This window comes from Gossypium hirsutum, chromosome A07, assembly GCF_007990345.1.
Source record: "Gossypium hirsutum isolate 1008001.06 chromosome A07, Gossypium_hirsutum_v2.1, whole genome shotgun sequence".
In the NCBI taxonomy this organism is placed as follows: Eukaryota; Viridiplantae; Streptophyta; class Magnoliopsida; order Malvales; family Malvaceae; genus Gossypium; species Gossypium hirsutum.
Window position 1 is genome coordinate 66,223,999 of NC_053430.1, and position 72,089 is coordinate 66,296,087.

Here is a 72,089-nt window from a genome sequence, read left to right on the forward strand (position 1 = left end):
TATGTTAAAAGGGGCTAAGGCCTTGCTACTGTATTCTGAAAAGGGCTTCAGTCCACTGTGTACTGTGATCTGAATAGGGCCTAGGCCCAATGGGCTCGAGCTGATTTGGGTTTTGGATGGGTTTCTGTATACACTGAGTTTTCCCAAACTCACCCCTTTTTCCTTCCATCCTTGCAGGTGAGCCCTAGTTGGTGGACTTGTAGCTGGGCGGGATTTGGAGTGGCCACACGTTTTCTGCAAATTCGTTTTCTTCTGGTGAACTAGATTTTCCATATTTTCGTTTATTGTTTTGGGTTTTTTTGTAATAAGGCCGCTTAATTTTTTTTATGGTTTGGTTAGTTTCTTTATTATTTAATTCTATTATGATAAAACTGAACTATGATAACTAACAAAATGGATTAGCTCTAGGATGCGTTTTCAAAAACATTAAGTGATTTCAGAATAACTCGAATACAAGTAAGACTTCCGCTAAGCAAACGTTTTCAACCTTAACCATTTTCTTAAGATAGACATAACCAAACGGTTCTCTCAAAATTATACGAGATGTTAGAGTGTGGCAATGGCGGTGTGCATGTCTAGGATTGGATCTGAAGGGAGCTTGGTACTTAAACAGTCCGACGGACTCACCTCCTCTTCTTCCTGGTTTCCTACCTGGTGCACAACTTTCATTCACTTTAACCTACTTTTAAAAGTGTCCTTTTACAACACCAGCTAAGCTTTTCCAAACTAAGTAATACGGAATGTTTTGAACGCTTCGATGTGGCGCATCAGATCCGGTCCTAACGTCTAGGCCGGGTTTGGGGGGTTACATTAATATACAAAGGTTATAATAATATCCATGCCAAGTTGGACTAAGAGATTTATAATGACATATATGTTAGTTCACTTCATGTTAATTACATGATAAATGTGTTTTTGTGATGCTTATTTTTTGCATAGGAACTTACTAAGCTTTAAAGCTTACTCATTTTCTTTTCCCTTGTTTTATAGTGTCACCAAGCCAGCTTGGGGATTGAAGACTGTCAGAGATCCATTCACACTATCAACTTATTATTTTGGGTACCAATGATTTTAACATTTTGAGTTATGGCATGTATAGGGACTTGGTCTTTTTGTTATGTGTCCTAATTGAATTGGCCAAATGTGTTGGCTTATGTTGGTTGATAATTCATTTTGTAAATAGCCATTAAAGTTGGCTAATATTGGTTTAAGTATATGCATATGATAATGCCTTACATGGATGTGAAATTTGCATGGTTTAAATGGAATAGCATGTGATGGTTGTATGTGATAGATGATAGTATGGAATACCTTGTTTGTTGCTAATCGGAATCGGTTCAGGAGGGATGCTGGACCAGCGGGTGCTGCAAATCGAAATGCTAAGAGAGCTAGGATGGAGGAACCGGTTCGAGCAGTTCCGGTGAACACAGGTGGACCGCAAGCTTGTGGGGATTGCGGTAGAATGCATCAAGGAGAGTGCTGGAAGCGTTCTGGGGCTTGTCTTCATTGTGGGTCTAAGGAGCACAGGATTAAGGATTGTCCTAGGAGGGCCACCCAGGCTCAGGTGGCCGAACAAGGGGCTGTGCGACCGGCTCAACCTGTAAGGGATGGACCGCCGCTGCCAAGAGGTCGTGGACAAGGTCGCGGTGGTAATGGCCGTGGACGTGGGGCACCCGGCAGGGGTATTGGTAACGCGGATGCTCGTCAGCCAGCTTTGGTGTATGCTCGGCAGGGGTATTGGTAACGCACCTGATGTCATAACTGGTACGTTTTTTATCTATGGTGTACCTTGTACTGCTCTGATTGATGTGGGATCAACCCATTCGTATGTGGCATATTACATTTCTAGGGCACTGGGTGTGCACTTCGAGGAGACTGTATGTGGGGTGTCTGTGATAAGTCCTTTAGGTCATTCGGTTAAGGTAGAGAAACTCTTCAAGGAGGTGCCTCTGGAGATTCAAGGCGGGCTTTTCTGTGGGGATTTGATGGAGTTACCGCTTGAAGAATTCGATTTGATACTAGGGATGGATTGGTTGACCAAGCATAAGGCAACTTTGGATTGTGCAGCTAAGAGGATGGTGTTAAGGACTATCAATGATGAAGAGGTAATGATTATTAGAGAACGAAGGGATTACTTATCCAATGTAGTATCGGCGTTGAGGGCTGAGAAACTGATGCGCAAGGGGTGCGAGGCATATCTGGCTTTGGTAAGCCAAGCTGAAACTGAGGATCTGACTGTGGAGACCATCAGAACTGTTAGGGAATTTCGGGATGTTTTCCCGGAAGAGCTTCTTGGATTACCTCCGAATCAGGAAGTTGAGTATCCAAAACGATTTGTTGCCTGGAACAGCTCCAGTATCTATTGCACCCTATAGGATGGCACCGAAGGAGTTAGTGGAACTGAAGGCTCAAATTCAAGAGCTGTTAGATAGAGGCTTCATTAGGCCTAGTGTGTCTCCTTGGGGAGCACCGGTCCTGTTTGTGAAGAAAAAGGACGGAACGATGTGCATGTGCATCGATTATCGCCAGTTGAACAAACTGACGATTAAGAATAAGTATCCACTACCAAGGATTGATGATCTGTTCGATCAACTGAGGGGAGCTTCGATATTCTCCAAAATCGATCTTCGTTCAGGATACCATCAGCTAAGGGTAAAAGAAGGGGATATTCATAAAATGTACAACGATTTGAAACGTTGGTTTTGGTGGCATGGTATGAAACGAGACATCTCCGACTTTGTTTCGAGATGTTTAATATGTCAACAAGTGAAAGCGGAACATCAAGTGCCTTCAGGATTACTTCAGCCGATCATGATACCCGAGTGGAAATGGGATCGAGTCACAATGGACTTTGTGTCCGGACTGCCATTGTCAGCAAGTAAGAAGGATGCGATTTGGGTTGTTGTTGATAGACTGACTAAGTCAGCTCACTTTATCCCCGTGCGTACGGATTTTTCATTGGATAAACTAGCCGAATTGTATGTTTCTTAGATTGTGAGATTACACGGGGTACCTATTTATATCGTGTCGGATAGAGATCCGAGATTCACCTCGCGATTTTGGAGGAAATTGCAAGAAGCTTTGGGTACCAAGCTGCATTTTAGCACTGCTTTTCACCCTCAAACCGATGGTCAATCTGAGCGAATAATTCAGATACTTGAGGATATGTTGAGATGTTGCATCCTCGAGTTCAGTAGTTCATGGGAACGGTATTTACCTTTGATTGAATTCGCTTACAACAATAGTTTTCAATCAAGTATTAAGATGGCACCTTACGAGGCTTTGTACGGTCGTAAATGCCGTACACCATTGTTTTGGACCGAGCTCAGTGAAAGTAAAATTTTTGGAGTTGATTTGATTAAGGATGCCGAACAGAAAGTTAAGGTAATCCGTGAAAGTCTGAAAGCAGCCACAGATCGTCAAAAATCGTATGCGGATTTGAAACGAAAAGACATTGAATATCAGGTGGGAGATAAAGTGTTTCTTAAAGTCTCGCCTTGGAAAAATGTACTCAGATTTGGCCGTAAGGGCAAGTTGAGCCCGAGATTCATTGGGCCGTACGAAATCTCCGAACGAGTTGGTCTGGTTGCGTATAGATTGATTTTGCCCCCTAAACTTGAAAAGATTCACGATGTCTTTCATGTTTCGATGCTTCGACGTTATAGATCCGATCCGTCACATGTGATTAATCCCTCAGAAGTTGAAATTCAATCTGACTTGAGTTATGAAGAAGAACCGATTCGTATCCTAGCTCGTGAAGTGAAAGAGTTGCGAAACAAAAGGGTTCCGTTAGTTAAGGTGTTATGGCTCAAACACGGGATTGAGGAAGCTACTTGGGAAACCGAGAGCTCGATGAAAGAACGATACCCAAACCTATTTACCGGTAAGATTTTCGGGGACGAAAATTTCTTAAGTGGGGGAGAGTTGTGACAGCCCAAAATTGACCCTAGTCGGGAAGTGGTTTCGGGACCACTAAACCGAGTCATCGAAATGTTTGAATGTGATATTTATTGTCTAGAATATGTAATTATGAATGTGTGAAAATTTCAAGCTTCGATTTAGTCGATTGCATGTGAATTTAGTCAATAGGACTTATGTGCGACATTTTTGAAATGTGATAGGTCGAAGCATAAGGACCTATTAGAGCATGAAATAAAAAGGGGGGACTTGCATGTCAAATTCCCCCCTAACTAGTAGTGGCCGGCCATGACAAGCATGGCAGACCAAGTGTGATGGGCAAGACATGTCATAGACATGTTGTGTTGGTGCATCATGGGTGGAAAAAAATAAAATAAGGAGCATGGGCATAAAATAATGAAAGGGAATATGATGAAAAAAAAAAGTGTGTAGTTGTTTCCCCCCCCCCATTGCCGTGAGTTAAAGAAAAGAAAAGAAAAAATTTTGTTCATCCTTTTTCATCTTCATTTGGCCGAAAATTCAAAGGAAGGAGGAAGGAGTTCCTGCTTCATGTTTGGTTTGGAAGAGGATTAGGAGGAGGTTTGGCCATACTTGTATCTAGATCAAGCTCAAGAGCAAAGGGGAACTAAATCCGATAAAGGGAAGGAAAAAGTGGTCGAATAGCTATCGGAATCGTTCGACAACACCCGAGGTAAGTTCTTGAGTAAAAGAGCTTAAATTATGATTTGATTAGATCATGTTTTAAGCAAATTAAAATCATGCTCTTTGTGTGGCTATTGAGCCGAAATTGCAAGAATGATAAATGTCTTGTGTTTGAGTTTTGCTAACGAGAACGAAATACGAATGTGCCATGATTTATTGTTAAATGTGCATGGTTATTTGAATGATGTCCGGGCTAAGTCCCGAAGGCTTTGTGCTAAGTGACCATATCCGGACTAAGATCCGAAGGCATTTGTGCGAGATACATATCCGGACTAAGATCCGAAGGCATTTGTGCGAGATACTAATTCCGGGCTAAGCCCGAAGGCATTTGTGCGAGTTACTAAATCTGGGTTAAGTCCCGAAGGCAATTGTGCGAGTTACTATAACCGGGCTATGTCCCGAAGGCATTTGAACGAGTAGCTATATCCGGTTAAATTCCGAAGGTACGTGATTTGGGAATGAATGATCTTGCTGTAAAAATTTCAGTAAATACTCTAGAAACATCCCAACACTGAGGTATGTTTCGTATGTGCTTGAATTTAGTTGAGCCCTTACAAATAAGTATTCGCTCAGTTGATAAACGAGCTACCGGCCTTTGGCTAAGTTGATCTTTTGTGTATGTACATAAGGGTTGGTAATGTGAAGCAAGTATGATATCGAAAATTTGTGCATATGAAATTATTCGTTTAGCTATATGAATGCTATACTTTTGCTGTGCTGGAATTCCTTGCTCAAAACTTACTAAGCATAAATTGCTTACTCCGTTTCTTTGATCCTCTATTTTATAGATTTTGGTTCTCCAGCTATCGGACTCGGGATTTTGAAGTCGAAGTCGCCCACACTATCAAAACCCCCCTTTTGGTACAATTTTGGTTGAACTTCGAAATGGCATGTATAGGACTACCCATTTGTTGTGGGTCATGGACCCTTTGGACTTGTATAATTTTGGATAGCCATGCGAAAATGGCTTATATATGTTTGAGTGTAATGTTATAATCATTTGGTATGGATATGGTTATTGAGAGGTGTGGATAGGCTTGACAAGGATTGGCCATGGGAATGGTTAATCACTATCATAAATTGTGCTACTTATGCAAAAAGGGCTAGTTGAATCATGGAAACTATGAAATAGGTAAAGTCTACCTTAAAGGCAGATGCTGACAGCAGCAGTGATGTAGATTTGGAAATTTACTAAAAATAGTAGGAATGGAATTAAATAGTGAATAAATTATGTAAACGAACCTTGATGAATCTATTTTCATAGGAAAGTAACGAAACAATCATACGGATAGTATGTTAAGAGATATTCAGGTTCTTGTGAGACAGGTCCAGAACGGTTTCTGGATTTCATTTTTCGACTTTGGAAATTCATTATAAATTAACCAGAGACAATTAGGAGCCAAGCCATATATGTATAGATTCCTCTCTAAGTCTAGTTTCTATATAAACAAACGGCATCAGTATTGAAGCACTGTAGAGGGAGATATCCAAGTCGTAATGTGCAAAGGTCAGGGTAGTCGATCCCTGTAACATGGGAGACTTTGACTAATAAACTGTACTAATTTGCCCAACCAAAAATTCTAGAAAAAAATATGTAAATGGCCATATGAGTCTATTTTCAGGGAAAATTTACAGAACTGGATTCCGAGTTTCTGAACTCAAGATATGATTTTAAAAGCGACTATTACGCAGATTGGCATGTCTGGAAAATTTTGAAAGTTTGTTAACACCTTGTGTTCGACTCCGGTGACGGTCTCGGGTTCGGGGTGTTACATGCAACATCTCAACATATCCTCGAGTATCTGAATTATCCGCTCGGATTGACCATCAATTTGTGGATGAAAAGCGGTGCTAAAATGCAACTTAGTACCCTAGGCTTCTTGCAGTTTCTTCCAAAATCGAGAGGTGAACCTCGGATCTCTATCCGACACAATAGAAATAGGTACCCCGTGTAACCTTACAATCTGAGAAACATACAATTCAGCTAGTTTATCCAATGAATAATCCGTACGTACGGGGATAAAGTGAGCCGACTTAGTTAGTCTATCAACAACAACCCAAATCGCATCTTTCTTACTTGCCGACAATGGCAACCCAGATACAAAATCCATCGTGACTCGATCCCATTTCCATTCAGGTATCATGATCGGCTGAAGTAAACCTGTAGGCACTTGATGTTCCGCTTTCACCTGTTGACATATTAAACACTTCGAAACAAAATCGGAAATGTCTCGTTTCATGCCATGCCACCAAAACTGACGTCTCAGGTCGTTGTACATTTTCGTACTCCCCGGGTGAATTGACATTCGGCTACAATGAGCTTCGTTCAGAATCGTCGAAATAAGTTCTGAATTTCTTGGGGCACACAAATGACTTCTGAACCTCAAACAATCGTCATCGTCAATTTGAAACTCTGATTCCATGTTCGAAACACATTCAGCCTGTTTTGCAACCATTTCATCATCGACTTTCTGAGCTTCACGAATTTGATGAATCAACAATGGTTTGGCCTTTAATTCTGCTACTAACACATTGTCGGATAGAACAGACAAGTGTACATTCATCGCTCGTAAAGCAAATAGTGATTTCTGACTTAAAGCATCCGCAACCACATTAGCCTTTCCCGGGTGATAGTCAATGACAAGCTCATAATCTTTTAACAACTCGAGCCAACGGATTTGTCACAGATTCAAGTCTCTTTCAGTCATCAAATATTTGAGACTTTTGTGATCCGAATATACATGGCACTTCTCACCAAATAAGTAATGTCGCCATATTTTCAAAGCGAATACGATGGCGGCTAGTTCGAGATTATGGGTCGGATAATTTTTCTCATGTGGCTTCAATTGTCTCGACGCATAGGCCACAACTCGACCTTCTTGCATCAATACACAACCCAACCCAAGTAAGGATGCATCAATGTAGATGACAAACTCCTTGCCTGATTCGGGCTGCACTAGTACTGGAGCTTCAGTCAAATAAGTTTTCAATTGATCGAAACTTTTCTGACATTTTTCTGTCCATTCAAACTTAACATCTTTCTGAAGTAGTTTCATTATTGGTGTGGCTATCATCGAGAAACCCTTTACAAAGCGTCTGTAGTAACCGGCAAGTCCCAAAAAGCTCCGAACTTCAGTAATATTTCTCGGAGGCTTCCAGTTAACTATGGCTGAAATTTTGCTCGGATCAACTCGAATACCTGATGCAGATACCACATGATCCAAGAAGCTAACCTCTCTTAACCAAAACTCACACTTACTGAACTTAGCATATAACTGCTTATACCGTAAAATTTGCAACACTAATCCCAGGTGTTCAGCATGTTCGGTCTCATCTCTTGAATAGACTAAGATGTCATCAATAAACACAACTACAAACCGGTCCAAATACTGTCGGAAGATCCGATTCATCAAATCCATAAATACCGCAGGGGCATTAGTGAGTCCAAACGGCATCACTAAGAACTCATAGTGACCGTATCTCGTTCTGAAAGCAGTTTTGGGTATATCTGAATCTCGAATTCGCAACTGATAATAACCCGATCTCAAATCTATCTTTAAAAACACTGAGGCTCCCTTTAGTTGATCAAACAAATCATCAATACGCGGTAACGGATATTTATTCTTTATTGTCACTTTATTCAGCTGACGATAGTTGATGCACAACCTCATGGTTCCGTCCTTCTTTTTAACAAACAATACTGGTGCACACAAGGTGAGAAACTCGGTCGAGCGAAACCTCTATCCGTCAACTCTTGCAACTGAGCTTTCAACTCTTTTAACTCGGTTGGTGCCATACGATACGGAGCTATCGAAATCGATGTAGTCCCAGGTACAAGTTCGATGCCAAACTCTACCTCCCGAACAGGTGGTAACCCTGGAAATTCTTCGGGGAAAACATCCGGATATTCACAAACCACTGGTACCGACTCAAGTTTCTTTCCTGATTTTTCATCATCAAGCACGTATGCCAGATACGCTTCACACCCCTTTCTCATGTATTTTTGAGCTTACATCGAGGATATTATTGTTGGCAATCCATTCAAGACAGTAGACTCAACTCGGATTATCTCATTATTTGCACACCTCAAATCAATAGTCTTGCTTTGTAATTCACAACCGCATCATGCACGGTCAACCAATCCAAACCGAGAATAACATCAAATTCATCAAACGGTAATGCATCAAGTCCGCCGGAAAACAGGAACCTCGAATTACTAGGGGACATTTCTTACACACCTTATCAACAAGCACACAATGACCCAAGGGATTCGACACTCTAATAACGAACTCAGTAGACTCAACAGGTAAAGTCTTATTGGATGCTAAAGTCTCACATATATAAGAATGAGTAGAACCAGGGTCAATCAAAGCAATCACATCAGTATCAAAGAGAGTGAAAATACCGGTAATAACATCAGGCGAAGAAGCATCCTCGCGTGCACGTATAGCATAGGCTCTAGTAGGAGCACGAGCCTCAGATCTGGTTGTAGCATCTCTAGATCCTCTCTGACCGCCACTAGGATTTCCCGCATTCTTAGATGATCTACCTCGAGCAGTAGTAGCACCCGGTTTCCCACTCTGATTTACATTCTGTTCAGACAGTCTCGGGCAATCCTTGATAAAGTGGTCAGCTGATCTGCACTTATAACAGGAGCGGTCATGGAATCTACAACTCCTCGAATGCCATTTACCACAATACTGGCACTATGTCCTGTCTCGACGATCATTTCCAACACTGGCCACCGAAGTGACTCGTGTACTCACAGGGGGTCGATCACGATCTCGTCTAGAAAAGCCCGAAGTGTCTCTAGATCGGCCTAAACCATCTCTAAATTTCTTCGATAACTATTGAAAGGGCTTTCCCGAAGATCTCTTACGAAACTCCTTTGCTCCCATATCAGCTTTTCTTTTCTCCTTACTGAGCTCTTCGGCTTTGCACGCTCGCTCGACAAGTACCACAAATTCTCTGATTTCTAAAATGCCAACATACAGTTTTATATCATCGTTCAATCAGTCCTCGAAACGTTTGCACATTACAGCTTCTGAGGAAATGCATTCCTGAGCGTACCGGCTAAGTCTTACAAACTTTTCTTCATAATCAGTAACCGACATGGAACCTTGTTTAAGTTCAAGAAATTCTTTCCGTTTTTGATCAATGAATCTCTGGCTGATATACTTTTTTCGAAACTCGGTTTGGAAAAACTCCCAAGTTACTTGCTCTCTAGGCACAACCGAAATCAACGTATTCCACCAATAGTAGGCAGAATCACGTAGCAAGGAGATAGTGCACTTAAGGCATTCATCGGGTGTGCAAGATAGTTCATTAAGTACCCGAATAGTGTTGTCCAACCAAAATTCAGCTTGCTCGGCATCGTCGCTGTCTGAAGCTTTAAATTCAGTAGCCCCGTGTTTTCGAATTTTGTCAACTGGGGGCTTATTTAACCTTATTTGGTCGGTTACCGGAGGTATCGCAGGTGCAGGGGTTGTATTGGTCGGGAATGGGGGTTGTGGAACAGCCGTATTAGTTTGAATGTATTGGTTGAACCAATTATTCATCACGCTATAAAAAGCTTGTCTAGCTTCATCATTCTATTACTAGCAATAGGTTGAGAGTCCACCGGCGCTGTCCCTTGTGCGGGAGCAGGCGCTACACTCTCAAGATCATCAGCTACCACTCGGTTGGGATCGGGATCCATTACTATAAATAAACACATTTTTAACAGTTAGAAATCGCCACACTATCAAATAAACACACAATGGCATGTATAGCTAGACCCGAACGTAGTACGGTAGTCCTAGAATCGACTAAATCGTAGCTCTGATACCAATAAAATTGTAACACTCCGTACCCGAGACCGTTGCCGGAGTCGAACACGAGGTGCTAACAAACTTAATTCATTTATTTGCACAATTCATTTTAAAATTTTCAGACAAGCTGGCTAACTGCGTCACTGTCACCTTAAAAATCATATCTTGAGTTTCAAAACTCGAAAACCGGTTCCATAAATTTTTCTTGAAACTAGACTCATATTTCCATCTAAAAATTTTTTTCTAGAATTTTTGGTCGAGCCAATTAGTACAGTTTATTAGTTAAATTCTCCCCTATTTCAGGGTTCGACTACTCTGACCTTCATGCATTACGACTTAGATATCTCCCTGTTAAGAGATTCAATACTTATGCTGTTTGTTTCTAATGAAACTAGACTCAAAATGGAATCTATACATATAAAGAATGACTTCTAATTATCTCTGGTTAATTTATGGTAAATTTCTAAAGTCAGAACAGGGGATCCAGTAATCGCTCTGGCCCTATTTCACGAAAACTTAAACATCATACAAAATACGGATCATATGGTCGTTTCACTTCTTCCATATGAAAATAGACTCATCAAGGTTCGATTACATAATTTATTCATTATTTAATTACTTTTCTAATATTTTTAGTGATTTTTCAAACTCACATCACTACTGCTGTCAGCATCTATTTTAAGGCAGATTTTACCTATTTCATAGTTTCCATGGTTCAACTAGCCTTTTGACATATATAGCACCAAATATGATCGTGATTAACAATTCCAATGGCTAATCATTACCAAGCATTTCCACACCTCTCACTAACCATATATATACAAAATGATTATAACGCTATGCTCAAAATATATAAGCCATTTTCGCATGGCCAACCGAATTTATATACAATACCAAAAAGGTACTTAATTAACAACGTAGGTCAATCCTACAAAAGGGCTTAGATAGTGTGGACGACTTCGACTTTGACAATCCCGAGTCCGATAGCTGACGAGCAAAAATCTATAAAACAGAGAATTAAAGCAGAGAATAAGCATTTCGATGCTTAGTAAGTTTTAAGCAATGAAATCATTTAAAGGAATGGCATAATAATATCAAGTTTATTTGTTCATCCCTTGGCCGAATAGAAACATAACCGAGATATCACTTTTATCATTAATATCACAAAGGTGAAACCAATTTATCCGGCCAACTCCAATCCACAACCGAATGCTCTCGTCTCAAATATCCATGTCCATTTCATGCATATGCACACACATTTCATAACTATGACATTGAACTCTCATATTCGGAACTCATACATCATAACCAGATCATAGACGTTCGTATAATTTAAATAACGTGCTAAGCATTCCCATCGAATTTCAAAGTCATAATTGAAGGATATTCACATTCTCAACAAGGGTAAATTACTTACCTAGTTGTCTTACAGTAAGTAGCGCATGTGATTAAAATTATTCCAGCATGTATTATATGATTTCTCGTAAGAACACTTACGGGTTTTCACCCTCAAATATTATGCTGGTGCAACATCCTTCGGAATAAAGTCCGACTCTTAGCACTGGCTCAAAAGCCCTTCGAGACCAAGCTCGGATTAGACCACTGGCTCGCAGGCCCTTCGGAACTAAGTCCGATTATGACACTGGCTCTAAAAAGCCCTTCGAAACTAAGTTCGGTTATTAGCACTGGCTCAAAAGCCCTTCGAGACCAAGCTCGGATTTAGACCCCGATTAGCATTCACACGTATATGCATATATATATCATATCACATCTGGATATCATTCCTGATACTCGAATACAATTACAGCATGTTTACTAACCATCCATCGTTCGATTCATTAATCCCACACAAATAACATAATCCCTTTTCGTTAATGCACAAGATTTCTATAACCATTCGGCTACAAGTAAATACCTTACTTATTTATTTTATCATGTAATTCAAGTAGAATCGTCAAGTCACGAGTTAATTATTATGCTCATAGACAAATAATTGCCTTATTAAATCGTAAGCTAAATTTCATTACTCAAAGACTTACCTCGGATGTTGTCGAACGATTTCAACGGCTATTCGATCACTTTTTCCTTTCCCTTATCCAACTTTGATCCTCTAAGCTCTTGAGCTAAATCAAACAAATTTACTTCTCAATCAAACACATACATACGGCAACCATATACATTTCAAAAACCAATTCATTCGTATCATTTGTCCATATATTAGCTTTTAGCATATTTGGTCATTAGAGCGACCTATTTAACTTTCAAGCATTCATTTCTAATTTTAATTAAACAATGCCGAATGCCATTAACTACTAATGCCACACACACATATGCATAAAATTCATCCATACATAACCTATAGCTCATTCGGTCATTCATCTCTCAAACCTATCAAAGCTTCATATCAAACTTCCCTGGCCGAATACACATATAAGCACATTTAGCATTTTTATTTACTTCATGATACATTCGGCCTTGGCATAATTTCATTAAAAATCCCTATTAGCCACTTCACCAATCAATTATATCATCTACTTAATATTTCATACTTATCATGCTAGCTGAATATTATTTATTCAAGTTCAACATCTTCATATTCGGCATTAGCATCAAATATGATAGCCAATTCTTCCCACTTTGAATCTATGCATCCATTTAATCATAGTTTGTTCAAGCACTCATACAACAAGATTCATCCAATTTAACAAGAAACAAAAACTTTATTCCTCCATAGCTACAATGGCCAAAAGATCTAGACATCTCAATACCGAAATTTCTAACATGGGTTGCCTAAAGAATTTGGTAGGGAGTTCAAATTTATCTAACATTTCAAGTAACTTAACACATCCATATAGCTAACATGCTAGTAGTATCAAGGCATCAACTAAAATTTTGAAGCCTCTTAGCCGAATCCTAACTCTCCAACAACCCCAATTTCATCCATGAGATAAATAGAAGTAGGCTAACCCTCCAAAGGATGTGTAAACCTCCAAAAGCAACATTGAACATACCTTAATCTAAAGAACCACCTTGGCCGAACTTCCCCTCTTCTTCTTCCTTCAATTCACGGCAATGGAGGAGCAACCTAGCTAATTTTTTGTTTCTCCTCCTACTAACCACTATTATTTTATTACCCATGTTCTTTATTTTATTATTTCTAACATAAAACACTAACATAAAATGTTTATAATACATTTTAACCCATAGCATGGCCGGGCACTACTTGTCATAGGTGGAAATTTGACATGCAAACCCATTATTTTCATAACATGCACTAATAGATCCTTATAGATTAACCCATCACATTTGAAAAGTGTCACACATAAGTCCTATTAACTAAATTCACATGCAATTGACCAAATCGAAGCTCAAAACTTTCACACACTCATATTCACATATTTTAGACAATAAATATTATACTCAAATACTTCGGTGACTCGGTTTAGCGGTCCCGAAACCACTTTCCGACTAGGGTCAATTTACGGCTGTCACATATACTTAACATTTATGGCATTCGAATCATTTAAATATAAAATATCTTATTATCTTACATATTATATACACATACTTTAAACATGCAAACATACATCATTTCATTTCATATAAATAACATGTACCATTATAACATTTGTTTACCTAACCTCAACAATTGCATAACATGGATCCATATATATATATCATATTCTACTTAGCATATGCCGAATATATCATAAACTTAACTAATTAAACTACTCAAATAAACTGACTAAAACATTCAAGTAATATGTCATTTGACACCGACACAAAAACCACATTCATTAATCATATTTTCATAGCCTAACTTAGTCCACAAATATTCAATACCACAATTATAACTTTAACATATAAATAAACACATAATGACATGATTTAAGCACTCTTGCCAAACCACAAATATAGCACCTTTTTAACTCAATATAAAACCTAACATTTTGATCTTTTATTACCATACCTCAAATCAAGCATATTAATCAAAACAGTCATATAACATACTCATTATTTGTCTTCATCAATCGTGCATAATTAGCTAACCATTCAAACACAATATATGCACATACATTGCCATTACAAACCGAATCAAAATAACTAATACACATTGAATATATATAAATCATTATCATTTTACTCCATACTAAACCAAATCAATAAACCATTCATAAAGAAAAAACATACCAAATAACGTGCATATCAAAATAAACTCCAACCATGTTTGGATATAACTGAATATTCTTTAATACCAAATCACATAATAACACCTTAACAAAACATATCAACCAAGTTCACATATACTTTTATCTATGCATAAGCCATAGCCGAATCAACCAAACACATATCCAAAATCACCAACCATTTCCAATGCATATAACACATGTAAACTTGACTAAAGTTTCATATACTCACTTAACATATTAGCCATTTTCGTATGGCTTAATATATACACAACTTCAAACTTAACCAAATATAATCTAGCCTATACATGCCATAGGTTCAAGTTCAAACTTATAAAATACCAAAAATAGTCGATAGTGTGATAGACTTTGCTGATGATCCCCGAGCTCGTAACTAGTCTCCAAAAGTCTATAAAACAGAAGCAAACATAAACACAAACAGTAAGCTATCATAGCTTAGTAAGTCATAAGCAAATAAATAACTCAATGTTAATATCAACTCAATTAACCAAACTAATTTTTTGCTATCATGATCACATCTATTTTCAAGCTCACAATTTCATATATAACATATACTTCCATAATAAATTCTACCTTGGCCGAATATACATGTACCTATTATCAAAGTAACATTAAATTTCAAAACCATAGTACCATTATATAACCAAATCTACATAAACTCATATACATATATTCATGAATCATTTCATAAATATTCACATTTTATATTCATAAGGCTAAATATAATCATTCATATATGTTTGCACATAGTTCACCATTATGTTTTCACTATACATAACCTTCGATCGAATGTACTTTTCATATACACATATAATTTTTCATTTACATCGTATATGATTTGCAACACATATCAAGTAACCAACTTACCTTATTTCAAATAAGTAATAAGCTATTACATAGCTGATAACTTTAGCTCATTTTACACATTCAATCACAACTTATCATTGCCCGTTGAACCATTTGAAATTGAATAGGGTACTCGGATAATCACATATATATCTTACAATGCCAATGTCCCAGACGTGGTCTTTCATGCTATCACATATTGATGACACTGCCCCAGACAGGGTCTTACACGAATCAAATACGATGCCAATTTCCCATACATGGTTTTACACGCAATCACATATCCATGCCAATGTCCCAAATGTGGTCTTACATGAGAACACATATAGGAAATCCTATGTCATGACATATGTATCCTAGTTACTTTTAACGTTCGTATGGGGCTTTCGGACGTCGTAACTCGATCGAATCGAACTCGTACACATAAATTCCAAGCTTATACATATTCGGCTTTTAGATATATATTATCACATTATACATTTCAGCATATATAGTTCGTATTTAATCAAATAAATAACATCTATTTGCTTATAAACTTACCTCGGACAACGATAATCAGAACGGAATGACTAATTGACAACTTTGGTTTTCCCCGATCCAAATTTGATTTCTTTGGTTCTTGATCTAAACATATTCAAATTAAACTCATTCATTCAATTTAGCCCAAAAACACATAAATGGGCAAATTACCATTTTACCCCTAACATTTTACATTTTTTACAATTTAGTCCAAATTGCACAAAACACAAAACATGCAAAATTTGCACATACCATGCTTAGGTTGAATCTTCCTTATGCTCATACAAGTCCATACATTTAATTTATTTCACATTTTAGTCCCTCAATTTATTATTTTTACAATTTAGCCTTAATTACTCAAATTTATCAAAAATTGCAATACAAAACATATTAATCCAAAACATATATTTCATAATTCATCAAATAATGTCACAAAACTCAAATATTCATCAATTTAATAACTCAAAATATTCATCAAAATTATAAATTCAAGCATGGGCTTTGTACATTACACTACAACAATCTCAAAAACGTAAAAATTATCAAAAACTGAGCTAGTTACATACCTTGATTAAGCTTAACAATGGCCGAACCTTTGAAAACCTTATTTATTTTCTTTTCTTTGATGTTTCGGTCAAAGGAAAAAAGATGAACATATGGATTTTAAATTTTTATGCTTTATTTTATACATATTATTACATATTTTACTAAATTAACCTTTATAAAATAATTATACTAACATTATATTCATGTCCTTAACCATAAATGATTTATAAATATGGTCTAATTGCAACATAAATACCTCATGCAATAAAGACAACAATAATTCAGCCCTTACAAATTAAACCATCAAATTTTCATTTTACGCGATTAAGCCCTTTTATTAAATCGGGCACTCAAAAGAAAAAATTAAAACATGAAAATTTCAAAAATATAAATTCACACATAATAAAAATAGAAAATAATTTTTAAATATTTTTTTGACTCGAATTCGTGGTCCCTAAACCACCAATCTGAATAGGGTCTAAATCGGGCTGTTATAAGGCAACGCCGTCAGATAGTAGACCTCCTGCAGTTAGTTAGGGAGAAGGAGGCAGGGAAGCCTTTCTCCACATGATGAATGAGTGGTTTACAGAATTTTTTCAAACAAATCCGAATGCCCAACCTCCTCCAACCCACCTATTCCTCGACCGGTTCCCGTAGCCCCACAAGGTATGGAATTTTTAAGAATGAACATGCCTACTGTTGATAAGATCCGAAAGCATGGGGTTGAAGATTTTAGAGCTAATGTGGATGATGATCCTGAGAGAGCTGAGCTTTGGCTTGAAAACTCCATCAAGGTATTTTATGAGTTGTCCTGCATACTAGATGAGTGTTTAAAGTGTGCCATCTCACTTTTGTGAGATTCCGCATATCACTGGTGGAATACCCTAGTATCGATGGTACCGAGAGAGAGGGATACATGGGAATTCTTTCAAGAGGAGTTTCGAAAGAAGTATATTAGCCAATAGTTCATCGATCAGAAACGTAAGGAATTTCTTGAGCTGAAACAGGGTTGTATAACAGTGACCGAGTATGAGCGAGAATTCGTCAGACTTAGTAAATACACTCGAGAGTGTGTTTCCACCGAAGCTATTATGTGCAAGAGATTTGAAGATAGATTGAATGAGGATATTTGTATGTTAGCTGGGATCTTAGAGTTGAAGGAATTTATGGTATTGGTTGAACAGGCTTGTAAGGCCGAAGAGTTGAACAAAGAGAAGAGGAAAGTTGATCTTAAAGCTAGGGATTTGAGGAAAAGACGGATGAGTAAGTCATTTCCATCTCATTCAAAGAAGTCTAAATAAATGTATTCTCGTTTGCATGTTTCAGTGGGATATCACACAAAGATCGTGGGAAGCAATACTCAGGTTCTAAATCACAAGCCACTCCAATGTTAAGTGTAGGTAATGTAAGGTCTAACAGACTTGATTATCAGCATTGCAGTGGACGTCATCTTGATGAGTGTAGAATGAATGACCGGGCTTGCTTCAAGTGTGGCTCTCAAGAGCATTTTATCCGGGATTGCCTTAGAAGGGTTGAGAACAAAAAATTTTAGAATACAAGGCCAAGTAATACTGCTAATGGGTGTAGGTCATCGAGGAATACCAAAAAAAGGAGCTAGTAGTAAAGGTGTGACAAAAGACACCACTGTGAGATCCAAAGCTCGAGCACCTGCTAGAGCCTATTCCATCCATGCTCGCAAAGAAGCGACATCTCCTGATGTTACACTGGTACTTTTTCTCTTTATAATACTAATGAGTTGTATTGATCGATCCTAGATTGACTCATTCTTATGTTTGCGTGAAATTGGTAGCCAATAAGAGCTTGCTTGTTAAGTTTACTGAGTTTGTGATTAGAGTGTCAAACCCTTTAGGTAAACATGTGTTAGTTGATAGAGTTTGCAAGAATTGTCCCTCTCTATGATTCGAGGACATTGTTTTCGAGCTGGTTTATTGTTGTTGCCATTTGATTAATTCGATGTTATTTTGGGTATAGATTGGCTGACACTTTATGATGCTGCAGTGAATGTAAAAGAAAGATTATTGAACTGAAATGTGAAAATGGTGAAATTCTTCGGACTGATTCAGATGAGTCGAGTGAGCTACCTATTGTAATCTCTTCGATGACTGGCCTAAGATATGTAAGAAAAGGCTGTGAAGTTTACCTTGCTTATGTGTTGAATACAAAAGAATCTAAATTGAAAATTAAATCAATGCCGACTGTTTGTGAATATCCGAATATGTTCTCGGAAGAGTTGTTTGGGTTACCTCCAGTTAGAGAAGTTGAGTTCGGTATTGATTTGGTCCCTGGTACTTCGCCGATATCTATTACTCCGTATAGAATGGCTCCAACTGAATTGAAAGAATTGAAAGCTCGGTTGCAAGAGTTGACAAATAAGGGTTTTGAGAGACCGATTTATTCTGCCTTAGTGCTTCAGTGTTATTTGTAAAGAAGAAAGACGGATCTATGAGACTTTATATCGATTATGGCAACTCAACAAGATGACTATAAAGAACAAGTATCCTTTGCCGAGGACAGATGACCTATTTGATCAGTTGAAAGGAGCAACAGTATTCTCAAAGATTGATTTAAGATCTGGCTACTATCATATGAGAGTTAAAGAGTCGGATGTGCCAAAAACATCTTTCAGAACAAGGTACGGACACTATGAATTCCTTGTTATGCCTTTCAGATTAACTAATGCACCTGCTACTCTTATAGATTTGATGAATAGAGTTTTTTTACCACGTTTGGACAAGTTTGTGGAAGTGTTTATTGATGATATTTTGATTTATTCTCGAGATGAGTCTGAGCATGCCAAGCACTTGAGAACTGTTTTGACTAAAAAAAATGTTCTCTAAATTCAATAAAAGTGAGTTTTGGCTCCAAGAGGTTGGATTTTTGGGACATACCATTTTGGGTGATATTATTAGGGTTGATCTAAGTAAAATTTCGGCAATTATTGATTGGAAGCCGCCAAAGAATGTATCTGAAGTCAGAAGTTTTTTGGGCTTAGCTAGTTATTACAGATGATTTTTTAAAGGATTTTTGATGATTGCTACTCTTATGACCAAGTTGTTGCAAAAAGATGTGAAGTTCGAATGGTCTGAAAAATGTCAGCAATGTTTTGAGAAGTTGAAGGCACTATTGATTGAGGCACTGGTTTTAGTGTACCCTAAACTGGGAAAAGAGTTTGTGATTTATAATGACACGTCACTGAATGGATTAGGATGTGTGTTGATGCAAAAGGGCAAAGAAATAGCCTATGCCTCGAGATAGTTGAAACTGCATGAGAAAAATTATCCGACGCATGATTTGGAATTAGCTGCTATTGTGTTTGCTCTGAAAATTTGGAGACACCATTTGTACGGTGAGATATGTCATATCTTTTCTGATCATAAGAGTGTAAAATACTTGATAACTCAACAAGATTTAAACTTACGGCAACGAAGATGGCTCGAGTTACTGAAGGATTATGATCTAATGATTGACTATCACCCGGGTAAGGCCAATGTAGTCACAGATGCATTGAGTTGAAAGTCTTTGTTTGCTTTGAGAGCACTGAATACACGATTGAACTTGTCTGATAATGGTTAGATCCTAGCAGAGTTGAGAGCTAGACCATTATTTCTTCAACAAATTTGTGAAGCTCAAAAATGTGACAACGATTTGCTAGCCAAAAGAGTTCATTGTGAATTGGGTAGTGATTCAAATTTTAAAGTTGAATCCGATGATTGTTTGATGTTCCAAGGTAGAGTTTGTGTACCAAAAAATGATGAACTTATTCAAAAAATTCTTCATGAAGTGCAAAATGGTTGTCTATCTGTCCATCCAGGTAGTAGAAAATGTATAATGATTTGAAGAAATTGTATTAGTGGTCTGGTATGAAACAAGATATTTCAGAGTTTGTTTTAAAATGTTTGATTTGTCAACAAGTGAAAGTACAACACCAAGTGCCTTTAGGTTTACTTCAGCCAGTGATGGTACCCAACTGGAAATGAGATAGGATTACGATGGATTTTGTAACGGGTTTGCCTTTGACTCTAAAAAAGAAAGATGTTGTATGGGTTGTGGTTGATAGATTGACGAAATCGGCTCATTTTATACCGGTACGTACTGATTACTCGCTTGATAAACTCGTTGAACAGTACATTGCTGAGATTGTGAGTTTGCATGGGGTGCCTATTTCTATTATTTCGGATAGAGATCTGAGGTTTACTTTGCGATTTTGGAAGAAATTACAAGAAGCTTTCGGTAAGAAGCTGAACTTTAGTACCGCTTTTCATCTGCAAACCAGTGGTCAGTTCGAAAGAACGATTCATGTACTTGAAGATATGCTTTAATGTTGTGTTCTAGAATTCGAGGGTAGTTAGGAAAAATATCTGTCATTGGTAGAATTTGCTTATAACAACATCTTTCAGTCGAGTATTAAAATGGCACCTTATGAGGCATTGTATAGTCGTAAGTACTGAACACCTTTGTATTAGACCGAGCTTAGTGAGAAACAGATTCACAGGGCTGATTTGGTTAAGGAAACTGAAGAAAAAGTAAAGGTAATCCATGATTGCTTGAAAGCAACTTCAAATTGACAGAAGTTAGATGCGGATTTGAAAAGAAAAGAGGTTGAGTTTAAAGTTGGTGATAAAGTATTTTTGAAAGTATCACCACGGAAGAAAATCCTCAGATTTGGTCAAAAAGGCAAGTTAAGTCCAAGTTTTATTGGGAAAAAATAGGGCCAGTGGCATACCGGTTAGCTTTACCGATAGAGTTGGAAAGTATTCATAATATGTTTCATGTGCCAATGTTGTAACGATATTGTTCTGATCCTTCACATGTGATTTCTCCAACAGAGATTGAGTTTCGACCTGATATGACGTGCGATGAAGAAAAGATTAAGATATTAGCTCAAGAGGTTAAACAGTTGAGAAATAAAAGTATAACTCTAATAAAAGTTTTGTGGCAAAGACATGGTGTTGAAGAGGCTACGTGGGAACTAGGGGAGGCTATGAAAAAATAGTACCCCGAACCTATTTTCTGGTAAGATGTTCGATAACGAAAATCCCAAAATGGGAGGGGAGAGTTGTAATAGCCCGATTTTGGGGCTTGTCAGAACAGTGGTTTTGGGACCACGAATCTAATGTAGGAAAACTTGTTTTTATTATATTTTCGTGGCCTACAGTTTTATGGAGTGATTTCATGAAAATTTCGTTCGAAAATTTTGACGTTTGGGCACTCAATTTAGTAAAAAGGACTAAATTGTAAAAAGTGCAAAAGTTGAGTTCTACTAGTTAAAGGTGTCCAATTCCTGTGAGATTTTAAATTAGAGGTCCTTAGTTGGTAATTAGACCATTGGATAAGTTAGTGGACAAAACTTGACATGAATAGATGAAATTTCAAAGTTATGCATTAAGGGAATTTTAGTCATTTGGTAAATAAATGAATAAAAAGGGAAAATAAAGCCAAAATTTTTGTTCATCTTCTTCTCCATGTGTCGAAAATTAGAAGGTCACCATAGGTAGGGTTTGTTCAACTTCCAAGCTTGATTGTAACTACGTCCTAGCCTTGTGTTTAATACTTTCTACATTTTTTGAAGTTATTATCATCCGATCTAGCTATTTCTACCATTAATTTGAGCTATGATTGAGGTATTGGGTTTGAACCATGTTAGATATTTGTGCATTTTGATGTCTAATGGTAGATTATACAAGTTTAATGTTAGATAAACAACTTTTACTAGTTGATTTTTGATGAAAATGTCTAAAGGACCTATTTGTAAAAGGATTTCAAAATGTATGTAATAGTGTGATTTAATGAAAAATATGGACTGCTATAAGCATGTATAGGGTTCGACTAGGCTTGGGTCTTGATGAAATTGAATAGATTTCATTCTACGAGCTTGGGGACCAAAATATAAATATGGAAAAGTTTAGGGGTAAAAATGTAATTTTGTCATAGTGTGATTTTTGAACTGAATTGAGTAATGTGGTTAATAAATGAGTTAAATTTTCTATTATAGATCAAGAGAAATAAGGTTCGAACCTAGACCGAGGGAAAAACAAACTCTTTGACAATTAGGTCCATTTCGACTATTTTTGTACCGAGGTAAGTTCGTATGTAAATAATGCATTATTTCTTATTCTTCAATTGCTTTAATATTGTATGAGTTATGATTGACTCCTTGGATGTAATCTACAAAGTTCAACAAGAGAGAAATCCCAGTTGAACCTTAGGAATAGATAGGATACAAGTGTCATAACATTAGGGTTATTTGAAATTATGTGTAAGACCATATCTGGGATATGGCATCGATATGAGACTTCGTGCAAGACCATAGCTGGGCTATTGGCATCGATATGAGATCCCATGTAAGATCATATCTAGTATATAGCATTGGTATGGTACTATGAGTGTGAGATTTCCCAAGCATCCTTTAGTATCCAAGTGGTTCAATGGGAATCGTAACAGAAATGTTAATGTTATGAAAGACCATGGTATGTTGCAAGATGGTACAGGTATGTACGTAAGACTTATGCTTAATGAGCTCGATGTGTGATGAATCCATCGGTAAGGTTATGATTGTGCAAGTTATGATACAAAGGTTATAATAATATCTATGCCAAGATGGACTAAGAGATTTATAATGACATATATGTTAATTCACTTCATGTAAATTGCATGATAAATATGTGTTTATGATGCTTATTATTTGCATAGGAACTTACTAAGCTTTAAAGCTTACTCCTTTTCTTTTCCCTTGTTTTATAGTGTTACTAAGCCAGCTCAGGGATCAAAAACTGTCGGAGATCCATTCACACTATCAACTTATTATTTTGGGTACCAATGATTTTAACATTTTGAGTTATGGCATGTATAGGGACTTGGTCTTTTTGTTATGTGTCCTAATTGATTTGGCCAAATGTGTTGGTTCATGTTGGTTGACAATTCATTTTGTAAATGGCCATTGAAATTTGCTAATATTGGTTTAAGTATATGCATATGATGATGTCTTTCATGGATGTGGAGATTTGTATGGTTTAAATGGAATAGCATGTGATGGTTGTATGTGATAGATGATAGTATGTGAATGATGTGTGGATGCCTTGTTTGTGTCTGATTGGGTTGAATGTACAAGCTTGGATTGGTATTATATTTTTTTTGTGTAGGTTGTTCATGGAAGGGTGGCAAAAAGGCTTGGTAAATAGCCTTATTTTTGTCCACACGGGTAGACACACGGGCGTGTGTCTAGGCCATGTATGACACACAGCTTGCCCCATGGGCGTGTGATCTGGCCGTGTATCCCCTGCACCTTAATTGTTGCAAAATAGAATGCTCAGTATTGAGCACACGGGCAAATACACAGGCGTGTGTCACAGCTGTGTGGATGACCCAGCCTTGAACAAGGGCATGAGCCCTGGCCGTGTGAAGTCTTCACCTATTTTATGAAAAATTAGGAAAATTAAATTGACCACACGGCCTAAGCACATGGGCTTGTGCCTTGGCCGTGTGACTTCATTTTGTTCATGGATGACAAGCAGAGAGTTACACAGGGTCTGGACATGGGCATGTGTGACAACACGGCTTGCCCACATAGGCGTGTCCCAAGCCACACGGGCGTTTGACCCTTGTTTGATGAAAAATTTTCTAAGGCTCCATTTGGTTGCAGGTAAAATATTTTCTGGAAACTGATTTTTGGAAAATGATTTCTGGAAAATGATTTCTGAAAAATGATTTACTTTTCTGGTGTTTGGATGAATCTGTGTAAAATATTTTCTGTTGTTTGGCAGATTTCTTGAAAATATTTTCCGGATAAGCTATTTTGACATATATATTAATAAATTTATATTTTAAATTATTTTTACATATATTGCAATGATTTATTTATAAATAAATTAATCAAATTAAATATATAATAATACTCAATTATTAAGTTAAAATATTAATCGAAAGTCAATTAAAACCAACCAAAGTCAAATAAATTATTTGTAATTGTGTTATAAAAGCAACTATCATTCTTACAAATCAAACAGTTTCAGTTACTAACATGTATATCAATGATATGAAAGCAACATAAAACTTTCTCTATTATCAATGACCAGCTGCAAAGTATATCGAATTACATAAGAATCTATGAGACATGTATTTGTGATGCTAATATTGCATCAAGTTATTTGATCAAGATTTTCCATTAGTACATAGTCACCATAGTCTGGAGTTTTCATATAATTGTGCCATCAATGAGCACCATTTGGACGAAGCTCATCTTGAACACGTGCAGCTTCTTTCTCATTCCCATAAGTCAAGAAGTAGTTTGGGTTACCACGAGTTGCTTCTCTATACAAGCCAAAATGTGTTTCCTTTGGAAGATGGTCATAGTTCTTCTTGAACATTGACACATGTTTGTTTGCAAGTCAGAAATTTTAACACATTATCACAAGTACAAGATAACTTGTAAAACATATTATTTAACTATAATAATAATCAAACAGTCCAAAATAGTAATGCATTTCCTGTCATTTCTTATCCGTTCAAGTTAAAATCATACATCATTTTGAACTGAATTTTAAAGATGGATGCTTATAAAAGTAGTTTTAATTTCCTGCCATTTCTTATTTTCTAAAACGTTATAATTGTCATTACCATAGGAGTATATTTGTGAGTTAAAATCCCCTTTCTTAGGAGTTTCAGCCTAAGGTCTTTATCACCCCAAACAACATGTTCCTTGTACCTACAAAAACCAGAGGTCTGTAGTTTGACATTAGCGCATCCATACATTTGTATTGAGCAGAAAGGTGCAATAAAGCAACGCATCCAGGGAAAAGAAGAAAAAAAGACTGCCTTCAAGTTTATTCCAGTGAAGTAACTCTTCCTCTTTGCAGTTGAAGCAATTATGAATGCCTGCAAAGAATAACATTTATATAGACAATGACAGAACCATTGATAATCAAGATCCAAGACGGTTCTAGCTCATGCAATGTAATATAGTCCCTGAACACCTCACAGGAATATTAACCAAAAAACTCATCATGCATAATCGTAATGCCTTATGAATTGTTTGTGAGGTGGGGACGCTATAAAACATCATCCTTAATATTGCTTCCAGTTTATAAATTTCAATCCAAAAGTCTCATCTCATAGCAGTAGATATCCAGTTCAAATTTATAGAGGTTTAGTGCCTTAATAGCTTGTTGCATTTCCCATATCTTAATAGGTCTTACAACTCAAAAATAGCAGTAGTAAAGAGAGTAAGGTAAACAAAAATATCCAGTTCAAATCTATGTATGGGACTTGTCCCTAAAGAACCAGAAAAGCAACATATGGTGAATATTTGCATGTGCACAAATATAATGAAAGAAAGCATGAAATAAATGCAAAATAAAGACAATTTATCACTGGTAGACTTCACATTCAGCAAAGGTATTAGTTAAAAAAATAGTAGGAAGAAACATTGAGAACAACCTTGCTTTTAGCTAAAGTAATAATTAAACAAGCATAAAATCAATTGAAACTTCAACTTATAAATGAACAACAACATATAAATGAACAACAACTCCCTAAAGAACAACAACATATAACTTATTTCATAAGTAATTCAGACAAACAAGCAGAGGAAAATCAATTGAAACTTCAACTTATAAATGAAATACAGAGCAAAAATTAATTCAGAGGAAGCCAAAGTCTTCATAAACTCACAGGAATAGATTCCAAAACTCTGGAAACATTGGAAGATGCTGCATGTCCTTCGAAAAAGAGGTAAAAGGTTGTGACTCCAATAACCTTATGATAAAACATCCATGGTAAAATCTGTGCCAACCCGGCTGATGTACTTATTGGAATACAAATCTGCTATATGAGAAGAAAAACAACCTAAGGCTAAAAGAATCACACTAATTGCTTCTGAACGAAAACTAGACTAAGATAGAAGAGATGGTAGGAACATATAATGGATTTATGTGTGCTTACGATAAAACTACTTAATGAGAAAGAAAATCTCTTGATAAAAGAAGTAATTTATAAAGAAATTTTAAAAAAATCAAACATGTCAATTGGGAGAAAGATTCAATTTACACATCAAAAGAGAAAAAACATGGAATTCAATGACTTGAATGATAATAATAAGTTTGATACAGAATCTGAAGCACAGAAATGGATCAAAGTCGAAATTAGAGAATTCAATAACATCCCAAGCCAAAAACACCATGGTTAAGCAATATCAAACAAGTATCAATCCCAGAAGTAGGATCAATTCAGATCAGTCAGGGAAAAGAAGAAGAAGAAGAAAAAGCCATACCCAAAAACCAATTTCAGGGAAAAGAAGAAGAAGCAGAAAAAGCCGTACCCAAAACCAATCTTACAGAATTGGATGAAGAATGGAAAAAGGAGAAAGTCTTACCTTGTTTTGGAAAATCTCAAAACAGATGAAGAATGGATAGTGAGATGGGAGGAAGAATTTCCGGAAAATGTCTTACCGGTTAAGAATCTGTAAGACATTTTCCGTAAAAAAGGCCCGCTTTTTACCGTGTTTTGGAAAATCATTTCCCATGTAAATTATTTTCTTGCAACCAAACACTGTAAAACTAGGAAAATATTTTCTGGAAAACCAAATCCTTGCAAACAAACGGACCCTAAGTGTTGTGAAATTTTCTAAATTTGTTGGTTTAATCCCGAACCACTGTAAAAGCATGTTTTGGGACTCGTAGGCTCGTTATAGGGACGATTTGAATCAATGTGAAAAGTTTTAAATTTGAACGAAAATTTATGTTTCAGTTCTGTATGTTTGCTTACATTTAAGTTCGGTAATGCCTAGTACCCTGTTCCAGCATTGAATACGGGTGAGGGGTGTTACAATTAGTGGTATCAAAGCTACGGTTTATTCGATTCTCAGACTAACGTAGTGTGGGGAAGAGTCTAGCTATACATGCTATAATTGTACTGTTATAGTGTGATGACTCCTGACAATTTCGAATTGTGTTTTCGTATAGTAATGGATACCAATCGAGCTGAGGCTGATAAAGTCGAAAGTAATGCATCGGCTCCTGCTCAAGGGGCAACACCGTTAGATAGTAGACCTCCTATAGTTGGTTAGGGAGAATGAGGCAGAGAAGCCTTTCTCCACATGATGAATGAGTGGTATATGGAATTTGTTCAAACAAATCCGAATGCCCAACCTCCTCCACCCTACCTATTCCTCGACCAGTTCCCGTAGCCTTACAAGCTATGAAATTTTTAAGAATGAACAATGTAATAGCCCAAAATTGGGTATAGTTGGAACAGAGGTTTCAGGACCACAAAATCTGAGATATAAATAATTATTTTATGATTATTTTGAGGTCTATGATATGATTGCATGATTGTGTGAAAATTTCGTGAAGAAATTCTATGCATAAAGTGCTTAATTCGAAGTTAGGTACTAAATTGAATAAGTTGCAAAACTTGCATTCTAGAAGTTTCTAGTATGAAATTGATTTGAAATATTAATTAGGAGGTCTTAAATAGCAATTTGACCAATTTCTAAGTTATGGACAAAAATTGGACATGGATGGAATTTTTGGAAAGTTTAGTAGTAAGGGTATTTTGGTCATTTAGGGGTAAAATGAATTAAAATACAAAATTAAAAGCCAATTTTGCTCATCTTCTTCACCATGGACGTGTATACCAAGGGAGACTCCATGGCTAGGGTTTTCAAGCTTCTCAAGCTCAATTGTAAGTCCGTTCTAACCCCGTTTTTCAAGTTCTTTACGTTTTTAGAGTCCCGGTAACTTGATTTAGCTTATGCTAGCAATAATTCAACCTAGGGTTCATATTTGGAAAAATACCCATAGGTAAAATTTGTGTATTCTGGTGTTTTATGATACAATAAGAGGTTTTAAGTTATGTTAGACAACTTGTGCTACTCGGTTTTAAGTGAAAACGAGCGAAAGGGCTAAATCGGTAAAAATACCTAATAGTCATAAGTATATGTTAGAGTGAGAATTTTATGTTGCCATAGAAGGGAAAAGTGATCATCATGTCATAAAACATAAGAATAAGGGATGAAGTTTAATTCCCGAGCCTAGGGGCAAAAGTGTAAATATGCAAAAGTTTAGGGGCAAAATTGTAATTTTTCCAAAGTTTGAGTTAAGGACTGTTTTGAATAGTACATTAATTAAATAAGTAAAATATGATGTTTTAGATCCCGGAAAACGAGATTTGAACCTAGAATGAGAGAAAAATTGAAAATTGGGAAAGTTGGTAAAATGACTGTTTTAATATCAAGGTAAGTTCATATGTATAATAAGCATTAATTTTTGCATGTTTCAATGTAAAATTGATATATTTACTATGATCTCCGAGGTGTTGAAAGTATGTAAGTTGGTATGATAATAATACAAGAATAATGCTGTAATTTAATTTGAAAGTTAAATTTAGTGAATTAATTGAATTATGTTAAACTAAATTATTATGGTGCCAAGTTTATGAATTGATTTAAAAATATGTCTATGGTACATGAAGTGCATTGAATTATCATACATAAATGTGATTTCTATGATTATGGATATTATGGGAAATTGTAAGTTCATATGATTTTTAATAAGACAATGTGTAATTTAATGTTATTGCATTGATATTAAATGAGATGTAAGTTTATATGTAAGTAATACATCACTATTACTTGTATTATGATATTTTATAAAAATATTAGAAATATGTTTGTGGATAATTACTTGATTGGTGAAATTGTTGGGAAAGAGAGAGAAATCCCGGTTGAACCTTCAGAAAGATTGGATGATACAGATGGTATGTAGCTAGGTCACATGTATAGTGCTGAGTGCACATCATGTGTACAAGAGAGCTAAAAGACATTATGATGTAGCTAGGTCGCATGGGTGATACTATGTGTACACCATGTAGACAAGAGAGCTACGGGATATATGTATCTAGGTCGCATGAATGGTTCCAAGTGAAGGACACCATGTAGACAAGAGATCTACGAGATAAACTGGCTAGGTTACATGGGTGGTACTAAGTGTTCACCATGTGTACAAGAGAGCCGAACTATATGATGGGTGGAGCTATGTGCTGAAACCACCAAGTATCGAGGATTGATCTGAAGTGTTCAACGGGAGACTCTCTATGTATTGCTTTGTGAGTTTTGTGATGAATAAGTGCAGGAACTTGGTTATGTGAATGATGTGTTCATTAAGTGACCAGGATGCGGTAAGGTTATAAACAAGTAAGTTATACATGAGGATGATTTTATGGTGACCTTGTGATCATGGGCCTATACTTGTGATGTATGAAATGTGGTGAAAATGATTTGTGATATGTATGTTAAAATGAGGTTAATACAAAGAAAGTGTGAAAGAGTGAATTAGCAATAAAACTGTTTTGGACAGTATCAGTGAAGTGATTTTGAAAAATCACAAAAAATAGTATAAATTGAATCAGAGACTGAATGAGATATCAGATTAAATATTAATGAGTCTATTTTCATATAAAAGAAACATACAAGCAAAGGAGTTCTATATTTTGAGATATTTATGTTTTTCTGAGACTGATTCAGAATGATTACGTGATCCCCTGTTCTGACTTTGGAAAATCACAAAAATGTGGAGAAAAATAATTAGAGTCTCAAAATTATATTTTTAAAATCCATAATGAGTCTATTTTCAAGATAAATTAACAAGAACATTATCCGAGTTCTGTACTGTGAGATAATTATTTTTTAGTGAAGAGAGATCAGAACTGTCAGAAAGTGAAACAGGGGAAATTTTAATGAATAAACTGTACTAATTGGCTAAACCAAAAATTATGAAAATTTTATGGTGGAAAGATCTGTGAGTCTAGTTTCAGGAGAAATTTAAGGATCTTAATTTGGAGCTCTGTAGCTCAAATTATAAATAATTAAGTGACTATGACTCGTGTGGACAGTTTGATGTGAACATTTATTAGTAAATTGTGAAATCGTACTTACAAGAATGCTATATACATTAAGGATGTGGAATGGAGAGGAGGAGGAGGAAAATAAATATATGTGGAATACATGGGAACTATGGTATATGAGATATTGATATAATGAAATAAATGATATGTGTTTATAAGAAAACCAAAAGAGAATGTTATGTATCATGACATGTATATATATATGACTAGTCTCAATGTAATGCTTGTTGGGTATGGAATTGAATTGAAATGTTTCAGGCAAACATGTTATTCTGAGCATCTGAATTGTGGTATTTTATAAAGATATGATCTAGCTTTAAATATGAATGCTTGATGATTAAGCTGAAGATATTTGGTAAGATGATAATCTTGGTATAAATGTATAAGTGGTACTATAATAAACAAGGTAAAATGAGTATGAGAGACACATGTATGATGACATACAAATGCTATGTTTGTGGTTTAATTGAGGATTTTTAATCATTAATTGAATACCATGTTATATGCTTTTGATTTTGTATAAGTGTGTAAGAGATCAAGGTTGACCAAAGCTTGGAAAATAGCCTACGTATATTCCACACAGGCAGAGACACGACCATGTGTCTCAGCCGTGTATGGAACACGACTTTGGGACACGGGCGTGTGGAGTGTAACACCCCAAACCCGGCCTGGAAGTTTGGCTCGAACTTGGTGTGTCACATTGAAGTGTTTTTTGAAAATCATGTTTCCATTAAAAACCCTTCTTAATAATTAAAAACTTATACCCTTTTTAAACCTTGTTAGAAAACCTCCACTGAATAACATTCTTAACAACTTTGTAAAAATCTTGGTAGTTGCGGAAACTTACTTTAAAAACAATTGCGGTTACGTGATGTTTTGAATAAAAGTAGTTGCTTAAGAAAATCGTGTTCTAATACTGGCAGTTATAAGAACAATAAATAAAATTCCAAATTTGAAATCCAGAAAATTACAACGGCTTTACTACAACCCACATAAAATAATTTAAAGGTAATAATCAAAACTATAACATAAACAGTGTGTGTGGCTTCCTCCGAGCCCCTCGCAGCCCCGATCCATCTAAGGCTGGAAATTACCTGAAAGGTTAATAAACGGGGTGAGTTTACGAAAACTCAGTGTGAAATCCCCTACTATAAAAAGGAACAGTCAGTCATCAAAAAGAATTAAAAGTCTGGCCCCAGCCTTACTTACAATTTCAGTACCAATCGGGCCTTAGCCCATTACAACAGACCGTACCAGATGGACCTTAGCTCATTACAGAATAAGAAACATTATCAGAATTGGAACCAAAATGAGAATCAGAATCAGAATCAGTAACATAATCAGAATCAGAATCAATATTAGTAACAGAATCAGAATCAGAATCAGTATTAGTAACAGAATCAGAATCAGAATCAGAATTAGGTGACAGAATCAGAATCAGAATCAGTAATAGAATCAGAATCAGAATCAGTATTCGTAACAGAATCAGAATCAGAATCAGAATTAGGTGACAGAATTAGAATCAGAATGTGAATGCAATCCCAACCCAATCCAGCCTATAACCAACCGCTACACTCCACCCGTACCAGCCCTACACTCCATGTGGGGAATACCTCAACCCACCCAGCCTTACACTCCACAGTTGTAGCATTGCTGCTCAGTTATCAAATATTGTGACAGAGTCACCAAATACAGATATTGTGGCAGAGCCATCAGAACAGATATTTGTGGCATAGCCACCAGAAACAGATAATGTGGCAAAGCCACTTAACAGAATACGTGGCACAAAGCCATCGATAATTGCACTATGTTAGGCACATAGTTGTCAACTAGAGTAACATAACCGGCACACAGCCCTAAATAAATGTGATCGACACAGAGTCGTCAATAACCATATATTGGCACATAGCCTTAGGCAAATACGTTTGGTACACAGCCATAATCAGGTTGGCACAGAGCCATATGTAGGTTGACACAAAGCCATAATCAGAAGGCTTTAAGCCATCGGTAGCTGTATCATGTTAGGCACATAGCCATCAGCGACGGTAATATAGTCGGCACATAGCCTCGGGTAAATAAGATCGGCACTCAGCCATTGATCGGTCCACAGTCGTCTTGGGCGACTTGTGCGACCTTATCAAATCAGTACGAATATACGGCTCTTAAGCCTTCGGTGGATCCACAGTCGTCAAGCAACCATGCGATCCTAACAGATCAAATCTTCCTCCGTACAAAATCCCAACCCATGCAACATGTCATGTATGCAGAATGTCATGCCCAAATTTGAATCAAACAATCACAGTCAAGTCATTCATATACCAACATATATTCACAATCAAATTCGTCAACCACACAGTCCAAGTTAGTCACTTAGCCACAAGGGCAAAACAGTCATTTAACATCTTAGGGGCAAAATGGTAATTTTACCCCACAAGGTATCTCGATAATTCCACCCTACAGGGGTATTTTAGTAATTCTACCCTATAGGGGGTATTTCGATAATTTTACCCTATAGGGGTATTTCAATAATTCTACCCTATAGGGGTATTTCGGTAATTCTACCCTACAAGGGTATTGCGATAATTCTACCCTACAGGGGTATTTTAGTAATTCTACCCTACAGGGGTATTCTGGTAATTCTACCCTACAAGGGTATTTCGATAATTCTATCCTACAGGGGTAATTACCTTACAGGGGTATTTCGATAATTCTACCGTACAGGGGTATTTCGGTAATTTTGTAAATTGAGGGTAAAATGGTAATTTTATAAATCAAGGGTACTTTGGTAATTTTACAAGTCGAGGGTATTTCAATAATTTTACAAGTCGAGGGTATTTCAGTAATTTCACAAATCAAGGGTATTTTGGTAATTTTACAAACTAGGGGTATTTTGATAATTTTACAAACCAAGGGTATTTTGGTAATTTTATAAACCAAGGGTATTTTAGTAATTTTACAAACCAGGGGTATTTTGGTAATTTTGTAAACCAAGGGTATTTTGGTAATTTTACAAACTAGGGGTATTTTGGTAATTTGGTAAACTAATGTATTCTAAATAGGGATAACAATACGAATGGGCCTAAAGCCCTTCTCGGCCCAAATGGGCCACACGCTCGTGTGGCCCTTTTAGCCCAAATCTAGCCACAGATATGAGATTCACCTAGCCTAGTTCAATATTTACTACACAATCAAACAACTTATCCAATTGGGCCCGTAGGCCCATTAGGCCCACATGGCCCCTTTCGGCTCATCGCGGCCCGAAGTAGCCATCCTACAGTTAGAGTAGTAAGAAATACACACCTGATTGGAGACTGGAGTTAATCCACGCTCCGAGCACTCTTAGCCGACGCCCAACCCAAACGAGCACGCTATAAAGCGAAAGGGATCAGCCAAGAAAGGTACCTTTACTCTCCTCATGGTTCTCTCTATTTAAAGCCAGCTTCCCATCCACTCTTATGTTAGCTTCCCGATGTGGGATCCCTCCAACATCAGAGTTTAAATTAACACCAACTCTTGCCGCCCCCTGTTAGCAAAATAAATGCTCTTTGCTTGCCATGGGATTCGAACCCATGCCTCCCCTCAGATGCTCCATACACTTCTTACCACTAAGCCACAAGGCTTTTTTGTGTCACAATTTCTCCAACAATATTCTTAAGGCCTACCTACTACATCCAGGGTTTGATTCACCTTAAACCAATTTTTTTGCTAGAGTCCAGGTTTAAACCCAGGACTTCTCCAACACTTCTCAACACACTTAACCACTAAAACAAGCCTTCATTAACGAAATTTGCATGCAGAACAGAATATTATAAGCTGCCTTCAACCGCTCCCATGCTCAAGGCCCAAAACTTCTAGGCCCAAATTCAGGGTGTTACATGGAGCCTTAAAGCATGAAATTTCCAAGATTTTCGTAAGTTCTCGGTTTAGTCCCAAACCCTTTCTAAAGTATGTTTTGGGCTCCGTAGACTCAAATAAGGGACTATGTGTAAGAGAATGAACGCTTTGAAATATGAATAAAATTTTATGGCTCGTATTTTAGTTTAATGTTTGTATGTTTGTCTAGTAACGCCTCGTACCTTAGCCCGGCCTCGGATACGGGTAAGGGGTGTTACAAACAAGCCCCCGGTTGATAAGATCTGAAAGCATAGGGTTGAAGGCTTTAGAGCTATTGTGGATGATAATCCCGAGAGTGTAACACCCCAATCCCGGCCTAGACGTTAAGGTTGAATCTGCGATGTCACATTGAAGAGCCTTTCAAAAAACACAATTTCGTTGACAAATTCGTTCTATATTAAACCTCTTTGTGATCTTAATGAAAATTTAGGATATCTTGTTCATTGTTAAAACTCAAGTCGTTTTAGAAAATTGTTAATCAGATTAGATTGTTATTACACTTTAAAACAATGTTTGTTGCGGAAGCTTTTAAAATATGTTGCGTAAACGTGGTGTTTTGAAAAGCATTTATCTTTATAAAAATCCGTGGCCCACTACCAACAGATATGAATCAAAGTAAATAAATCCCAACTTAAAATAAAAACTTAAAGAGGCCTTATTACAGAACAAATACCCAAATTAAATTACTTATAAATTTAAAAGTTAAAAATGGATGCAAATGCGGTTGTGTGGCCATCTTCGTGTCCCTCGCAGCACCGATCCGCCAAAATATTACCTATGCAGAAAAGTAGAAGGGTGAGTTTATGAAAACTCAGTGTGTAATCCCTTAACAACAGTCAGTCATACAGTAGGCAATTACAGTTTGGGCCTAAGCCCATTTTAGTAATAGTTCAATTTCAGTTAGGGCCTTAGCCTATTACAGTATCAGTATTAGTATGGGCCTTAGCCCATTATAGTGACAGTAACAGTACAAAATGCAAACAGAAATCCTACCCAACTAGCCTCTACACTCCACTCCATCCAGCCCTACACTCCATGTGGGGATAAAATCAACCCACCTATCCCTACACTCCAAAATAGCACCGGTTGCAGCACTAAACAGTGGTTGCAGCAGAGTTTCCAGTATAGTACACTTCCTCCAATCAATAATAAACCCATCACCATGCAATATATCATAATATTATACGTGTATGCAATATATATATAAAATGGCATGCTTGATTACATTCATACATACATAAGGGTATACCAGTCATTTTACCTCATAGGGACATAACAGTCATTTATCAATTTGGTGTCTAGGTATACTTATCGACCCTACAGTAGGTCCACAGTCATCTCGGGTGACCTATGCAACCTTAACAGTCAAACAGTACAAATGGGCTCAAGGCCCATAATACGTGCCCATATGGGCCCACACATCCGTGTGGCCCATATAGCCCAAAAATGGCCTTAGTCGTGTGGATTACATAACCTGGCCGAACATTATCCACATTCCATGTGGTTTACCCATGTGGGGCCCACACAGCTCAGGTCGGCCCAAAATGGCCCAAAACTGCCTAAGCCCATGAAATCGCTCATGATGGCCTCAACAATTTTATGCCCATGCTTAGGCATACGAACTACCACATGAGTGAGCGCACGCTCATGTAGCATCAACGGTCACCTATTTCGAGTTTTGTCGATTTACGATTATGGCAGTGTTATTACACACCTGCTTGCGAAAATGCACAGAAGCCCACGAGCACCAAACCTATCACAAACAGAAGTTTCGGTTAATTGCCTAACAATCGAGTTGAAGCAAACCCTTACCAAAACACTTATTCAAATGATTACCTATCCCTTGCCTCAATCGATCGAATAAGGCTTGCATAAGAGATTGGTTGTAACCTCTTAAGATTATTTGTATTCCAATAGAGAATTGTTATCTATTACCATACTCGTAAATAGTTGGACCAAATGTATATCAACCTACCGAAAGCGTAGAACTGAGAATAGGAGACAGAAGCAATCGACCTCCACCCCAAAAGCATATAATGAAACTAAGGCAAAATGGAACAATCGTACCCCTAGCAGCAATCAGTAGTGAAAGGAAAACATTAGATGAACATGCTATTATGGCAGAGAGAAAAAGAAAGGGAAAAAGGAGAAACCGAACACTCCAACTGTATGATCAAATGATAATGCCAAAACCTCAAGAACAGGAGGAGGAGAGATGGAACATTTGGCCAAAGAGAAGATATTTGGTAGAAGTACCCAAAATGCAAGGATAAGAAAATTGATAGAAAATAGGGGAGAAAGGTATTCGGCCTAAAGCATACCCGATTTGAGAGAGATGCAAAGAAAAGAAGAGAAGGCAAATATTCAGCCAAAATAAAATAAAGAAAAGAGAGAGGAAGGAAAGATAATCGGTCAGTAAGACATGGTGAAAGAGTAAGCCGAGGCAGACCAAAAATGAAAGGTACCCGAGATGCACTAATCGGCCTCAAAGAAGAAAATGCAACACGCCAAAGAATGAGCAGCCTAAAACTTGAAAACAGATTTGGCACCTAAAGAAAGTGACAACCACCGAAAATGAAAAGCAAAAAGCCAACCCCAAAACTGAATTCATTGGGTACCTACAACCCAAATTCTGCACTAACACTCCCTCCACTTCAAATCCCCTTGATTTTCTCTGAAAATCCCTCCTCAAATCACTCAAACCGATCACTCCTCCCTCAACCACTTAGTTTGAAATTCATTCAAACTTTTCAATGTTTTAGTCAAACCACAATACTCCCACGGCACAGCAGCAAAATAAAACACTCTACTGCCCCCACCAGGATTTGAACCTCAGCCCTCTGGCATAGGTAACATGCCACTTACCCTAGACCAGCAAGCTCTTTCTGTCATGTTTCACCCATTTTTATTTAAAAGCCTACTAACTAGAGACAGGGTTTATTCCTTAAAAAAAATTGCACATGCCTAGGCTTGAATCCAAGACTTCTCAAACACTTCCTAGAACACTTAACCACTAAGACAAACACTCATTTGTGTAACTTTCTTACACAATTAAACATTTATGTGCGCCTCCTAACTGTTCCCATGCTCAAGACCTAATACTTCTAGGCCTAAAATTTAGGGCCTTACAGAGAGAGCCAAGTTTTGGCTTGAAAACTCCATCAAGGTATTTGATAAGTTGTCCTGCACACCGGATGAGTGTTTAGAGTGTGCCGTCTTACTTTTGAGAGATTCTGCATATCACTGGTGGAATACCTTGGTATCAGTGGTACTGGGAGAGAGGGTTGCATTGGAATTCATTCAAGAGGAGTTCCAAAAGAAGTATATTAGCCGAAAGTTCATCAATAAAAAACATATGGAATTTCTTGAGCTGAAATAGGGTCGTATGATAGTGACCGGGTATGAGCGAGAATTTATTAGACTTAGTAAATATGCTCAAGAGTGTGTTTCCACCGAAGCTATTATGTGCAAGAGATTTGAGGATGGATTGGATGAGGGTATTCGTGTGTTAGTTGGGATCTTAGAGATGAAAGAATTTATGGTATTGGTTGAACAAGCTTGTAAGGCTAAAAAGTTGAACAAAGAGAAAAGGAAACCTAATCTTGAAGCTAGAGATTCGAGGAAACGACCGATGAGTAAGTCATTTCCATCTCATTCAAAGAAGTTTAAAGAAATGTATTCCCGTTCGAATGTTTCAGTGGGATATTCACACAGAGATAGTAGGAAGCAATACTTAGGTTCTAAATCACAAGCCACTTCAATGGCAAGTGTGGGTAATGTAAGGTCCAAGAGACTTGATTGTCAGCATTACAGCAGACGTCATCTCAGTGAGTGTAGAATAAATGACCAGGCTTGCTTCAAGTGTGGCTCTCAAGAGCATTTTATCCGAGATTGCCCCGAAAGGGTTGAGAAAGAAAAATTTCAGAGTGCAAGGTCAAGTAATACCACTAATATGGATAGGCCACTGAGGAATACATAAGATAGAGCTAGTAGTAAAGGTGTGACGAAAGACACCGCTGTGAGATCCAAAGCTCGAACACCTGTAGAGCCTATGCCATTCGTGCTTGCAAAGAAGTGACATCTCCCAATGTTATCACTGGTACTTTTTCCCTCTATAATACTAATGTAGTTGCATTGATCGATCCTGGATTGACTCATTCTTATGTTTGCGTGAAATTGGTAACGTGTAACAGCTTGCCTGTTGAGTTTACCGATTTTGTGATTAAAGTGTCAAACCCTTTAGGCAAACATGTGTTAGTTGATAGAGTTTGCAAGAATTGTCCCTTGATGATTTGAGGTCACTGTTTTCTAGCTGATTTATTATTGTTTCCCTTTGATGAATTCGATGTTATTTTAGGAATGGATTGGTTGACACTTCATGATGCCGTAGTGAACTGTAAAAGAAAGATTATTGAACTGAAATGTGAAAATGGTGAAATTCTTCGGATTGATTCAAATGAGTAGGGTGAGCTACCTTTTGTAATCTCTTCGATGACTGGCGAAAGATATGTAAGAAAAGGCTGTGAAGCTTACCTTGCTTATGTGTTGAATACAAAAGAATCTGATTGAAAATTGAATCAGTGTCGACTATTTGTGCATATCCGGATGTGTTCCCAGAAGAGTTGTCAGGGTTACCTTCAGTTAGAGAAGTTGAGTTTGGTATTGATTTAGTCCCTGGCACTTCACCGATATCTATTGCTCCGTATAGAATGGCTTTGATTGAATTGAAAGAATTGAAAGCTTAGTTGCAAAAGCTGGCAGATAAGGGTTTTGCGAGACTGAGTTATTCTTCCTTGGTGCTCTAGTGTCATTTGCAAAGAAGAAAGACGAATCTATCAGACTTTGTATCGATTACCAATAACTCAACAAGGTGACTATAAATAACAAGTATTCTTTGCCAAGGATAGATGACCTATTTGATCTATTGAAAGGAGCAACAGTATTATTCAAGATTGATTTAAGATCTGGCTACTATCAATTGTGAGTTAAAGGGTCGAATGTGCCAAAAACATCTTTCAGAACAAGGTACGGACACTATGAATTCCTTGTTATGCCTTGCGGATTAACTAATGCACCTGCTACTCTTATGGATTTGATGAATAGAGTTTTTTGACCACATATGGACAAGTTTGTGGTTGTGTTTATTGATGATATTTTGATTTATTCTCGAGATGAGTCCGAGCATGCCGAGCACTTAAGGACTATTTTATAGACTTTGAGAGATAAGAGATTGTTCGCTAAATTCAGTAATTAAGAGTTTTGGCTCCAAGAGGTTTGATTTTTGGGACATATCATTTCGGGTAATGGTATTCGAGTTGATTCGAGTAAAATTTTGGCAATTATTGATTGGAAGCCTCCAAGGAATGTATCTGAAGTCTGAAGTTTTTTGGGCTTAGTTGGTTATTATCGATGATTTTTTAAAGGATTTTCGATGATTGCTACTCTTATGACCAAGTTGTTGCAAAAAGATGTTAAGTTTGAATGGTCCAAAAAATGTCAGCAAAGTTTTGAGAAGTTGAATGCACTATTGACTGAGGCACCGGTTTAGTGCAACCTGAACCGAGAAAAGGGTTTGTGACGCGTCACTGAATGGATTAGGATGTGTGTTGATGCAAGAGGGCAAAGTGATAGCCTATGCCTCGAGACAGTTGAAACCGCGCGAGAAAAATTATCTGACACATGATTTTGAATTAGCTGCTATTGTGTTTGCTCTAAAAGTTTGGAGACACCATTTGTACGGTGAGAAATGTCATGTCTTTTCCAATCATAAGAGTTTAAAATACTTGATAACTCAGAAGGATTTAAACTTGCGGCAATGAAGATGGCTCGAGTTACTGAAGGATTATGATCTAGTGATTGACTATCACCTGGGTAAGGCCAATGTAGTCGCAGATGCGTTGAGTTGAAAGTTTTTGTTTGCTTTGAGAGCGACTAATACATGGTTGACCTTGTCTGATAATGGTTCGATCCTAGCAGAGTTGAGAGCTAGACCTGTAACAGCCCGTTTTTAGGATTAACTGGAACAGTGATTTCGGGGTCACCAAATCCGACGAGTAGGTTTGTAAATATTATATTTAATATTTACGAGTTAATTGTGATTTTTAAAAATATTTTTGATATTGTGATATTTGTTTTATAAGTGATTTATTAAGTTCAAGTGGTATGACCCTAAGGTCAAGTGGGTTTAGGAAATGAGGTATCAGGACCTCATTTCTATAAATCGAGTCGTAAATATTTTATAAATATTTACAAAGTGGCAAAAAGATGGTATTAAAGTTTCGTTGAAAAATTTTATCGTTTCGATAGTTAATTAAGCAAAAAGGACTAAATCGCGTAAAATGCAAAAGTTACATTCTAATTGTTTAAGTGTTTATTTTCCATGTTTTACTAAAGTAGAAGTCCCTATTTATCAATTAAACCATTACTTTATGATAGTGGAGATTGGTGGTTTGGCATATATGAAATTATGTATTATTATAAAGGACAAAAAGGTAAATGGAATATTAAAATGTATTAAATAAAAATAAATAAAGTAACAGCCCAATTTGGACCTTAATTGGAACGGTGGTTTCGGGACCACGAATCCGATTTAGAATAATATTTAAATATCATTTTCTATGTTTAAAATGTGTGAAGTTGCTTTTGTGAAAGTTTCGTTTAAAATTTAGTGTTTGGAGGTCGATTGATGAAAAATGGTTTAATCGCGTAAATGGAAAATTTAAGGGTTAATGTATAAGGGCCAAATTATGATTGTTTTTATATTATGGAATATTAAGGTTGCAATTTGGCCATAAATAGGAATTGGTGGCCGACCAATATGCATGGATTAATGACTTGAATTGTTTGTTATATTTTATGGCATTATGGTATACTTTAATATATGTTAATATATTATATTTAATAAAAGATGAAAGTGTTCATCTTTCTTTTATTTTTACTCGGCCGAAACTAAGAGAAAGAAAGGAAAGTTTCAGCTTTGATATTTTCGGTCCTTGCATGTTCAATTAGATCAAGAACCAAAAAGATCGGACGTGGATCGGGGAAAATAAAAAAAAAATCGTTGAGTAGTCGAATTCGACTGTCCGTCGAAATACGAGGTAAGTCGTTAAGCAAATATTTATTGTTGCTTTAAATAAATATAATTTATATATTTGTGTGAGCCGCGTTGAAATATATAAAATCTTGGTGTTGTCGAATGCAAATAGAAATAATAAATATGAAAATTTCACTAAGCATGCGAGTTTGATTATCGAGCACTAAGTGTGCGAAGGAAAATATTAAGCACTAAGTGTGCGATTTCATGGCCTTTCTAGTTAAACAATAGCACTAAGTGTGCGAATACAACGGGTGAAGGAAAATGATCAGACGATCTAATTATCAAATGCAAGAGTAGTAGTGTAATATTTATGTTCGTAATAATGAAGGTACGTAATCAAACCTTTGTGGTTGATATTATTGAACTTGTATGGTGGGTAGTTATAAATATAATATGTATGATAGATTTGGAAAAATGAGAGATGGATGAGTTGAAAAGTATAAAATAAAATAAATAATGATAATAATAATAAATGATATGATATATATATAATAATGTTTGATTATTTATTTTGTATATGAGTGAACATTCGACTAGGTATTAAATGGTAAGATGGGAAGTGTTAAGTAATTATTATTATTATTTTTAGAGTTTATGTATATTCGAACATGTTAGGTATTAAACTTGACTGATTGATATATATTGGTAGTCAAGTTTGGTTGAATATGTGATTTAGTAGCAGGACTTGGTTACTCAAATTGAGTTTTTAATGTCTTTTAAATTGTTTAAATTGCTTATAACTAAGCTAAAATAGCTTACTTTGAGAATGTGAAAGTGTATATATGTGATAAGGCCTAATGGCCGATGTGATGAATGTGAAAGTGTATATATATGTGATAGGGCCTAATGGCCGATGTGATGAATGTGATAAGTCCCGAAGGGCATTTGTGTCAGTACTATATCCGGGTTAAAACCCCGCAGGCTTTATGCGAGAATATTATCACTGATTAATGTCCGTAAGCTTCGTGCTCGTACTATATCCGAGCTCTAAAGACCCGATGACTACGTGTGGGGATTTTGTCCGGGTAAGACCCGATAAATTCGTGTGGAGATTATGTCCGGGTAAGACTTCGTAATAAGAATTGCTTATAAATATATTCAATGCGAAAGGTTAAACAGGTATGTACTCCAAGTTTATATGTGAGCTTGATTTGCACTAAATCATAAGGTAGTTATGTGACGCATACGAGAGCAATCTATGAGACTATTCCTATGATTATGTGACATCAGATCAGAGTGAGAGGTTATGTGAAATCATACGATATATCTATGTCACATGAGCTCACTTTTATGTGAAAGTTTATCTGCCTATTGTATATGATGAGATGTGCATATTCGGTAAAGGGATGGTATGCCCGAAGGAAGAGTGAAATAAAAATACGAACAACTATGTTATAATTTGATTGTTATCTGTTGACACTGCTTAAAACTTACTAAGCATTGTAATGCTTACTCCGTTTACTCTGTTTTATAGATCTCATTGTGAAGCTACAGGCTCGGGGATCGTCAGCAACTAGTCACACTATCACTATCCACTGTTTGGTACTGCTATGTTTTGGATTATCTTATGGCATGTATAAAATAGACTAGTGGCGGAAGAATATTTTGGTTAATGTATATAGCCATGCGAAAATGGCTTATATATGTTTGAGCATAATGTTATAATCATTTGGTATGGAATGGTTAATCACTATCATAATTTGTGCTATTCATGCTAAAAGGGCTAGTTGAATCATGGAAACTATGAAATAGGTAAAGTCTACCTTAAAGGCAGATGCTGGCAGCAGCAGTTATGTAGATTTGGAAAATCACTAAAAATAGTAGGATTGGAATTAAATAATGAATAAATTATGTAAACGAACCTTGATGAATCTATTTTCATAGGAAAGTAACGAAACGATCATATGAACAGTATGTTAAGAGATATTCAGGTTCTCGTGAGACAGGGCCAGAACGGTTTCTGGATTCCCTGTTCCGACTTGGAAATTCATTATAAATTAACCAGAGATAATTAGGAGTCATGCCATATATGTATAGATTCCTCTCTGAGTCTAGTTTCTATAGAAACAAACGGCATCAGTATTGAAGCTCTGTGCAGGGAGATATCCTAGTCGTAATGCGAAAAGGTCAGTGTAGTTGATCCCTATAACATGGGAGACTTTGACTAATAAACTGTACTAATTGGCCCAACCAAAAATTCTAGAAAAAAATATGTAGATGGGCATATGAGTCTAGTTTCAGGGAAAAATTACGAAACTGATTTTCGAGTTGTGAAACTCAAGATATGATTTTTAAGGTGACAGTGTCGCAGTTAGCCAACTGCCTGGAAAATTTTAAAATGGACTGCGATAGTAAGCGAATTTAGTCTGTGAACCCCTCGTGTCCGACTCCGGCAACGGTCTCGGGTACAGGGTGTTACAAGACCATTATTTCTTCAACAAATTTGTGAAGCTCAAAAATGTGACAGCGATTTGGAAGCCAAAAGAGTTCATTGTGAATCGGGTAGTGATTCAGATTTTCATGTTGAATCCGATGATTGTTTGATGTTCCAAGGTAGAGTTTGTGTACCAGAAAATGATGAACTTATTCAGAAAATTCTTCATGAAGCGCAAAATGGTTGTCTATCTGTGCATTTGGGTAGTAGAAAATGTATAATGATTTGAAGAAATTGTATTGGTGGTCTGGTATGAAAGGGGATATTTTAGAGTTTGTTTCGAAATGTTTGATTTGTCAACAAGTGAAAATAGAACACCTTCGGGTTTACTTTAGCCAGTGGTGGTACCCAACTGGAAATGAGATTGGATTACGATGGGTTTTGTAATGGGTTTGCCTTTGACTCTAAAAAAGAAAGATGTTGTATGGGTTGTGGTTGATAGATTGACGAAATCGGCTCATTTTATACCGGTACATACTGATTACTTGCTTGATAAACTAGTTTAATTGTACATTACTTATGACAGCCCTAATTTGACCTTAGTCGAAAAGTGGTTTCGGGACTACAAAACCGAGTTGTAAAAAAATATTAACCGTTAAATTTTGTGCTTATTGTATGTGAAAAAGCATGTGTGAAAGTTTCATGCTTTAATTTTATCATTTGTATGTGAAATTTATTAAATAGGACTCATGTGAGATAAATGTGAAAGATGATAGGTTAATCTCAAAGTCGTGTAATAATGCATGTTAGAAAAAGGATGGGTTTGCATGTCAAATATCCATTTTTGACAAGTAGTGGCCGGCCATGATGAAGTGATATATAAAAATATGTATTAATTATTAGTTAATGGCTTTATATTTTATAATATAGATGAATAAAATGAAAATAATAATAGAAAGAATGGTGAAGAAAACAAAGTCTCAACTTTGTTCTTCTTAGCCGAACCAAAAGGGAGAAAAAGGGGAGAAAACATTCAGCCATTTGAAACTTAAGGAAGGTTAGTAAATCAAGTTAGATTTTTGAAATTTTAGTTTGTTTTAGGTTACTCATCATGCTACTTACTTAGCCCATGCCAAAACTTTGAATTTGGATGGTTGAATTAAATATTCGATTATGGTAGATAAGGAAGGAATTTGATTTTTATCTTTAAGTTTTGATGAAGAAATTGTTGATAAAAGAAGTTGATCTTGTTAAAAACTATAATTTCTAATACTCATATGTGTAATAGACGAACATAGACTTTGCTTAATGTCTTGAACAAATGCCGATTAGGTGTTTTGAAATGGATAAATTAGGTGCTTGATTTCCTAAAGGTTCGGCATGGTACATGATATTTTTGTTAGTATGATTTTGAAGAATTTGAGTACTGTTATGTATAAGTAAAATTATTAGGTACGGTTTTGGCGGTATATATGTACAATTGATCTATTTAGCTAATAATATCTAGGGTGATAAATAATAAAATTCTTGATGACTTGTGTTAAATGACATTCGGCCAAGGACTATATGTGATTGCTAATTCGGTTTAGGTGAAGAAAATATGACCGAGGGATGTGATTAGGTTGTGACTTATTATTGATCTTGCTTTGGGGCCGTAAGGTTATTTTATAATGTGTCATAACATTTACTTAGTTGGTCGAGCGGACGAGAAAAGAATTTGGATATTTCTATATGATATCTTAAGCATATCGTCCATTTGGTAAAGTTGACTAATGGTTCATGTACGAATGCTTGTTTAGCCATATGTTATGTTTTGTTTTGTCGTAGTATTAAATATATATATGATCATGTTATTTAAGAAAATCGATAATGCAAGGTGATCATCTAGTAACATGTTCGGTTGTAATGAGTGGAGCATATGCATGATGTTAAAATAATAGTGAATATGGTTATTTGTACTTTAATTGTACAATACACATGTATTAAATTGAATTGCTCAATTGAAAAATAATTCAATAAATTATTTTTGAATTTAAGCTCAAGAGCTAAGGGGATCGAAATCAGATAAAGGAAAGGAGAAAGCAATCGAGTAGCCTATCCGTAACTGTTCAAATATACTCGAGGTAAGTCTTTGAGTAATGGAACTTAGCTTATGATTTGATTAAAGAATGTTATATATTTATATATATAGCATAATAAATAAACTGTGACCTAATGGTTTCTCTTGATTTACTTATTGAAATAAATAGGTAGTGCATCGGCTTGTAGTCGAATGGTTATAGAAAATCATGTAGAGTAGAGAAACAGAATCGTGTTATTTGTATGAGCTATTGAGCCGAAAATGGAATGATGGATAATCATGTTGTGTTTGTGATTTAATAATGTAAATGAATTGTTAATGATTTATAATATAAATATATTTTGTGCATGACAATTGAGGATTATATCCGGGTTAAGTCTCGAAGGCATTCGTGCTGGTTGTTATATCCGGGTTAAGTCCCGAAGGCATTCATGTTGGTTGTTATATCCGGGTTAAGTCCCGAAGGCATTTGTGCTGGTTGTTATATCCGGGTTAAGTCCCGAAGGCATTTGTGCTGGTTGTTATATCCGGGCTAAGTCCCGAAGGCAATTGGGTTGGAAATGTGCGATCTTGTCGTAATAATTTCTATTGATGTGCTTACAACCCTAAGATGATCAGGTATGCACCGTATATACATTGAAATTAAGTTAAGATTGACTATGAGCATGTAAGTATATGGATTGAAGTGCCAAGTAACATAAGTATGTGATTTTGCGTATTTGCATTTATTTAGCCTTGTAATCGAATTAGATGTATTTGGCCTAATTATGAGGTTAGTTGGGTAAAAAGAGATTATCTACATGATACGAATTCGTGTTTAACGAAAAATTTAAGATGACATGTATGAACAATGGTGGTATATTTAATCATGACTACATTTAGTCAGAAAGATGATGAGCCTTATGAATGCTATGCGTTAGTTATAAATGATTTCATTACTTAAGACTTACTAAGCATCGAAATGCTTACTCTTTTTTCCTTAATTCCCTGTTTTATAGATTTTGTTCGTGAGCTATCGAACTTGGGAGATCCAAAGTCGAAGTTGTCCACGCTATCTAAACCTTTCGGTACTCTTGTAAATGAACCTTGATAATAGCATGTATAGGATTGACTTTTGATGTTAATTACGTATCTTTTTGGTGATGTATATATATATATAGCCATGCGAAAATGGCTTGTTAAGTTATTATATGCGCTCCACATAATTAATGTGTATGTGTGGATGATAATCGATTAATGTTTTAAATGTTTTAATGTGAATTAAACTTAGGAATGAATTAATGTACTATTTAAATTGAAAAGATTGCTTTGCATATTGTATAAATGAAATTTGAATTCACGGGTATGCTATTGGAAATTACCTGAATATTGTCAAATGAATTTTCGTGCTTGTTTGGTAATATTCCTTAGCCCTCCGGTGACGGATACGGGTTAGGGGTGTTACATTTTATTGGTATCAGAGCCACGATTTAGTCGATTCTAGGACTACCGTAAAACGTTTGGGTCTAGCTATACATGCCATTATGTGTTAATACGATAGTGTGGTGATTTCTGACAATTAAAAATATTTTATTTTGTATAGTAATGGATCCTGATCGAGTGATAGCTGATGATGTTGAGAGTGTAGCGCCTGCTCCTGCACGCGAGACTGCGCCGATAGACTCTCAACCTATAGCGAGCAATCAAAATGACGAGGCTAGACAATCCTTTTATAACGTGATGAATGATTGGTTTAACCAATACATTCGAACTAATGCGGCTGCTCCACAACCCCCATTTCCAACAAATACACCCCCTGCACCCATGATACCCCCTGTAATTGATTAGATGAGGTTGAACAAGCCCCCGGTTGACAGAATTCAAAAGCACGGGGCTACTGAATTTAAAGCTACAGACTGTGATGATGCCGAGCAAGCTGAATTTGGTTGGACAATACTATTCGAGTACTTGATGAATTATCTTGCACACCCGATGAATGCCTAAAGTGTGCTATATCTTTGCTACGTGATTCCGCCTATTATTGAATACATTGGTTTCTGTTGTACCCAGAGAGTGGGTGACGTGGGAGTTCTTCCAAACTGAATTTTGAAAAAAATATATTAGTCAGAGGCTCATCGATCAGAAGTGGAAAGAATTTCTTGAGCTTAAAAAAGGTTCCATGTCAGTTACTGAATATGAACGGAAGTTCGTCCGACTTAGCAGATATGCTCGGGAATGTGTATCGTCTGAGGCTATTATGTGTAAATGCTTTGAAGACGGGTTAAATGAAGATATTAAAATGTTTGTTGGTATTCTTGAAATCAGAGAGTTTGTGGTACTAGTTGAGCGAGCTTGCAAAGCCGAAGAGCTTAGTAATGAAAAAAGGAAAGCTAATGTTGGAACTAGAGAGTTTCATAAAAGATCTTCGGGAAAGCCTTTTCAGCAATCATCGAAGAAATTTCGAGATAATTTTGGTTGATCTAAGAACATTACAGGTTTTTCCAGATGAGACCGTGATCGACCTCCTATGAGTACGCGAGTCACCTCAGTTACCAGTGTTGGAAATGATCGAAGAGATAGGACCGAGTGCAGATTTTGTGGAAAATGGCATTCGGGGAGTTGTAGATTTCATGATCATTCTTGTTATAGATGCGGATCACCCGATCATTTCATCAAAGACTGCCCAAAGTTGTCAGAACAAAATGTGAATCAGAGTAGGAAACCGGGTACTGCTATAGCTCGAGGTAGACCATTGAGGAATGCGGGGAATGCTAGTAGCTGTCAGAGAGGGTCTAGAGATGGTACGACCAGATCTGAGGCTCGTGCTCCTGCTAGAGCTTATGCTATACGTGCACGCGAGGATGCTTCTTCGCCTGATGTTATTACCGGTACTTTCACTCTCTTTGATACTGATGTGATTGCTTTGATTGACCCTGGTTCTACTGATTCTTATATATGTCAGACTTTTGCATCCAGTAAGACTTTACCTGTTGAGTCTACTGAATTCGTTATTAGGGTGTCAAATCCCTTGGGTCAATATGTGCTTGTCGATAAGGTGTGTAAGAAATGCCCCTTAATAATCCGAGGTTCCTATTTTCCAGCTAATTTGATGCTTTTACCGTTTGATGAATTTGATGTTATCCTCAGTATGGATTGGTTGACCGTATATGATGCAGTGGTGAATTGCAAAAGTAAGACCATTGATTTGAGATGTACAAATAAGGAGGTAATCCGAGTTGAGTCTACTGATTTGAACGGGTTGTCAGCAATAATAATATCCTCGATGTCGGCTCAAAAATATGTAAAAAAGGGGTGTGTAGCGTATCTTGCATACGTACTTGATAGTAAGGAATTAGAAAAGAAGCTTGAATTAGTGCCAGTGGTTTGTGAATATCTGGATGTTTTTCCCGAAGAATTATTGGGGTTGCCACCTGTTCGGGAAGTAGAGTTTGGCATTGAACTTGTATCAGGGACTACACCGATTTGAATAGCTCCGTATCGTATGGCACCAACCGAATTAAAGGAATTGAAAGCTTAGTTGCAAGAGTTGATGGATAGAGGTTTTGCTCGACCGAGTTTTTCACCATGGGGTGCACCAGTATTGTTTGTGAAAAGGAAAGACGGAACCATGAGAATGTGCATCGACTATCGTCAATTGAATAAAGTGACCATAAAGAATAAATATCCGTTACCACGTATTGATGATTTTTTTGATCAGCTGAAGGGAGCCTCAGTGTTTTCAAAGATAGATTTGAGATCGGGTTATTATCAGTTGCGAGTTCGAGACTCAGATATACCCAAAATTGCTTTCAGAACGAGATACGGTCACTACGAGTTCTTAGTGATGCCGTTTGGGCTCAATAATGCCCCTGCGGTATTTATGGACTTGATGAGTTGAATTTTCAGACAATATTTGGACTGGTTTGTAGTTGTGTTTATAGATGACATCTTGATTTATTCACGAGATGAAATCGAACATGCCGAGCACCTGAGATTAGTGTTGCAGATTTTACGGGACAAGTAGTTATATGCTAAGTTCAGTAAATGTGAATTCTGGTTGAAAGAAGTTAGCTTTTTGGGGCATGTAGTATCCGCATCGGGTATTAGGGTTGATCCAAGTAAAATACTAGCCATACTTGATTGGAAGCCTCCTGGAAATGTTACTGAAGTTCAGAGCTTTTTGGGACTTTCCGGTTACTACAGATGGTTTGTAAAAGGTTTTTCAATGATAGCTATACCAATGACGAAGCTACTTCAGAAAGATGTTAAGTTCGAATGGTCAGAAAAGTGCCAGCAAAGTTTCGACCAACTGAAAACCTATCTGACTGAAGCTTCAGTGCTAGTGCAGCCCGAATCCGGTAAAGAGTTTGTCATTTACAGTGATGCATCCTTACTTGGGCTGGGTTGTGTGTTGATGCAAGAAGGTCGAGTTGTAGCTTACGCGTCGAGGCAATTAAAGCCACATGAGAAAAACTATCCGACCCATGATCTCGAATTAGCTACCATCGTATTCGCTTTAAAAATCTGGCGACATTACTTGTTTGGAGAGAAGTGTCATGTGTATTCGGATCACAAAAGCCTCAAATATTTGATGACTCAAAGAGATTTGAATCTACGACAAAGACGTTGGCTTCAATTGTTGAAAGACTACGAGCTTGTCATTGATTATCACCCGGGAAAGGCTAACGTGGTTGCCAATGCTTTAAGTCATAAATCACTGTTTACTTTGCGAGCGATGAATGTACATCTGTCCGTGTCATCCGATAATGTGTTAGTAGCAGAATTAAAGGCTAAACCATTATTGATTCATCAAATTCGTGAAGCTCAGAAAGTCGATGAAGAATTGGTTATTAAACGAACTGAATGTGTCTCAAATGTTGAATCAGAGTTTCAAATTGACGACAATGATTGCCTGAGGTTCAGAAATCGATTGTGTATTCCAAGAAAGTCGGAACTTATTTCAGTAGTTTTGAGCGAGGCTCATAGTAGCCGAATGTCAGTTCACCCGGGGAGTACAAAAATGTACAATGATCTGAAACGTCAGTTTTGGTGGCCCAGTATGAAACGAGACATTTCTGATTTTGTTTCGAAGTGTTTGATATGTCAACAAGTGAAAGCAGAACACCAAGTGCCTTCGGGGTTACTTCAGCCAATCTTGATACCTGAATGGAAATGGGATCGAATTACGATGGATTTTATATCTGGGTTGCCATTATCGCCAAGTAAGAAAGATGCGATTTGGGTCGTTGTCGATAGATTGACAAAGTCGGCTCATTTTATTCCTATACGTACAGATTATTCACTGGACAAACTAGCTGAATTGTACATTTCTCAGATCGTAAGGTTACATGGGGTACCTATTTCTATTGTGTCGGATAGAGATCCGAGATTCACATCACGATTTTGGAAGAAATTGCAAGAATCTTTGGGTACCAAGTTGCATTTTAGCACTGCTTTTCATCCCCAGACTGATGGTCAATCTGAGCGGATAATTCTGATACTCGAGGATATGTTGAGATGTTGCATCCTTGAGTTTAGTGGTTCATGGGAACGATATTTACCTTTGGTTGAATTCGCATACAACAATAGTTTTCAATCAAGCATTAAGATGGCACCTTACGAGGCTTTGTATGGTCGTAAATGTCGTACACCGTTGTTTTGGACTGAGCTTAGTGAAAGTAAAATTTTCGGGGTTGATTTGATTATAGATGCTGAGCAGAAAGTAAAAGTAATTCGTGAAAGTTTGAAAGCAGCTTCAGATCGTCAAAAGTCGTATGCGGATTTAAAACAAAGAGACATTGAATATCAGGTTGGAGACAAAGTGTTTCTTAAAGTTGCACCTTGGAAAAAGGTGCTCAGATTTGGCCGTAAGGGCAAATTGAGTCCGAGGTTCATCGGGCCATATGAAATATCCGAACGAATTGGACCAGTCGCATACAGATTGATTTTACCCCCTGAATTTGAAAAGATTCACAATGTTTTTCATGTCTCGATGCTTCGACGTTATAGATCTGATCCATCGCACATAATTAATCCATCAAAGGTTGAATACAATTAGATTTGAGTTATGAAGAAGAACTGATTCGTATCCTAGCTCGCGAGGTGAAAGAGTTGCGAAATAAAACGGTTCCGTCAGTAAAGGTGTTATGGCTCAAGCACGGGATTGAAGAAGCTACTTAGGAACCTGAGAAAACTATGAAAGAACGATACCCAAATCTATTTACTGGTAAGATTTTCGGGGACGAAAATTTCTTAAGTGGGGAAGAATTGTGACCGTCCTAATTTGACCTTAGTCGGAAAGTGGTTTCGAGACCACAAAACCGAGTCATAAAAAAATATTAACCATTAAATTTTGTGCTTACTGTATGTGAAAAAGCATGTGTGAAAGTTTCATGCTTTAATTTTATCATTTGTATGTGAAATTTATTAAATAGGACTCATGTGAAATAAATGTGAAAAATGATAGGTTAATCTCAAAGTGGTGTAATAATGCATGTTAGAAAAAGGATGGGTTTGCATGTAAAATATCCATTTTTGACAAGTAGTGGCCGGCCATGATGAAGTGATATATAAAAATATGTATTAATTATTTGTTAATGGCTTTATATTTTATAATATAGATGAATAAAATGAAAATAATAATAGAAAGAATGGTGAAGAAAACAAAGTCTCAACTTTGTTATTCTTAGCCGAACCAAAAGGGAGAAAAAGGGAGCAAACATTCGGCCATTTGAAACCTAAGGAAGGTTAGTAAATCAAGTTAGATTTTTGAAATTTTAGTTTGTTTTAGGTTACTCATCATGCTACTTACTTAGCCCATGCCAAAACTTTGAATTTGGATGGTTGAATTGAACATTCGATTATGGTAGATAAGGAAGGAATTTGATTTTTATCTTTAAGTTTTGATGAAGAAATTGTTGATGAAAGAAGTTGATCTTGTTAAAAACTATCATTTCTAATACTCATATGTGTAATAGCCGAACATAGACTTTGCTTAATGTCTTGAACAAATGCCGATTAGGTGTTTTGAAATGGATAAATTAGGTGCTTGATTTCCTAAAAGTTCGGCGTGGTACATGATATTTTTGTTAGTATGATTTTGAAGAATTTGAGTAATGTTATGTATAAGTAAAATTATTAGGTACGGTTTTGGGGGTATATATGTACAATTGATCTATTTAGCTAATAATATCTAGGGTGATAAATAATAAAATTCTTGATGACTTGTGTTAAATGACATTCGGCCAAGGACTATATGTGCTCGCTAATTCGGTTTAGCTGAAGAAAATATGACCGAGGGATGTGATTAGGTTGTGACTTATTATTGATCTTGCTTTGGGGCCGTAAGGTTATTTTATAATGTGTCATAACATTTACTTAGTTGGTCGAGCGGACGAGAAAAGAATTTGGATATTTCTATATGATATCTTAAGCATATCGTCCATTTGGTAAAGTTGACTAATGGTTCATGTACGAATGCTTGTTTAGCCATATGTTATGTTTTGTTTTGTCGTAGTATTAAATATATATATGATCATGTTATTTAAGAAAATCGATAATGCAAGGTGATCATCTAGTAACATGTTCGGTTGTAATGAGTGGAGCATATGCATGATGTTAAAATAATAGTGAATATGGTTATTTGTACTTTAATTGTACAATAGACATGTATTAAATTGAATTTCTCAATTGAAAAATAATTTAATAAATTATTTTTGAATTTAAGCTCAAGAGCTAAGGGGATCAAAATCAGATAAAGGTAAGGAGAAAGCAATCGAGTAGCCTATCCGTAACTTTTCAAATATACTCGAGGTAAGTCTTTGAGTAATGGAAATTAGCTTATGATTTGATTAAACAATGTTATATATTTATATATATAGCATAATAAATAAATTGTGACCTAATGGTTTCTCTTGATTTACATGTTGAAATAAATAGGTAGTGCATCGGCTTGTAGTCGAATGGTTATAAAAAATCATGTAGAGTAGCGAAACAGAATCGTGTTATTTGTATGTGCTATTGAGCCGAAAATGGAATGATGGATAATCATTTTGTGTTTGTGATCTAATAATGTAAATGAATTGTTAATGATTTATAATATAAATATATTTTGTGCATGACAATTGAGGATTATATCCGGGTTAAGTCCCGAAGGCATTCGTGCTGGTTGTTATATCCGGGTTAAGTCCCGAAGGCATTTGTGCTGATTGTTATATCCGGGCTAAATCCCGAAGGCAATTGGGTTGGAAATGTACGATATTGTCGTAATAATTTCTATTGATGTGCTTACAACCCTAAGAAGATCAGGTATGCACCGTATATACATTGAAATTAAGTTAAGATTGACTATGAGCATGTAAGTATATGGATTGAAGTGTGAAGTAACATAAGTATGTGATTTTGCATATTTGCATTTATTTAGCCTTGTAATCGAATTAGATGTATTCGGCCTAATTATGAGGTTAGTTGGGTAAAAAGAGATTATCTACATGATACGAATTCATGTTTAAGGAAAAATTTAAGATGACATGTATGAACAATAGTGGTATATTTAATCATGACTACATTTAGTCAGAAAGATGATGAACCTTATGAATGTTATGCTTTAGTTAGAAATTATTTCATTACTTAAGACTTACTAAGCATCGAAATGCTAACTCTTTTTGCCTTAATTCCTTGTTTTATAGATTTTGTTCGTGAGCTATCGAACTCGGGAGATCCAAAGTCGAAGTCGTCCACGCTATCTAAACCTTTCGGTACTCTTGTAAATGAACCTTGATAATGGCATGTATAGGATTGACTTTTGATGTTAATTACGTATCTTTTTGGTGATGTATATATATAGCCATGCGAAAATGGCTTGTTAAGTTATTATATGCACTCCACATAATTAATGTGTATGTGTGGATGATAATCGATTAATGTTTTAAATGTTTTGATGTGAATTAAACTTAGGAATGAATTAATGTACTATTTAAATTGAGAAGATTGCTTTGCATATTGTATAAACAAAATTCGAATTCAAGGGTATGCTATCAGAAATTACCTGAATATTGTCAAATGAATTTTCGTGCTTGTTTGGTAATATTCCTTACCCCTCCGGCGACGGATACGAGTTAGGGGTGTTACATTGCTGAGATTGTGAGATTGCATGGGGTGCCTAATTCTATTATTTCGGATAGAGATCTGATGTTTACTTTGCGATTTTTTAAGAAGTTGTAAGAAGTTGCATGGTATGTAACCCCTGTTTGATGAAAAATTTTCTAAGTGTTGTGAAATTTTCAAAAGTTCTTGGTTTATTCCCAAACCACTACCAAAGCATGTTATAGGGACGATTTGAATGTATGTGAAAAGTTTTAAATTTAAACGAAAATTTCTATTCCAGTTTTGTATGTATGCTTACGTTTAAGTTCGATAATGCCTCGTACCCTGTTTCGGCATCGAATACGGGCAAGGGGTGTTACAGGCATGCTCGTTAAATTAACCATTGAACCTCTTGGAATACTAAAGGATACTCAGGAGTCCCATACACACAGTTCCATACCAATGCCATATTGCAGATATGGTCTTACATGTAATCTCGTATCGATGCCAATAGCCCAGCTATGGTCTTACACGAAGTCTCATATCGATGCCATATCCCAGATATGGTCTTACACGTAGTCTCAATAACCATATTGTCATGACATTATCCTATCTATTCCTAAGGTTCAACTTGGATTCCACGCTTGTCCAAACTTTATTGAATACGTCCGAGGATCAAACACAATTCATACAATAATAAAGCATTTAAAACATAATTAAAATAATGCATTATTTATATACGAATTTACCTTGGTACAAAAATAGTAGAAATGTGACCTAATCGTCAAATAATTACCTAGGTCCGAACCTCGTTTCTCTTGATCTATAATAACAAATTTAACTCATTTAATATTAACATTGTTCAATTCAGCCAAAAAATTACACTATGGCAAAAATTATATTTTTACCCCTAAACTTTAACATTTTTACACTTTGGTCCCTAGGCTCGTAAAATGAAATGGATTCAATTTATTTAATTCCCAAGCCTAGCCGAACCTCTTTCATGCTTATAACAACCCAAATTTTCCATTCTTTCACTTTTTTACTACTCATTTTATAACTTATTACAAATAAGTGCTTTAGGCATTTTCATCGAAAATCAGTTAGCAAGAAAGTCAGTTTTCAAACATCAAACTTGCATAATCTACCGTTAAACATCATAATACACACATGTCTAACATGGTTCAAACCCTAGACCTTAATCATTTCTCAAATTAATGGTAGAAATAGGTAGATCAAGTGATAACGACTTCCAAAATCTAAAGAACATTAAAAACGGGACAAGAACGGACTTACAATCGAGCTTGAAAGATGAAAAAAACCTAGCTATGGTTCCCCTTTGAAATTTTCGGCCATGGGTAGAAGATGAGCAAAAATTGGCTTTTAATTTGATTATTAATTCTTTTATTAACTAAATGACAAAATGCCATTTTCTTAAAACATTAAAATTCTCTTACATCATGTCTTTTTTTGTCCACCAACTTAAAAAATGGTCTAATTACTATCTAAGGACCTCTACTTTAAAATTTCATAGCAATTAGACACCTCTAGCATGTAGAACTCAAGTTTTACACTTTTTACAATTTAGTCCTTTTTGCTAAATTGAGTGCTCGAACGTCAAAATTTTCGAATGAAAATTTTATAGAACCATTCCGTAAAACTTTAGACCATAAAAATATAAGAAAAATAACTTTTTCTGCATTGGATTTGTGGTCCCAAAACTACTATTCCAACTAGGCCCAAAATCGGGCTATTATAACTCTCCCTCCTTTAGGGATTTTCGTCCCCGAAAATCTTACCATAAAATAAGTTTGGGTACTATTTTCTCATAGCCTCCTCAGGTTCCCACGTAGCCTCTTCGACCCTGTGTCGTTGCCATAAAACTATCACTAGGGCTATATTCTTATTTCTCAACTATTTAACTTCCCTAGAAAAATCTTGATCGGTTCTTCACCATACATCATATCCAGTCGAATGTCAATCTCTGTTGGAGAAATCACATGTGAAGGATCAGACCAATATCGTCGCAACATCGACAAAACACATTATGGATCCTTTCCAACTTTGTCAAAAAAGCTAATCGATATGCCATTGGCCCTATTCTTTCAATAATTTCATACGACCCAATGAAACGTTGACTCAACTTGCCTTTACGACCAAATTTAAGAATTTTCTTCCACGAAGATACTTTCAAAAATACTTTATCACCAACCTGAAACTCAATCTCTTTTCTTTTCAAATCCGTATACGACTTCTGTCTATCTGAAGCTACTTTCAAGCAATCACGGATTACCTTTACTTTTTCTTTGGTTTCTCTAACCAAATCAACTTCGTAAATTTGTTTCTCATTAAGATCAGTCCAAAACAAGGGTGTTCGGTACTTGCTGCCATACAATGCCTCATATGGTGTCATCTTTATACTCGACTGAAAACTGTTGTTATAAGTAAACTCAACTAATGGTAAATATTTTTCACAACTACCCTCGAATTCTAGAACACAACATCGGAGCATATCTTTGAGAATCTAAATTACTCTCTCAGGCTGACAATCGATTTACGGATGAAAAGTTGTACTAAAGTTCAGCTTCGCACCTAAAATTCCTTGCAGCTTCTTCCAAACCCATGAAGTAAACCTCGAATCTGTATCTAAAATAATAGAAATAGGTACTCCATGTAATCTTACAATTTCGGCCACATACAATTCAACTAACTTGTCAATAGAATAGTCTGTACGTACCGAGATGAAATGAGCAGATTTCATCAATCTATCAACCACAACCCATAGGACATCTTTCTCTTTCCGAGTTAAAGGCAAACCCATTATGAAATCCATCGTAATCCTATCCCATTTCCACTCAGGCACCATCACTGGCTGAAGTAAACCCGAAGGCACTTGGTGTTTAGCTTTCACTTGTTGACAAATCAAACATCTTGAAACAAACTCTGAAATATCTCGTTTCATACCAGACCACTAATACAATTTCTTCAAATCATTATACATTTTTGTACTACCTGGATGCACAGATAAACAACCATTATGTGCTTCATGAAGAATTTTCTAAATAAGTTCATCATGTTTCAGTACACAAATTCTGCCTCGAAACATCAAACAATCATCTGATCCAATATGAAAATCTAATAACTATCCGATTCACAAAGAACTCTTTTGGCTTGCAAATCACTGTCACATTTCTGAGCTTCACAAATTTGTTGAAGAAATAACGGTCTAGCTCTCAACTCAACTAGAATCGAACCATTATCGAATAAAGTCAACCGTGTATTCATCGCTCTCAAAGCAAACAAAGTCTTTCTACTCAACACATCTACGACTCATTTGCCTTACCCGGGTGGTAATCAATTCCTAGCTCGTAATCCTTCAGTAACTCGAGCCATCTCCATTGCTGCAGGTTTAAATCTTTCTCAGTCATCAAGTATTTGAAACTCTTATGAATAATAAAGATATGGCATTTCTCACTGTACAAATGATGTCTCCAAATTTTTAAAGAGAACACAATGGCAGCTAATTCCAAATCATGCGTAGGATAATTCTTCTCAGCGATTTCAACTGTCTCGAGGCATAAGTTATTACTTTGCCTTTTTGCATCAACACACATCCTAAACCATTCAATGACGCATCACTATAAATCACAAACTATTTTCCTGGCTTAGGTTGCACTAAAATCGGTGCCTCAATCAATAATGCCTTCAACTTCTCGAAACTTTGTTGACATTTTTCAGACCATTCATGTGACAGCCCAAAGTTAACCCTAGTCGGGAAGTGGTTTCGGGACCGCTAAACTGAGTCACCGAAACGTTTGAATGTGATACTTATTGTCTAGAATATGTAATTATGAATGTGTGAAAATTTCAAGCTTCAATTTGGTTGATTTCATGTGAATTTAGTCAATAGGACTTATGTGAGAAAATTCTAAAATGTGATAGGTCAATGTGTGAGGACCTATTAGTGCATGTGGACAAAGGGGGGACTTGCATGTCAAATTCCCCCCCTAATGAGTAGTGGCCGGCCATGACAAAGAATGATGGGCAAAACATGTCATGAAACATGTTTTGTTAGTGGAAGAATAAAATAAGGAGTATGGGTAATAAAGAAATGGAAACAAAAGAAAAAAAAATGTGTGTGTAGTGTTTGTCCCCCCCCCATTGTCGTGAGCTAAAGAAGAGAAAGGGGGAATTTTGTTCATCCTTTTCCAATCTTCATGCTTGCCAAAACTAGAAAGAAAAACAAAGAAAAATTTTCTCATCCTTTGGTTCATCCTTGGCCAAAAATTTTAAGGAGGAAAGAAGAAGAAAGGTGAAGAGATTCGGCCATGCATGTAGCTAGGCTAAGGTATGTTTGATGATGTTCCATGAGAGGCATGCATGTTTTAGTTGTTAGCTTGAGTTCTACCTAACCCATGGTCTAAATCTTGCTATGTGATGGAAATGGCACTTGACCATGGATGCATCATTCTTGGTTGATGTTTGATGTTGTGGTGATGAGGCATGAGGATGAGTTAAGATTCGGCCTAGGTGGAGGTTGTGTTAATGCCATTGCATGCAAAATATGAAGCTTGTTAATGATGCATGTGATGATGGCTTGATGATTCTTGAACCTCCTTTTTAGCATTTTTGTGTGAGCACATATGTGCATTGGTTGCTAAATGGAGAAGAATCGGCTAGCAAGATGTGTGCTAAGGCCGAATGTAACTTTGCATGTTAATGAGCAATGCATGTGTTAAATTGATGAAAAGGGGGAGGATGCTTTACTAGTGTGTATATGTGTGTATTAAGTGTTGAAATCGACCCCAAAAATGGACATGCATATTCGGCCAAGGGGAAAGAAATTAGCTAATATGTTGTGTTGATGCATGATTTTTGCATGTATGAGACTTTAATGTCTAATGTATAAATATGGGCTAAGTGCCTTGTGTTCATCTTTTGATGCCTAAACGATGAAATCAATTTATTTGTTTGATTAAGCTCAAGAGCAAAGGGGAAATAAAACCGATAAAGGGAAGGAAAAAGTGGTTGAATAGCTAGCGGAATCGTTCGACAACACCCGAGGTAAGTTCTTGAGTAAGAGAGCTTAAATTTCGATGTGATTAAATCATGCTCTATGTGTGGCTATTGAGCCGAATGTGCAAGGACAATATGTGCCTTGTGTTTGAGTTTCGTAAACGAAAATGAAATATGAATGTGCCATGAATTATTGTTAGATGTGCATGATTAATTGAATGCTGTCCGGGCTAAGTCCCGAAGGCTTTGTGCTAAGTGAATATATCCGGACTAAGATCCGAAGGCCTTTGTGCGAGATACTAAATCCGGGTTAAGTCCCGAAGGCATTCGTGCGAGTTATAAAATCCGGGTTAAGTCCCGAAGGCATTCGTGCGAGTTGTTGAATCCGGGTTATGTCCCGAAGGCATTGTGTGAGTTACTAAAACCGGGCTATGTCCCGAAGGCACTTGAACGAGGAGCTATATCCGGTTAAATTCCGAAGGTACGTGATTTGGAAATGAATGAGCTTGCTGTAAAATTCCAGCTAATACTCGAAAAACATCCCAATATTGGGATATGTTACGTATGTGTTGAATATTAATCGAGCCCTTACAAATAAATGTTCGCTCAGTTGATAAACGAGCTACCGGCCTTCGGCCAAGTTAGTTTATTGTGTATGTACATAAGGGTTGTTAATGTTGTGAAGCAAGTTTGATATCGGTAAATTGCGTATTATGAAATATTCCGTTTAGCTAAATGTGTGCTATTATTTGTGCATGCTGGAATTCCTTGCTCAAACTTACTAAGCATAAATTGCTTACTCGTTACATTGCTCCTCTGTTTTATAGATTTTTGGTTCTCCAGCTATCGGACTCGGGATCTTGAAGTCGAAGTCGCCCACACTATCAAAGGCTCTTTTGGGTACTATTTTGGTTGAATTTTGATATGGCATGTATAGGACTACCCATCGTTGTCTTTCGAGTACTTTATGAAATGTATAAGTGTACAGCCATGCGAAAATGGCTTGTAGAAGTGGAGTATGGCATTAGACCATTCGTATTTATGAATGTATAGATGGTTTCATGATGTAACTATAGTTGGAATGGAAGTGTTGAGCAAATGACCAGCCACTAGAATGGCTAAGTATGATCATATGTGGGCTTATGTATGACAAGGCCCTAGTTGGTCCATGAAACCCCAAATTAGGTAAGGTTTACTTTGAAAACAGAAGCTGATAGCAGCAGTGGTGTGTGTATTGGAAAAATCACAAGAATTCGTAGGAGTGGAATTAAATAGTGAATAAATTATGTAATCGAACCTTGATGAATCTACTTTCATATGGAAGTAACGAAACAATCATAGGAACAGTACAGTAAGAGATATTCGGGTTCTTGTGGAACAGGGCCAGAACAGTTTCTGGATTCCCTGTTCCGACTTTGGAAATTCACTATAAATTGACCAGAGATAATTAGGGGTCATACCATATATGTATGGATTCCTCTCTGAGTCTAGTTTCCATAGAAATAAACGGCATCAGCATTGAAGCTCTGTACAGAGAGATATCCCAGTAGTAATGGGAAAAGGTCAGTGTAGTCGACCCCTGTAACATGGGAGACTTTGACTAATAAACTGTACTAATTGGCCCGACCAAAAATTCTAGAAAAAAATAAATAGGTGGGGACATGAGTCTAGTTTCAGGGAAAAATCACAAAACTGATTTTCGAGTTGTGAAACTCAAGATATGATTTTTGAAGCGACTAGTACTCAGACTGGGCAGTGTCTGGAAAAATTTTTCAAAGCTTGTTGACATCTCGTGTCCGACTCCGGTGTCGGTCTCGGGTTCGGGGTGTTACAATTCAAATTTAACATCTTTTTGCAACAGCTTAGTCATAGGAGTAGCAATCATCGAAAATCCCTTGACAAAACATCGGTAATACCCGACTATGCCCAAAAAGCTTCTAACTTCTGATGCATTCTTCGGTGGTTTCCAATCAACAATTTCTGAAATCTTACTTGGATCAACCCGAATACCATCACCTTAAACAATATGTCCCAAAAATCTGACTTCTCGAAGCCAAAATTCACTTTTACTAAATTTAGCAAACAATTTCTTATCTCTCAAAGCCTGCAATACTGTTCTCAAGTACTCGGTATGCTCAAACTCATCTCGAGAATAAATCAGGATATCATCAATGAACATAATCACAAACTTATCTAAATATGGTCGGAATATTCTAGTCATCAAGTCCATAAAAGTAGCAGGTGCATTAGTTAGTCCGAAAGGCACAATGAGAAATTCATAGTGCCCATACCTTGTCCTAAAAGCGGTTTTCGGCACATCCACCTCTTTAACTCTTAACTGATAGTAGCCAGATCTCAAATCAATTTTCGAGAATACCGTTGCTCCTCTCAACTAATCAAATAGGTCATCAATCCTCGGTAATGGATACTTGTTCTTTATAGTCACCTTGTTGAGCTATCGGTAGTCGATACAAAGCCTCATGGATCCATCTTTCTTCTTAACAAATAACACTGGATCACCCCGAGGAGAAAGACTCGGTCTCGCAAAACCCTTTTCCGTCAACTCTTGCAACTGTGTTTTTAATTCTTTCAATTTAGTCGGAGCCATTCTATATGGAGCAATAGATATTGGAAAGGTCACTGGTACTAAATCAATACCAAACTCAACTTCTCTAATCGGAGGTAACCCAGGAAACTATTCTGGAAACACATCTGGATATTCATAAACTATAGGCACTGACTCAATTTTCAATTCAAACATCTTTGTATTCAACACATAAGTAAGATAAACTTCACAACCTTTCCTTACATATTTTAGGCTAGACATCGAAAAAATCACAACAGGTAACTTACCCGACTCATCTAAATCAATCCGAAGAGTTTCACCATTTTCACATTTCAGTTCAATAATCTTTCTTTTACAGTTCACTACGAAATCTTGTAACACCTCTAACCCGTATCTATCACCAAAATAGGGCTACGAGGTATTACTGAATAATACACATTATTCATATACATTTATATATTCATAATCAATATCCATTCAACTCATCCACATTTTCCCTTATAAGGTCCTACGAGACCTTAAAACATGTTTAAAAGTGGTTTGCGACTAAACTGATAACATTTGCAAACTTCAAGAAACTTATAAAATTTTCAATCATTTACAGGTCACACGCCCATGTGACTAGGCCGTGTGCCTCACATGGCCACCAGACACACCCGTGTCACAGACCGTGTGAAAATAGGGCATACATACTGACTTGCACCACATGGCCGATAACACGCCCGTGTGCCAAGGCCGTGGGAAAATGGAGGGGTTACTGACTTGGGTCACACGGCCAGCCACATGCCCATGTGCTAGCCCGTGTGCCACACACGACCAATAGACACACCTGTGTGTCTAGACCATGCCAAACCTGTAGGGTATACTTACTTAAATTCGAAGGGTACCCCAGGGGACACACTGTCATGTAGCATGACTGTGTGTCGCACACAACTGGGACACACACCCGTGTCTCTGCCTGTGTGGACAAAAATAGTCTATTTGCAAAGCCAATTTACCACCCTTTTTGCATATACCTACATAAGCTCATATGGTACCAACTTAAGTCACAAATATGCAACCAAAATTCATTAATCAATATACAAATATACCAAATCCAATATTTCAAGCATATCATTTCACCATTTCTATCCATTACCAAAACATGCCATTGATAAACAATCAATCTCATAATCATCAAACCATTTCAATCTCCATAATAAACTTGCCAATCACATAGCCAAATATAAATATACCACAAACACATATATGAACACATATCATAAGCCAAATTCACATTCAATATTACCAACATTCACAAGTCAACTTATATGACCAAGTACACACCAACATTTACAAGCCAAATCACATGGCTAATATCACAACTCAAAGTACCATAACTAGCCTATACATGACATATACCATATATATACAACTCAAAAGTACCAAGTAGTTGGTTGGATAGTGTGACGTAGTCTCTGACTATCCCTCAATCCAAGCTAGCTTTGAATTCACTATAAAACACGAAATAAATAAACAAGGTAAGCTATAAATCTTAGTAAGTTCGTATGATATAAACTTATATAATCACAAATATATCATTCAACAATTTCAGCATAATAACATGTAACTCTTGATTACTAACAAACCTTTCACCTTCATGTTCATATGCTATATATAAAATTTATACATTCTTTGGTTTAAAACTCATAAAATACATATACATACCTATATTAATCCATAACTAGTTCATACATACACAATATGCCGTTGAACACTCGATATTTTGCACACAAAGTGCCATACCAAATGTCTCGCATACTAAGTGTCATAGTTAATGTCTCACACACTAAGTGCCATACTCAATGTCTCGCACTCGCACACTAAGTGCCATACTCAATGTCTCGCACACTAAGTGCCATACTTAATGTCTCGCACACTAAGTGTTGTACTCAATGTCTCGCACACTAAGTGCCATATATAGTTAAAGCTATCTTAAATCGCACACTAAGTGATAAACATAGCTGATTTGTCATCGAATATGACCATAATCTCATATATACAATTTATACAATATCAAAGCATTAAAACCATAATTGCAATAATGTTTATCACGTACGAATTTTCCTCGGATGCTAAAATAGTGATTTGAGTCAATTCGATAACTTTCGTTTTTCCCCGATCTATGTCTGAATTTCTCCTTTCTTGATCTAAATGTATTCAAAATGAAACCACTGTTCTGATTTAGCTAAAATCAGGCCGTTACAACTCTCCCTCTTAGAGATTTTCGTCCCCAAAAATCTTACCAGTGAATAGGTTAGGGTATTGTTCTCTCATAGCATTTTTTGGTTCCCATGTAGCTTGTTTGACGCCATGTCGATACCACAAGACTTTCACTAATGAAATTTTCTTATTTCTTAGCTCTTTAATCTCACGAGATAGAATCTAAATCGGTTCTTCACTATACGACATATCTGATTGAATTTCAACCTTAGTCGAGGAAATGACATGTGAAGGGTCAGATTAGTATCGTTGAAGCATTGACACATGAAATACATTATGTATCTTTTCTAACTCAGACAATAATGCTAACTGATAAGCAACTAGTCTAACTTGCTCGACGATCTCATATGGTCCGATGAATCTCGAACTTAATTTACCTTTACAGCTAAATCAAAGTTGTAACGCCCCGAATTTAGGCCTAGAAGTATTGGGCCTTGAGTGTGGATCCGTAAGGAGGTTGTATATAAGCATTTAATTATGCAAGGAAATGACACAATTAATTGTCTGCTTTGGTGGTTTATGTCCCTGAGAAGTGTTGGAGAAATCTTGGGTTCAAACCTGGGCTTTAGCAAAAATTTTGGTTTTAAGTGAATAAAACCGTCGGTGCTTGGATGAAGGCCTTTTAAATTATTGTGGTAAATAAATGTCACAAGGAAGCTTGTGGTCTAGTGGTTGTAGCGTCATTAAGGTTGTAAGGGAGCCTGGGTTCAAGTCTTGGCTCTTGCAATTTATTTTGGTTTTTCTCTTAAAGGAACCTAGACTTTGGCCTATAGACCTTATATTTAATTGAGGATAAAATATGGCATAGAAAGAGCCTGTGGTGGAGTGGCAAGGTGGCGTGTCGTGTAACTATAAGGTCTAAGGTTCAAGTCTTGGGATACACAGAAAGAGCCAGTGTAGGAGGTGGAGTTGGACTGGAACTCTGTAGTTGAGGTGGTCATAAGAAAATAAGGAATTTTCCTAATGGTTGAAAGTAATCCCACATCGGGAAGCTAACATGGGAATTGGTGAGAAGCTGGTTTTAAATAGAGTGAACCAAATGAGTTGGGGAAAAAGAAAAAGGTGATTAAGACCCAATACAGGATGTGCCAAGGTTGGTGATCGTGGACTTCGGCGCGTTCCCATAAACAAATGTGTATTCACGCCTTCTTTGTTAGAAATCGACAAAAGCTAAAAGCCACCACGAGCGTTCTCGTGTGCTGGGGCTGTTCTAAACCTCGATGGGCCAGTAGGCCCACTTGTGTAAATCTAACTGTTAGGTGGGAAGTAGTTGGGCCTGATGGGCCATTTGAATATGATTGGGCCTAATGGGCCATGTGAATGAGATTGGGCCTAAAGGGGCCAAATGAATAAGTGTGGATCTGTTAGTGTTTAGTAAAGGGGTTGTAGACCTAGTTTTTGGTAACTACTCAAGCAGACATAAAACTTAAATAATTAATTAATCGCGACCGTGGACGAGTCATAGGGTTAAGGTGTGGCAATGCGTATATGCATGTCTAGGATTGGATCTAGGGAGAGCTTAGTACGTAAGCGGTCTTAATGACTCACCTCCTCTTCTCTGGAATCCTACTTGGTGCATAGTATCTGTTCACTTTAGCGAACGAGGACTTGGTAATGGGCCAAGGTAAGTAATAAACCCATAATAAAGAGAAATTATCGAAGTACCCCCGGTTTGTAAAATTATCAAAATACCATCGATTTGTAAAATTACTGAAATACCCTCGATTTGTAGAATTATTGAAATACCCTTAATTGTGAAATTACTGAAATACCCTCAATTTGTAAAATTACTAGAATACCCTCAACTTGTAAAATTATCGAAACACCCTTGATTTGTAAAATTACCTAAACACCCTCGATTTTTAAAATTACCGAAACACCCTTGATTTGTAAAATTATCAAAATACCTTTGATTTGTAAAATTATCGAAATACCCTTGATTTGTAAAATTATCGAAACAACCTCAATTTGTAAAATTATCTAAATACCCTTGCAGTGTAAAGTTACCAAAATACCCTTGTAGTGTAAAATGATCGACATACCCCTGTAGGGTAAAATGACTGTTTTGCCCTTGAGGGTAAATGACCAACTTAGACTTCAAATTTGGCTGATTTGATTATGAATGTATGACTGCGTTTTAATTGACTTGACTGTGGTTGTATGACTGATATGTGACACCCCTAATGTGACCCTAGTCGGAAAGTGGTTTCGGGACCATAAAACCGTGTCAAAAAAAAATAATTAACCGTTAAATTCTGTGTTTATTATATGTGTAAATCATGTGGGAAAGTTTCATGCTTTGATTTGGTTATTTATATGTGAAATTTTTAAGACAGGACTCATGTGATAAAAATTGAAAGTGTGATAGGTAAATTTTAAAGTACCAAATAATGCATGAAGTGAGGATATGAGGGAGTTGCATGTCAAATGCACCAAAATTTTTTGTGGCCGGCCATGAGTGATGGTTGGTGTATAATATATGTTTTGTTTTAGTATTATAATAAATGATGGCTTTATTTTTAAAGTAAATTAATTAGTAAAACCATAAAAGATAACAAAAAGGAAACAAAAAAATGCATGCTCATCTTTCTTCTTGATGGCCGAATGTGGGAAAGGGAATATTGAAGAGGAAAAACCAAGGTAGTCGGCCATGGCTATCCTAGTTTAAGGTATGCATTGTGATTTTCTTTTTAATTGACTATGAGATTAGATTGATAAGTGCATAGCTTATTTAACCCATGGTTTAATTTCATGCATCAATAGACAAATGTCCATTCGGCAAGTGCTAAATTGATGTCATTTTGATAAGTTTTTTTGAAAGATGTTAATTATTTGTTAAGTGGCTTAAATGATGTTTGAATGAGTAGAGTTCATGGTTGAAAAGTATAAATTGAATGTTGCCGTATGAGTGTATATACATTTTAGAAAGAAAGATGTTGTTGTTTAGTTGAATTTTCATTTGATAAATGTTCATTCGGTCAAATGGGAGAAGAATAAGATGAATTTAAATGTTGTGGTTTATTATTTTAGTTGCTAAATGAAGAAAAATCGGCTAACAAGGGAGTACTAAGGCCGAATATGATTTTGAATATTAGTGGTGTAGTTGCCGAATTTGAACTATGAAGTTATTGAGTAATGTGTGTGTTTTAAGTGATAGAATTGAGTGAATGCTTGGAATGTGATATGTATGAATTATGTGTTAAATTAAGGTTTGCTAAGCTAGCTATTAAGATGAAGTGCAAATGTTAGTAATTGATTGCTAGTGTATATATGTGTACTAGCCGAGCTTTGAATTTAAATAATGGTTGGAGCACCATGTGTTGTAATGAGATTATTTGAGTGAAATCATAGATATTTATATGATGAATTCGATTGTGGATATACATGCTTAAATAAGATGCACACATGAATGAATAGATAGCTTGGTGTTGCATGTATTCGGTCATAAAGGTGCACATGAGGAAATGTTAGATTAATTGTATTAAATTGCTCAATGTGATTAAAAATGCGTATGACCATTGTGTGTTTGAGCTAAAGGTGGCCATATGACCTATCAAACTCCTTGTCATATTCGGCCATAAGCTAGCATAATGAGACTTTAATAAGTTAAATTTGTTTGAATTAGCTCAAGAGCTTAGAGGACCAAAGTTGGATAAGGGAAGGGAAAAAGTGATCGAATAGCCGCCGAAATCGTTTGACCACATCCGAGGTAAGTTTTAAGTGATTAAATGTTGAGTAAATTCTATTATAATAGGACATAATGAGTTTATTTAATAAGATATGATGTGGCCATGATATGTCTTAAACTCAAATGGTAAGTTCCTAAGTGTTTGGACTTGGAAATTTAAGAGCAAATTGTAATAATTTGCTTAGGACAGCAGCAGTAACGTGATTTTAGAAAATCACTATAAATGTTTGGTGTGGAATTATAGGCTGAATAAAATATGTAATCAAAGCTTAATTAGTCTAGTTTCTTATAAAAGAGACCGTGTAAGCAAAGAAATTTCCTATAAAGAGATATTTAAAGTTGTGTGAGACAGTGTCAGAATGACTCCGAAATCCCCTGTTCTGTTTTAAGAAAATCACTATAATTTTTACAAAAATGGTTACAAGATAAAATTTATATGCTTAGAATCCTTAATGAGTCTAGTTTCAAATGAAATCAAATAGAACATACTTTGAATTTTGTACAATGAGAATTTTGATTCGTAGTGAAGACTAGTCAGATTAGTCAAATAGTGAAACAGGGGAAACTTTAAGAAAAATCTGGTATTGATTTTCCAAACCTAAAATTCTGAAAAATTTATGGATGGAAGATATACGAGTCTATATTCAGGGAAAATTAACGGCAAGTGATTTGGAGACTTGTAGCTCCGGTTATAAATAATTTAGTGACCATTGCTCAGGAAAACAGCTCGTAGTGAATATGTGATTTTGTTGTAAACATGGATAAAACTTGTTTTAGTGCTCATAAGCTATTGATTAAACCCATACTTGAATTCTAAATCGTGATATTGTAAAATGATATATGAGTGTTAGATGGATATTTGATATTAAAATTTGTGAAATTGTAAGTTTATGAGTATTCGAATATGAAATGATAGTATGGCGTGAAATTGAATTATTCATTGGAAAATGATTGATGTAGATTCGACCAAGACAAAGTGTGTACTTGATAGTATATGTGATAAGACCGAATGGTCAATGTGATGAATGTGAAAGTGTGTATATATGTGATAAGGCCTAATGGCCGATGTGATGAATGTGAAAGTGTATATATATGTGATAAGGCCTAATGGCCGATGTGATGAATGTGAAAGTGTATATATGTGATAAGGCCGGATGGCCAATGTGATGAATGTGAAAGTGTATATATGTGATAAGGCCTAATGGCCGATGTGATGAATGTGAAAGTGTATATATGTGATAAGGTCTAATGGCCGATGTGATGAATGTGAAAGTGTATATATGTGATAAGGCCGAATGGCCAATGTGATGAATGTGAAAGTGTATATATGTGATAAGGCCGAATGGCCCATGTGATGAATGTGGAAGCGTATATATGTGATAAGGCCGAATGGCCAATGTGATGAATGTGAAAGTGTATATATGTGATAAGGCCGAATGGCCCATGTGATGAATGTGGAAGCGTATATATGTGATAAGGCCTAATGGCCGATGTGATGAATGTGAAAGTGTATATAAGTGATATGGCCGAATGGCCAATGTGATGAATGTGAAAGTGTATATATGTGATAGGGCCGAGTGGCCGACGTGATGGATGTGAAAGTGTATAAATGTGATAAGTCCCGAAGGGCATTTGTGTCAGTACTATATCCGAGTTAAAACCCCGCAGGCTTTATGCGAGAATATTATCACTGATTAATGTCCGTAGGCTTCGTGCTCGTACTATATCCAAGCTCTAAAGACCCGATGACTATGTGTGGAGATTTTGTCCGGGTAAGCCCCGAACTAAAGGTTTCGCTGAAGATTCGAGTAATGCGTAAGATTATACGACTTCACAGTAACAATTGGTAATAAATACGTTCAATGCGTTAAGTTGGTCAGGTATGTATATTGAGATTATATTTAAGTTTGATTTGGACTAAATCACAAGGTCGTTATGTGATGCATATGTGAGTAAAGCAATAAGACTGTTCTATGATTATTGTGCATTTGGTCAATGTGGAAAGTTAGATGAAAATATGTAATGTACCTATGATTATAAGAGATCACTATCAAGTGAGAATTTATCTGCCTATTATATATGATGAGATGTGCATATTCGGTAAAGGGATGGTATGCCCGAAGGAAGAATGAAATAAAAATACGAACAACTATGTTATAATTTGATTGTTATCTGTTGACACTGCTTAAAACTTACTAAGCATTGTAATGCTTACTCCGTTTACTTTGTTTTCTCTGTTTTATAGATCTCTTTTGGAAGCTACAGGCTCGGGGATCGTCAGCAACTAGTCACACTATCACTATCCACTGTTTGGTATTGCTACGTTTTGGATTATCTTATGGCATGTATAGAATAAACTAGTAGTGGGAGGATATTTTGGTTAATGTATATAAGCCATGCGAAAATGGCATCTTTTGAATGTGTACTTATAGAAGTTTAAATTATATCCCTGACTGTCTTTAGTACTTATCTCAAGGAATGTTCAAAAAAAAAAATTTACTGTTCTGATATGAGCTTCAAGTCTGGTAATGCCCCTTTATCTATTCCGGCGACGGATACGGGATTGGGGTGTTACATGATATGCTCTTAATATATGTTTAAAAGACTGTTACTGAGTATGGCCATTTTGCATACACGTGTGATGATTGAGCATGACATACACGACATAATGCATGGGTTGGGAATTATGGAACGGAGGAAGTATATGAGGATCGCATGGTTGTTTGACGACCGTGGATCCACTGATGGCTATGAAGCCTAATATTTGATTAGCAGCTTGCTGCAATGAAGGTAGTACAGTAACTGGGCTACCATTGATGTGTATCGGATGGGTGGGTCGATATTTATATCCCCACATGATGTGTACCGAGGGACGGAGTTGGCGTGTAGCGGTTGAATTATTGGGGTGGGTTGCACAGCATTGCATATATGATATTATCAAGATATTATTGCGATGTGGACTTCAGCCCAACTGAGGCTAAGATGGGCAAGGCCCAATTGATTCTGTTATGGCCTGTGACCCAAATGATATTATAACCGGCTTTAACCCATATATGCTCTGAACTAGACTGTACTGTTACTATAATGGGCTCTAGCCCAGACTGATTCTGAATTCTGTCTGTTTACTGACTGTTACTCTAGTAAGGGGATTACACACTAAGTTTTCGTAAACTCACCCCATTTATTAACTGTGCAAGTAATCCCTAGTGTTAGATGGATCGGTGTCGCAGAGGGACTCGGGGATGACCATACAACTGCACATGTTTTTCTATTTTGTTTATTTAGTTAAGCACTTCAGTTTTTGATTTGGGTTGTATTAAGGCCTCTTTATTTTCTTAACTTTTTATTTGGGAAATTTATTTAGTGCTTAATATTTGTTAGAAGTAGGACGCGATTTTCCAAAACAACAATTGGTTTTCAAAATATCACGTTACATCTGTTTAAAATTAAGCTTCCACAGCAAGTAAGGTTTTAAGGGAATTAACATTTCACAAGTTTTAAAATGGCTAGAGGTTTTAAGTAGTAAGAAGGGTTTTCAATGAGAACATGGTTTTCGAAAACACTTCAATGTGACACGCCAGATT